This window comes from Nicotiana tomentosiformis, chromosome 2, assembly GCF_000390325.3.
Source record: "Nicotiana tomentosiformis chromosome 2, ASM39032v3, whole genome shotgun sequence".
Classification (NCBI taxonomy): Eukaryota; Viridiplantae; Streptophyta; class Magnoliopsida; order Solanales; family Solanaceae; genus Nicotiana; species Nicotiana tomentosiformis.
In genome coordinates, this window is record NC_090813.1 from 126,413,837 (window position 1) to 126,484,132 (window position 70,296).

Here is a 70,296-nt window from a genome sequence, read left to right on the forward strand (position 1 = left end):
AAGAATGATTGCTAGAGTTCGAAAATTTATAGTTCAAAACTCGGGGAATTGTTCCGGTAATTGAAATATGCAATGAAACTCCCGGAAAAATTCATGGATTTTAAGATTTTATTACTTTAAACTTCAAGAACTTTTCCTGAATTTTAGCGCATTGTCTTTGCTTAAGGGGTTTAGTATTTCCATTTTCCAAGAGCCATATTTCTGTCGTTGGTGCTTAATATAGCCATTGCTTTTTGAAAAAATTGTGTATTCTTTGTGCGTATTTGTTTAGTTTGATATATGGTGATTCAAATAGTTTTCAATAAGTATACGATAAGAAATGTAACTCACAGGTAACAAGGATTCCTTTTGTTTACCCTTTAAATGAGTAACAATTAAATTTATATGCGGTTAAAGGATACGTGATTTAATTTAATACGAATGAACTATGAACAACAGATAATTGAATTAAAGAGAATCACAGCGATCAAACCAAGTGTTATGGATCAATGAGTTCAGCCTTGCTTTGGACGTCTGGAATTTGGTTCCGATTTGGTCCTCGGAACGAGCTCGGTTATAACTTAATAAACAAACAGCTGAAGAATATTTGAACAATAGCTAAAGGATAAAAATTAATTTTATTACTTTGATATGCGTGCCAATAGTGGTTCTAAAATGAAATGGTTCTCCTTTTTATATAGTATGGGAGTTTCAACCCTAGTACAAGTCTAAATAAGGAAACAAATCTTCTCCCTACAGTAAACGTTGATATGCAGTTGACGCCGGGCGAAATTTGCGTCATAATATTCGGTTGAGGGCGGATATTACGGCTCCCCACTTATCGTGTCTAACCGTATTTTTCCCTAGCCTCGGCCTTTACTCTACTCAAACCCGATGCTTGGCTGTATCCGGTATCGGGTGCGCCATTTGTCCTATCCGGGATCTGAGGTGTGGATGCCCTCGGCATTAGTCGAGGTTATATTGGGGCGTAGTGTCCTCTCGTTTCTTTACCAGAAAATCAGGGGTAACCTTTATCCCCGATTTTACCCGCACACACATAGTCCCCTCACTTCTCGGAGAGCAAATTTATAGAAATGACAAAAAGTGATTAATTAATCCCGATTTTTTCCTCCGTACGCTACAATCGGGTCGACGAGTTAGTGAAACATCCCATCAGTCGTATCGTTCTGACTTTGGACACGTGTCAGTCGTCGGTTGACCGTCCTCGAATGCGAAACGTCACGCATTAATTATCTCTCTCCTATAAAAGCTTATGTTCCCTTTTTCACTTTTTTACTTTTCAACTTCAAACCTTCTTAAGTTACCCAAACATTTTACTTGTTCATAATTCCTTCAAATCTTCATACATTATTCTTCACGTTTTCATTTCTTCACCTCCAATCTTCAAATCTTCATATTTCGTCTTTGAATCTTCAAGTTTGACCTTCAAATCTTCATACTTATCTTCAAACCTTTATATCCGCCTTCAAACCTTCATATTCATCTTCAAACTTTCATATCTGCCTTCACACCTTCATATTCCCAGATATCGATAGCGAAAGTCTCGAAATTCGTGCCTCAGAATACCGCCTCTTCAACGAGCACCCCAACCGCTGACCTCGAAGCGACCTTACCGGAAGCGGCCCTGGAACCTCCCCTTAAAGACTTTATTCCCGGAGGTTGCTCCATAGACAACGATTTTAAGGTCGAGAAAGCCTCCAAACAAGGGGATCGTGACGAGGAGGTGTGAAGCTATATCTGCTCTATCACCGAAGACACGCTCCCGACGATCCAGGATGATTACAAGTGAGAATGCAAGGAAATAGTCATCCTCGGTCCCGATGAGGACATACAACTCACATAGAGGGGTATTTAAGCGTTTATTCGTACCTCTTCACGCTTGGCCCGGTGGACTCGGTGGTCCTCAACTTTTGCAGAAGGTACGAGGTCTACCTCGGGCAGATCCATCCATCTTTTTAGAGGATCGTGATTCTCCTCTGTCGGTTAGTTAATAATACGGAGGAGCCCTGGTTAATCAAGCTTACCCAACGAGCAAAGAAAGTTCCAATCTCGAGCATCAATGAAGATAGGGACCGAGGCTGGCAGGGGAGATTCGCTCGGCTAAAGATCGAGGATCTCATTCCCTTCGATTTCATGTCGTTCCCCGAGAAGTGGAACTCAAAATGTAAGTTAATCTCTTCTTAAGTAGTTAAAATACTTCTTTGGTTTTATTCTCCTTTCTCATCGCCCAATTTTTCCGTTGTGCATCGATCGCCGGAGTCTCCAATGCAGTCCCCTATTTCAATGAGAGGGTCGAGGGGATCTGCAAACAATTAACGTACTCCGAGCGCGAGTGGCACAAACTCTCAAAAGGCAAGTGGAAGGTCAATTCCCATAGTGAGTGTCCTTCTTCTATCGATTGAATTTACTTTTTTATTCTACTATCATTTTGACTAAGTCCCTTTCTTCCTTCCACAGGGTTTCCCAAGACCACCGAGCTTCGGGTAGTGGACGAGGACGAGGCTCCATCCTCATCTGCAAAACCCTCCGCTTCGGGACAGCTTGTCGCTAAGGCTGCTGTGAAGAAGGAGGAGAAAAAGAGAAGAAATAGGGGTCTTCTGGTTCTCCGGATGCGGACGCCGAGGCCAGGAAAAAGAGGGTTACGGTCAGGGTCCGAAAGAGCAACAAAAAGAGTACTCGGGCCAGGGTACCATACCCTGATTCCTTTTACCAGCTCAGGGACTACCCTGAAGATGACAACATGGACTTTGTTGCCCATGAGCCTGGCATTGCTGTAGAAGAGTGGGCGGTACCGAAGGGAAGCAATCGTAAGGCCAAACCCTCTTCAGCTCGAGAGCCCGAGGGAAAGCCCGTGGCTACAGCCTCTCGAGAAGCTACTCCGGCTCTGAGAGAAGCCGCCGATGTTATTGGAATTCTAGAGTTACCATCTTACACAGAGTCTCTATTTGACGAGGCTCAGGCCGTTAAAGAAAAGCCGACCGAGACACCATGGGCCACAGATGAGGCCATCAACATGTTCTTTGAAGGCATGGACATTGTTGCACTAGAAGACTACTCCGGGTTTGGCCACCTGGAGATCTCGAAAAAGGGCATGTTGCCGGACTCAGGTGGGCCGAGCTCGAGACTAAAGCTAGTGAAGCAGTTCCCTGCCTCGAGCTTGGATCCCAACCATAAGATAACGGTCATGTTTATGATCCTGGCAGATACCGGGGTGTTGTTCGGGTCGGTTGGCGTAGCCAGCTACCTTCGTTGCTTGGTGATCGAAGAGGACCAAGCAAAGATGAACGAAGTGGATGCACCGAGCCTTTTCAACGAGGCACAACAGGCGCTGAACATGGTATGTTTTCCTTTCCTTATATCTCTTAAAGGGTTTATTTTGCCTTAACATATTTTAATAATTTCATCACTTTTGTTTCTCAGGCCTCGGTGCTTCATAATGAGAGCTTCCGTCGGTCTCGGATAGAGGTGGGTCATCTTGAGTTCGAGCTCAAGGAGCAATTCCGACAGAAGGACATATACAAAGCTCTTAGTGATCAAAGAGAAAAGGCCCTTAAGGACCTCCCCATCCTCCAAGCTGAGCTGGAAAATGCTCAAAAGGAAGTCTCGTTGGTGAAATGGGAGCATACCATTTTGTTCGAAAAGGTAAGGGTGTTTGAGATTAATAACGAGAGGCTAAGTGCAACTGCTGGTGCCACAACCTCACAGGTCCAAGAGAAGATAGACATAATCGACCAGCTCAGGGCCGAAATGAACGAGGTCAAAGCCTCGGTCAAGGTGTTGAGGTGCAAGATGGATCTCCTGGCCTCAAAAACAGATGCCACCAAAGAGGATTAGGAATCAACCAAGGACCAGCTCCGGATAATGAAGGATAAAGCTGACAAATGGTCTCGATTGAATGATGAGCTCCGAGAATAACTGGACTCGACCGTTACAAAATGGGATGCCCTTGACCAGGAATATACTGCAATGAAGTCCAAGTTGGAGGCGGCATCGAACGAGTCCTCTGTGGTTTAGGATATGCTGCCCAATATAAGAATGATATGGAGGTGGCTGAGGCTCATATAATAACAAAGGTCGAGTACATAAAGTGGCTATCCCAAAGGGAGACTCTCGAGGAGATTCATGCCCGGGGGTTCGATCTAGCGGCTGAGATCGAAGAGGCAAAGAGGCTTGAGGCCGAGGCCAAATTGAGATAGGAGACTGAGGGTTTGTACATCGAGTCGAGCTCCGGCGAATACTAGGCGGGAAATGCCTTTCTATTTTTTGCTTTCCTTTGTATATTTTTTCTTTATTTTGGGGCCGCTTCACAGTGCCTCTGTAAATATTTTTTGGCACATATATAAAAATTCTCACTTCGACAAAATATTGTGTCCTTTACTTTTCAGTATTCGCTTTATGTTCGAGATTTGTAACTTGTGTTTCAGCCTTTAAATATACCATCCATGCCTTAGCATAGAATTTGACATAACTTAGACTGTTCATTCCCCCAAAGCTCGGATGAGGCCTGGGTTAAGTAACAACTCTAAGTTGATTTAACTTTGGAGGATTAGATAAAAATAAAATCTTTATTAAAATAATTAAATATTTCAACCGGACACGATTATTCTTTGCCAAAGGTGGCTCTTTCTATGGCCGAGTCTGAAGTATCTTTCATAGATTAAAGAAAACGTGTAAGGACCTAACTTTTTGTGTACGGTCTCAGACGTATCTGAGGCGTTTAAGTCCGCCGTAGCCTTTCATATTTGGGACCTGCCTAGTAGGCTCGGTAGCCCGAATTGTCCGATCTTATTATCGGGTAGTAGTCCTCGGTTCGGGGAGGCGCGTAGGCTTAAGGGTTTTGAACCCAACATTCACTTTAAGTAACTTAACGATAATATCGTTGGTGCAAATGTGAACTGATGAAGCATAGAAGGCGAACTTTTATTACTTTGAATGTAGAGTACATAACCAAAGGTACAAAAAGTTTCCTGCCATGGCGAGAATGAGCTACACGGGCACGATTCGTTTGATTGTTTAACCCTTACAATTAATTCTAATATTTAAGCCTTGGCTTTCAATATCAAATAAAAAAATACCTTCTACATTCCCGAACTCATGATCTTGATTTAGGACGTGATGGCCCTCTAGTAGTTGAGACTGAACTTATGAGGGCTCGAATACTATTGGTCCAATATGGATGATTTGTAGTTCCGGCCTCAGGATGATATTCAAAGCTAGGGTAGCACATTTTACTATTGCCTCGTTAAAAACCTTGCCATAAAACCCACTTTGTGAAAAAATTGGTTCGAGGGAAAAAGAGTGGAATGCGTGCTTTTAGACCTAATCCTCAGATTTGACCTTGACTAAATACCTGCACGGGTTAGTTCAGAGCGTAATAAACTACAAAGTAAATTGTGTTCGTACCTTAGAAGTAGTACCGCTTTAAGTGTGCCACATTCTAGTTGTTGGGTAGTTGTACACCGTTCCCTGACTCGAGCTTATACGAGCCTTTTACGGTCATACCGATGACTCTGTATGGTCCTTCCCAGAACATGCCTAGTTTCCCGTCGTTTGGGTTCTTGGTATGTAGTGTTAATTTCCTTAATACCAAGTTCTCGGCCTGGAAGTGTCAAAGTTTTGCCCTTGGGTTGTAGTATCTCCCCATTCGTTGATTTGGGTCGCTAACCGGACTAGGACAGCTTCTCGTATTTCATCCGATAATCTAAGCTCATGGCCATGGCCTCGTCATTTGACGTCTCTGTAGTGTATTGGAACCTTAGGCTCACTTCTCTTACTTCTAACGTAATCAGAGCTTCCATGCCGTAAACTAAAGAAAACGGTTTTGTACCGACGCTTGACTTTGAAGTCGTTTGGTATGCCCACAAGATCTCGAGCAAAATTTCTTTCCGCTTTCATTTCAATTCGGCCAATCTCTTCTTAGGTCTTGGAGTATAGTTTTGTTTGTTGATTCCTCTTGACCGTTCCCATTAGGGTGGTAGAGTGTCGACAAGATTGTTTTGATCTTGTGGTCTTTAAGAAATTTACTAAGCTTGCCACAGATGAACTGCCTCCCGTTGTCGCAAGTGATATCGGTTGTTATCCTGAATCGGCATATTATATGATCCCAAATGAAGTCAATGACCTCTTTTTTCCGAACCTTTTCAAACGCATGTGCTTCGACCCACTTGGAGAAATAATCGGTCATGAGTAATATGTATTAGATTTTGCCGGGTGTCCATGGCAAGGGACTGGCAATGTTTATCCCCCACTTCATAAACGACTAGGGGGAGAGGACTGGGTGAAGCATTTCCCTCGGTTGGTAAATCATCAAGGCGTGCCTCTAGCATTCGTTACACTTTTGAACGAAGTTATTCGCATCTTTTTCCATCTCGTTCCAATAATAATCGGCTCTAATTATTTTCCGAACGAAGGACTCCGCTCTCGAATGGTTTCCACAAGTACCCTCATGTACTTCCCTTATAACGTAGTCAGTCTCCCCGGGACCCAAACACCTTTCTAGCAGTTCGGAAAATGATCTTCGGTACAATTTTCCACGACTAAGCCAAACTTGGCAGCCTTAGTACGTAGGGCCCTCAATTCTTTAGGATCCGACAACAATTTTCCTTTCTAAAGGTAGTTTATGTATTTGTTTCTCCAGTCCCAAGTCAAGCTTGTTGAGTTCACCTCGGCATGAACTTCCTCTATCACTGAGTTTATCAATAGCACTACTACTCCGGAGTTGAATTCGTCGGAGTCTACTGACGACCCTAGATTAGCCAATGCATCAGCCTCGTTATTTTGATCACGAGATACATGCTGTAGAGTTCATTCCTTGAATTGGTGTAAGGTCACTTGTAACTTATCCAAGTATCATCGCATTTTATCCTCTTTAACTTCAAATGTCCCGTTGACTTGGTTAACGACAAGGATGGAGTCACACTTGGCTTTGATCACCTCAGCCCCGAGGCTCTTAGCAAGTTCTAGACCTGCAGCCATAGCCTCATATTCGGTTTCGTTGTTAGTCATTTTCACAGTTCTAATATACTGCATATTACTTTACCCGTAGGTGGTTTTAATACAATTCCCAACACGGAACCTTTCGCGTTGGAAGCACTATCCGTTAATAAGGTCCAAACCCCTTAGCTAGTCCCTGAGGCGAACAATAATTCTTTCTCAACTTCGAGGATTAAGGCCGGCATAAAGTCGGCCACAAAGTATGCCAAAATCTTAGATTTTATAGTAGTTCGGGGTTTGTACTTGATATCGTACCTACTAATCTCTACGGCCCATTTGGCCAGCCAGCCCGAGAGCTCGGGTTTATGCATAACAATCCTTAGCGGGTACGAGGTCACAACACATATGGGGTGACATTGAAAGTACAATTTTAATTTCTTAGATATGCTCAATAAGGCGAGTGCTAACTTTTCTAAATGTGGATACCTTTTTTCTGCATCGCCTAGGGTTCTACTAACATAATAAATAGAAAACAGTGTACCTTTTTCTTCCCGAACTAGGGCACCACTTACCGCTAACTCGGAAACTGCCAAGTAGAGGTATAATTGCTTGTTCGCTTTCAGAGTGTGCAACAAAGGAGGGCTCAATATGTATTGTTTGAGATCTTCTAAAGCCTACTGGCATTTCGGGGTCCAAAATAAGTTGTTCTTCTTCTTTAGTAATGAGAAGAATTGGTGGCTTTTGCCGGATGACCTCAAAGTAAACCGGCTCAATGCGGCTATCCGCCCGATCAATCTTTGTACTGCCTTGACGTTTTCAACTATGGTAATATCTTATATGGCTTTTATCTTGTCCAGGTTGAACTCTATTCCTCGGTTAGATACCATGAAATATAGGAACTTGCCCAAGCCGACCACAAATAAAAACTTCTCCGGATTCAGATTCATGTTGTATTTCTCAGTATGTCGAAGGTTTCCTACAAATGCTTCAAATGATCCTCTACTCGCAGGGACTTAACTAACATATCGTCAATGTAAACCTTAATTGATTTTCCTATTTTTTCTTCAAGCATCCGGTTAACTAGGCGTTGATATATGGCACTGGTATTTTTTATCCCAAATGGTATTACGTTGTAACAGTAGGTACCGAATTTAGTTATAAAAGAAGTCTTTTCTTGGTCGCCCGGGTCCATCTGAATTTAGTTGTACCTAGAATAGGCGTCGAGAAAATTTAGTATCTCTTGCCCAACCATCGCATCGATCATTTGGTCAATGTTAGGCAAAAGAAATGAATCTTTTAGACATGCCTTATTTAAGTCCTTATAATCTACATACATTCTAAGTTTGTTTTCTTTTTAGGCACGACCACTATGTTAGCTAGCCAATCAGGGTATTTATCTTCCCGAATGGAACGTATTTTCAGAAGTTTAGACACCTCATTTTTGATGAATATGTGTTTGATCTCAGACTACGGCCTCCTTTTCTGTTTGATCGGGTGGAATTTTGGATCCAAGCTCAGTTTGTGAGTTGTCACCTCTAGTGGAATCCCTGTCATATCTAAGTGGGACCAAGCAAAACAATCGGCATTAGCTTTAAGGAAATCAATAAGTTTTTTTTGAGCTCGGGAGTTAACCCCGTGCCCAGGTATACCTTTCTATCCAGTAGGTGCTCGATCAATATGGCTTGCTCCAATTCCTCGATCGTTGATTTGGTGGCGTCGGTATCATCAGGAGCTACAAAGGACCTCATGACACCGTAATCATCTTCCTCGCTTGGTGCGTGCTCCTCCTATTTCTCCGGCACGGTCAGGGTCGAAACCCCTGATTGCTATTTGGTTTCTTTCTCTTTGACCAATCCCCTACTTTTTGATGTCATGACCCGGGCACCAAGGTCACTTCCTTGACGGCGAACATCTCCTTTGCGACAGGTTGTTCCTCGTAGACTGTTTTGATTCTTCCCGGAATGGGAAACTTCAATGCCTGATGTAGGGTCTAAGGCACCGCTCTCATATTGTGGACCCATGGCCTCCCGAACAAGGCGTTGTTTACTGGTAGGGTTATTTCACCCTTCGTCGTCTCGCATGCCATGTTGAACCCGTTTAATACAAGTACTACCTGTACAATTTGGTCCAATAATCCCAATTGCTCTACGACCCTCCATCGGATGATATTGGCCAAGCTACCTGGATCAATTAACACAAGTTTAACTCGATATTTATTGATAAGTACAGATATTACCTGTGCATCGTTGTGAGGCTGGATGATGCCTTCGGCATCCTCATCGCTGAACGAGATAGACCCCTCTGGGACGTAATCCCTGGTGCATTTTTCTCTCGTGATAGAAACTTTGGTGTATTTTATAATTGGTCCTTGTGGGACATCCACTTCCCCGATGATCATGTTGATCACGTGCTGAGGCTCTTCTTGTTTAATTTTTTTATTGGCGTCCCTATTTTAGAAATGATTTTTGGTCCGCTTACTTAGGAATTCCTGAAGATGCATGTTGTTGAATAGTTGAGCCACTTCCTCCCTTAGTTGTCGATAATCTTCGGTCATGTGACCGTGAATACCATGGTACTTACACACCAAGATGTGATCCTTTTTTGCGGGATCAGACTGAAGTGGCCTAGGATATTTGGTACCTTTGATGCGACCAATGGCTGACACTATACTCACAACATCCACTTTGAAATCGTACTTCAATAGTCTCAGTGCTTCCCTACCCCCTAGTGATCTGTCAAAACCACTCTTACTCATCAGACCCCCGGTTGCTTGGTCCTTGATCACTTCTTCTGTCATTCCTGGTTGGGTGGCGACCGGATTCGTTTCCCCTTCTGTTCGAGCTGTATGGTTGATACCGATCTCGGATCCTGGTCCATAATCCTTTTAGATCAGTCGTTCGCTCTGTTGGTGTAAACAGAAACCGAGGGGGCCCCCAGATGATCGTCCTCGACTGTGATCTTCAGTTGATACCTGTGATGAACATCGGCCCAAGTAACCGCCGGGTACTCCACCAAGTTTTGCTTCAATTGTAGAGAAGCAATGGAACTTCGGGGGTTGATCCCTTAAGTGAACGCCTGAACGGCCTAATCATGATCGACCGTGGGCAGGTCCATTCATTCCATCTAGAACCTTGACATGAAATCTCTAAGCATCTCGTTGTCTCTCTGCTAGACTTTGAAAAGGTCTGATTTCCTCGTCTCGACCCTTATGGCGCCAGCATGGGCCTTGACGAAAGTATCTGCAAGCATAGCAAATTAATCAATCGAAACCCGTTTCAGTGTCCTTCTGGTAGAAGTTGTGAATTACCCTTCTAAACTTCCATGTTTTAGTAGCTGAGAAGTACTTGTCAAGAAACTTTTTAGTCATGTCTTCCCATGTCCTGATCGACCCTATCGGCAAGCTAGGAAGCTAGCTTCGTGTCATCCTTCAGTGGTAAGGAGAATGCCCTTAGATAGACTGCATCTTTTGATACTCCATTCTACTAGAAGGTATTCACAATTTCCTCAAAGTCCATCAAGTGAGTGCTAGGATCTTCATTCACCTTCCCTCTAAAGATACAGTTGTTTTGGATGGTTTGAAGCAAGACTTGCTTCAACTCAAAGTTGTTTGCTGCTATGGGTGGAGGTCTGACACTTGACAGTCCATGATTGTAGATTGGTCTAGCATAATCACCTAATGACCTCCCAGGCCTGGGTGCTACATTCTCGAACTGGTCTTCAACCAAGGGTCGGTTTAGATTGAATCTTCGACTCCCGCCATCTTCGATAGTCTCCATAGTAGCTATAAGGGTTGCCTCAGTTGCTATCCGTGCTGCTTCTTGTTGTGCTGCCTCTCTTGCAACTAAGTCTACTCCATCAATCTCTTTGTTTGCCATGTTATCTTGAGTCGAAGTATGACCCAAGAATTTTTTTGTTAATTGTCTTTCTTTTCTTAGTTGTCAGATGTGTTTCTCCAACTCTGGTTTGTAGGGTATCATTTCCTTTGAAGAAGATTGAGTCATACACTAGAGAAGTTAAACATGTACCCTGCACATAAGTGAGAAAATGTGAATACAATAAAGTAAAATTGGTTCCTGAATTAGTACTAAAAACTATTTTAAACACTATTGATTGCCAATCCCTGGCAACGACGCCAAAATTTGACGAGCGCAAAACACAACACAAAATTATTGCTCGCTAGTCAAAGATAGTATAGTTTAATTATCGTCTCCACATGCATTAGATTTAAATAATGTTCGAATAATCTTCAGTTAATTACTATCCAGGAAAATTAAAACTTGATTTAATGATTATCAACTACGATTAACTATTAAAAATTAAGCAATTAAAAATTGATCTTCAAAGACAACAGATGAGCAACTAAGAGATATCAATGAGAGAAATAAAGGTAATTGACTAGACAACTGCAAGATAATTGACTCGAGATCCAATTCTTGAGTTAGTTTACTCTATAATACTATTGATTCCTATGAATTCAACAGATAATCAGATTACTCATGAAGTTAATGTTCCTCTTCCGATTTAACGTTAAATTCAGTAATTAATCAAAGTGAAGCACGGTAAACAATTGCAACAAATAAAATGATGGTTATGATCTAAAAGGTAACTTATCACGAATATTTCCCTATTTTCTAGTTTGATTAATAATTCAAGAGGATCTTTCGATTACCTATTTGAATCACGAGTTTAGACTAGAACTTAAGATGTAAAGAAATTCAATATCAAGCTCCTCTTTCAATTAAGTAAAATAGAAATAACTTCACAATACGAATTAAAATTCTATCAATTAATTCCAACAATTATCAAGAATCAAATCCCTAATCAAGTTATCAAACATCGTATTTGTCAACACCCTAATGGAAATTAGTCCATAGCAATGGAAAAAGTCATCTCAATAAGGTTTTAAAACATAAAAAATATCAATATTGACGATTCGATACAAACTCCCATATTGCACCGATTGTTGGATGAAATCTTGATGTATTATTGTGTCTTATTGCCTTAGTTGTTTCTCCAATTTTTTCGTAGGTCAAAAGTCCCTTCAAAAATGTATTTTTGGTGTATTTATACCGTGTAGAAGTGAGTTAGGACAAAACTACCCTTTCCAAGCTGAAACAGGAAAAACTCTAAGACTTTTGCACATACGCATCGCGCCTAGCGTCGTGTCCTGCGCCGCGTGTGTGGGGATTTTTAGAGAGCATGCAAAATGCATGTAAGACCCATTTTACATTGTCGCGCCGTGCCTCGTGACGCGACTGTGTATTTTTCTCAGAGTGAATTGTTTCGTCCACTTTTTGACATCCAGACTTGGTCATCGAACCCCCAACGCGATCCCGTTTTAATTCCTTGGCTTTTACTGAGACATCAAAGCTCCAAATTGTTTGATTTAGCTCCAATTCATCTTTTTAACTCGTAATCAATTCCTACAATGCATGAAACACGTAATAAGTATGAATTACCATCATTTAAGCTCAAACATACGTAAAATACACTAATTTGAGTGTAAACTACGACTAAAACATGGGTTTCTAGCCTACCAGCAACACCTCACACTTAAACCATTGCTCGTCCTAGAACAATCAAACTACACTTCATATAGGGACTATCTTTTCATCAAACAACTTTCCTAACATATTATACCAAGAATGTTTAAAGCATACTAAGCACCATATCATTATATCCTAGCCTCAAAACTCGACTCAAAAGCACCGCGTATTTTTTTCACAACCTTCTCACTTACTCTAACACAAAGGTCAAAGCCATTACCTTTCCTTCGCAAGTCATGTGCCTTCACACTAAAAATAAAGAGTAGTTCCACACACAATAAAATTCAAGAACAGATAGGAACTGAAGATATACAGAATTCACTCACTCTCATAATCAAAATTCATGTGCCACATAAGACGTACCATCGGCTTACCCGTAGTGTAATACTCTACTTATTGAGCTCATTAAGTCAAAGATCAAGTAAGACTTTAATTTAGTTATAATGTAGGCTGCGGGACGGGTATGATAAAATTTAGATAATAGTGGCTACACCTCCCTGAGCACGTTAATACATACAATTTCACCAATTCAAACCCCACACTTATGTTGAACCGAACCCGACCTTCACATCCTATTAGCACCAAGCTTTCAATTTCTTTAAGCACAAATAAATCAAGATTTACCACTAGCAAGGAATAATTTTCTTTATAACATATACAACATCAAAACAATTTCTTCCTTTTTTTTCTAAGTTTTGAAGTTCTTTTCTCTTGTTTTTTTTTCAATTCCCTACAAATGGCTCTCATATTTTTTTTAAATAGTGCACCTTTATCCTTTTTTATAATTTCATTCAAAAACTGAACCATACATCCACTTAGCTTTTAACAAGCTCGTAAATATTTTAAGTAATCATTAGATGTAAAAGATTCAAAAAAATGGGCAATTCACAAACGGGTCAGGCTTGTAGTGTGGTTGCCAAAGAAAATAGGATTACAGGCTCAAATAGGATAACTAGGATACATAATAACTAGGTGGGACACAAACATATAATTAGCTCAACAAAGAAATGCTTATATAACTTCCTAAACTATACAAGACTGCTATTTCGCTTTGCAAACACACGAGGTAAGTTCTAGACATCAGCTTACATGCACAGAATATCAACACAAACCTCACTCATACTAGCACATAACTTACTTAGGATCGGATCTATCCCGACTCTCTAGTTAAAGCAGTTAAGCAAAGTCACAATCAAACAATTTAAGGTACTTATCCATGAGTCCAAAACTAAGACTAGGTGTCACAACTAAGGCACTTACCACTCTCAACTCTCAAGGCATATGTAGTCAAGGAAAATTGCTTCAAATTAGCGCTATGATTCAAGATTCTATATTCTTAAAAAAAACTAACTACACCCAGTTCAAGTAAAACTCTTGAAAAAGAACCGCGGCACAAAGAAAACCAAGGGAGAATTATTACACTACCAAGGAAAGTAAAATAAAATTAAAAAAAAATAAAAGACATATTTTTGGATTTTTAAATTTTTGATTTTTTGTATTTTTCTCGTTCAACTTCAAATCCCTCAATAAGCCAGTCGACGAAATCCATCGTCGGGAAGACTCGAAACTAAATAATTATGATTACTAACTATTACAGGTCGATAGAATTTAGAGTTTTAGTTATAGACCATATTGTCTAAGAAAGGAAGAAACAAATCAAACAAAGCTAATTGGCAAATAGAAACACAAATACAAATACAAGCAACTAGGAGCACCCCTCCCCACACTTATGAAATTGCATTGTCCCCAATGCAAAACAGTAAAACAAGAGTGAAAAGGTGACACCCTGAGGCCCTTGGCCTAATTCTCATTAACACCCTCGAAGGTGCACATGTACTCCTCATCATCGGAGGGAACAAAGTTCACGTCCTTATCCGGTGGCATTTGTTCTCCCTCTGCCAAGCCCAACCACTATTGAGTGACCGCGGATAAGGGGTGGTCCTTCTGCAGCTCTACTAAGTCAGTCTCCCCCGAGCAGCGCGAAAGCACATATCAACAAATAGCAGCTATAGTGTCTCCTCGACACGAAGCAATCTCTGATCCACATAAACAACAACAACAAGGGGGTCTATCATAATTGTTAAATCAAAAGCCCGAATAGAATGCGGCACCTGAATCGTCCGATCATAATGATATTACTCCTCCACATGGTGCATCCGCAGAAGCTGAGTGATCATGCTTGGATAATAAAGGTGGCAGGCCCCAAATGGTTGTACTCGAGACATATGCTCAAGCATAATCTTGCCAAGATCGAACTTTATCCGGGTCAAGATAGCATAAATGAGACACACCTTCATCCTTGAGACATCAGTGTTGCTCTGGGTAGGCATAATCTTTGTGTTACTCAACCGGAGAAGAACCCTGGCGGGGCACTGGAAATTGCTCTTCTTCATGTCTTTGTGCTACTCATTAGTGTCCCACATCCATGTGGCAAGAGAATCAGCGCCACACAGCTGGCGCTTAGTATCAGGATAGAGGGGGCCGATGCAGTAACCTCTGGAACAATTTATGAGAGTGCTCCGCGAATCCCATAATCTGATTTATCACCTGTGAGGAAAAGGGGATCATTTTGTCGCTCACCTGCACCTCATACACCATATCCAAACTGGCCTCAGGCTGCCAGTTGGCATAGAACTCCTTTACCAAGTTAACGTTCATCAACTCATCGGGACAAAATAAACTATCAAAACCCAGGTATCTGATGTTGTTATATATCCTGGAGTACTTCCTGGCTAGCTTGCCGTCATTTATACCAACTTTTGGGTCAGGGCTCACCGCAGGAACAAAGGTCATGTACCAATTTCTAGCATGAGCTGGCACAGCTCGAATGCCATACTTGCAGCCCGGGATCACATCCGCATCTGGATCAATGCGCTCTATTTTCTTCTCCACAGGAGCAGGGGGTGGTGCCTGCCTACCTCCTCTACGACTGCTAGAAGCAACCCCAGAAAAACCAGTATTAGCACGTTTGTTGGGTTGGCGAGACATTGCACCTGCACAAGACGAACAACCTTAGCCACAATATATAGAATAACAAGCAAGTCAAATGGGGAGCCACCCCACACTTATGTCATAGGCATGTTCACAAGTACAATGTAAATCGGAGACTCAAACTACCCCATTGAAAGCACGTCACAAGTAATCAATAACCCGCCCAACCACCAACATAACATTACAATAACATAACCATGAACTACACTAATGTAAAATGCAAAATCAAGAAGCTACACTAGTAACTAAGAAAAGAAAAATAAGACGTTATACTAATTTCCTACTAACAAAATTAAGAAGTTACAATACAACACTACACAAGTACTTAGCATGAATTGGACATCCCAATTATTAACTAGCAACACATTAGCATGGGGTGGTCAATCGATTAGCACTCGGGGCTAACACGTTAAAGCTTCACACATAAGAACATGACCTCCCAACCCACACTTATCGTCTAACATCTAGTTCATTACTAAGTCACAAGAACTTCACAATTGGAGTCATAGGGGCATTTTTTCAAACATGTAATAAGCACTAGTGTCAATACATTATTTTTAACTCAACGTGGTCAAGAACCACCACACAAATACACCAATCAACCACCCAACAACAACCAAAGTATCACCACATTGTAACAATAGCACAAAGTGCTCTAATATTCACACAACATTCATAAAATTTCGGCCATATAGGCACCCCCACCAAAATTCATCACAAAATAACTCCAATGCCACCAAGACATACAAAAAATCCTCCACAATTATAAGAACAATGAAAACCTCACAAGTTTAAGCACAATTTTCGGCCAAAATATGAATATTAACAAAAAATTAAAAAATTACCTAGGGTTAGAGATATTAACTAAACTACCTACAATTAATACTAATAAGAGAAGAGATGAGAAAAGAGAACTTACCTTGAATGAGTAATGAAGACGGGTGGAAGCTGAAAGGATGGAGGATTCAAGGAAGAATGAGGGATTTGGAGTGAGAGAGAGAATAGTTAGAGATTAGTTAAAGTGAAAGAATGGGGAAAAGAGGGGAAGGAGTCGGGTGTTAGAGTAAACTGGGCGTCCATTTTTTTTTTCCAGTTTTTTTAATTTTTTTTTAAATTGTGGCCGAAAACGTTTGCACTACCGCGTTGAAGGGTGTGACGCCCCACCTGGCGCGGTAGTGGGCTTTCTCAGAGAGCATTATTTTGTCAGACCTGGGATTATGCTTAGCGTGCCGTGCCAAGCGGCGTTCCTTATGGCGTGCTAGTGTGTATTTCTCAGAGTTACGCCATATTTTGCCTTTTAGCCCATAACTCTCTTATGTACTTATTTTGTGTCCAATTCATGCTTATACCTGTCCAAACAATCATCAAAACACCTAAACACTAATAATCCTAATTTACAGTTATCAAAACTATTCTATAAAAGCAAGAAAAAGGGTTAGAAGTAGTTCTTAGTTATAGTCGTCAGCTTGACTCCATTACTTTTTTTAGGCTTATTTGATCATGATGCTAGAGAATTTCTTGTCAGATCCTCCAACAAGGTACGGTTTCAACTTGTGCCCATTCACCTTAAAGCTTTCATTCCCTTCCTCATCCTGTATTTCAATGGCGCCATACAGTGAGACATGTTTTACCACATACGAACCTGTCCATCTTGACTTGAATTTTCCAGGGAACGGCCTAAGTCTACTATTGTATAGCAGAACTTTGTCCCTGATAAGTAGGGATTTTAACCTATTCTCTCTTTTACTCGTGTTTTAGGCCAAAAATGCTTAAAGGTATTCTCAAAAACTAATGAAATATGCTTGCTTGCAGGAATTGTTCAAAATGAGCCAAAGGAATCAAAATCAACTCACAAAGGAGTCAAAAGTTGAACAAAAACCAAGGCTGGGCAAAGAGGTCTGAAGCGCGGCAGTCGCGAAAGCTATGACGCGGCCGCGATCAAAATGATGCGGTCCGCAAGAGGGAAATTCAGAGAGTGTGATTTTGGACTAAGTGATGAGCGCGGACCACACCAGAAATATGCGGCCGCGAAAGTCCCTGCGCGGCCGAGATTGAAGTTACGCGGACCGCGATTACTAAGATTCAAAGAGTTGACAACTTGAACAAAAGATAGAAGTGCGGACCACACCAGAATTGTGTGGCCGCGATCGAAATTATGCGGTCCGCAAGATGAAGAATCAGAGAGTTAATTTCAAAGAACGCGGACCGCATCACTTTTATGCGGTCGCATAATCTGGAGTGCGGCCGTTCTTAGAATTATGCGGTCCGCGAAAGTTTAGCTCAACCCATATCCAAATTGAGAAGAACGTGGACTGCATCAGAATTATGCGGCCGCGAAAGCAAGAGTGCGGCCACACTTAGAATTACGCGGCCCACAACCTCCGCAGGGGCATTTTTGTCAGATATTTTTAGCTTAGTATAAATAGAACTTTTTGTCATTTTTAGGGTATGTCAGGTTATGTTATGTTTTGTATAAGCACCTGTGACGACTGGTTTTACTGTTTTTGGAAATCTTTGTACTAGATTCACTTCTTAACATTAGATTTTTATTCTATAAATTAAGCTAGCGTTTGGCCATAGATTCCCAAATTTATTCTGAAATATCTGATTTGGGTGAAGTTTGGTTTGAAGATGAAAATGTGTTTGGACATCTATTTTGGGTGAAGTTTGGTTTGAAAAAATATGAAACATGACTTATACCCACAAGTTCTAGAAACTATCATAAATATCCAACAGTACCATTATCAATAACATTCATTATATTATCGCAAACCATAGTCCTGAACATAAATAAATTTGATACAAAATTATCATTTTTATAATAAACTACATGATACACTATCAGATGACCGAGAAGACGAAGCAACATCATTACAAAATAATAAATGGTGGGCTCTTTTATAAAATACAAAAGTTCGGGGGAATGTTTAAAAAATATAATAGTGATATTTTGGCCCAAAGCCAGCTATTGAGCTGGTTTTGGGATTTGGCCAAAATGTAGGCAAAATCTATGGCCAAACATGTCTTTGCCAAATAAAATCCAAATTTATTTTGGCAAACTCTATGGCCAAACGGGTCCTAATATTATGGATTTTATCTTCATTTCATCTTTAATTTCTGTTATTTCCATGAGTAACTAAACCCATAGCTAGGGTTGTGGCCCAACTCTAGTGTGGGTATTTAATGGGTATTTGATTTCAGGGCTTGAATGTGAATGGGTTAGTGATATTTAGCCTAGTTCTTGCTAGAACTCGAGAATTAATGGTTACAAATATTGATTCATACTTTATGACTTAGTCTCTACTTGAGAAAGAGGGACTAAGTCTAGGAAACCTAGGCTAATAAGGAATTGGGGTGAACTCAAGGAATTGATAGCCCCAATTAAAGGGTTAAACCTAGAGATAGTAATACCCAACTTGATCTAATATCACTTGATTTGCATGAATACACATTTATACTTGAGAAAGCCAAATTGGGCAAAATCACTCAAACTACCAAGAGGTATAAAATGAGTACCTGAGTGTGATAGCTATATTACAATCCCAACTAATCAAGCTTTCCCTAGATTTTGCTACCCGTTAGATATCCACCTAGGTAGAAGTCACTACCCTAGTCTCTTTAAACATTTGAAAAACAACAACAAAAATATTGTCCTTAGTTTCAATTATTGCAATCTTTAGAGTAAAGTTAGAAATAGAAACACCAATCAAGTTTGTGGAAGTGCAATTAAAGCCAGAACTTGCAATTAACTTAGATATACACCTAATCTCATATTCTAACTCCCTGTGGATTCGATCCCGACCTTTGTTGGGTTTATTATTGCATCGACTGCCTTGCTACTCAATTGTGGTGTAGGTTTGGCATAGATTAGTCCCCTTCATGAAACTCCTTTGGCTTAATCAGACATCATGCCACCTCTTTGTCTTTTTCTTAAAAATTCGCGCATTTTCATACGCGTCAAGTCTAAACTCTTCTAGTTCGTTCATCTGCGCCAACCTGTGTTCACCTGCAAGACTAAGATCAAGATTAAGCATCTTAATTTCCCAATAAGCTTTATGTTCTATCTCAACAGGTTGATGACACGATTTTCCATACACTAATTTAAACGATGAGGACCCTATGATTGTTTTGAATGCAGTTTTGTACGCCCATAGAGCTTCATCCAACTTTATAGACCAATCCTTATGAGAAGCACTAATTGTCTTTTCAGGAATTTTCGTAAGCTCACGGTTAGCCACTTCAACTTTCCACTAGTTTGGGCATGGTACGAGGTTCCTATTTTGTGTGTGACCACATACTTGGAAAGTAGAGCAACAAACTGCTTGTTCACAATGTGTGACCCATTGTCACTGATAATCACTCGAGGTGTCCAAAGCGGGTAAAGATGTTCTTCCGTAAGAACTCACACACCACTCGAGCATCATTGGTCCTAGTAGGGATTGCTTCAACTAATTTAGAGACGTAGTCAACGACTACTAGGATATACTCATAAGAATGCGACGATGAGAACGGGCCTATGAAGTCAATGCCCCAAACGTCAAAAATTTCACATACCAAAATGGAGTTGAGAGGCATCTCATCCCTCTTGATAATGTTACCTGCCCTTTGGCACTTGTCACATGCAACTACATATGCCCGTGCATCTTTATACAAAGTAGGCCAATAGAAACTGGCTTCCACCTTTGCTGCAATGTGATTTCCAGCATAGTGTCCTCCAGCTGCTCCATCATGGCAATGAGACAGAATGCTTACCATCTCTCCTTCAGGAACACACCTTTGAATCACACCATCTGCACACAGTTTAAACAAGAAAGGGTCATTCCAAAAATAACTTTTTGCCTCACCTTGAAGCTTCCTTATATGATCACTAGAGAGGTCACATGGCAACCATCCACTAGCCAAAAAGTTGTCTATATCAGCATACCAAGGCGGTCTTTTCGGAGACCACAACAATAGAGAAAATTTGCTCATCGGTGAACTCTTCCCTTATTTCAATTGTCTCAATTGGAGGTCTCTCAAGTCGAGATATATGATTTGCGACTTGATTTTTTGTGCCCTTCCTATCTTTGATCTCCAATTCAAACTCATGGAGCAATAGCACCCATCGCATCAGACGCGGCTTGGACTTCTTCTTACTCAACAAGTATTTCAAGGCTGAGTGATCAGTGTGCACAATCACTTTACTCCCCACCAGATATGATCTACACTTGTCAAAAACAAAGACCACAATAAAGAACTCCTTCTCATTAGTGGCATAGTTGACCTGAGCATCATTCAATATCCTGCTTGCATAGTAGATGGGGCTAAACATCTTATCTTTTCTTTGCTCCAGAACTGCCCCCACAGCTACATCACTAACATCACACACTATTTCAAATAGATGGCTCAAATCAGGATTCACCATAATAGGAGTACTCACAAGATTTTCCTTTATCAATTCGAATGCTCTTAAGCACTCCACAATAAAAACAAACTTGACATCCTTCGCTAGCACTGCAGTCAACGGCTTGGTAATGCTGGAAAGGTTTTTAATGAATCTTCTATAGAACCCAGAATGTCCCATGAAACTCCTTATGCTCTTTACAGAATTCGGTAGAGGGAGCCTAGCAATTACATCAACCTTGGCTCTATCAATCTTAATGCCATGTGCAGTCACTTTATGCCCATAACAATTCCTTCTTTCACCATAAAATGGCACTTCTCCCAGTTAAGAACCAGGTGACTGGCTTCGCAACGTTCAAGCACAAGCTCCAAAGTTTTCAAGCAATCATCAAAGTCATCACCAAAGAGGGTAAAATCACCTATTAATACCTCTAGACACTTCCCGTTGAGATCGGAGAAAATAGACATCATGCACCTCTGAAAAATAGCTGGTGCATTACACAACCCAAATTGCATCCTCCTGTAAGCAAAAATACCTGACGGGCAAGTGAATGTAGTCCTATCAACATCTTCTGGGGCAATGGGTATCTGATTGTAGCCTGGGTACCCATCCAAGAAACTGTAATATCCATGTCCAGCCACTTTCTCGAGCATTTGATCAATTAAGGGAAGTAGGAAGCGATCTTTCCTTGTTGCATCATTCAGCCTTTTATAATCAATGCACATTCTCCACTCAGTGCTTGTTCCTGTTAGGATCAATTCGTTATCTTCATTCTTCACCACTGTCATGCCCCCCTTCTTGGGTATAACTTGCACTGGACTAATCCACTGGCTATCACATATGGGGAAAATCACTCCCGCATCTAACAATTTAATGATCTCCTTGTGCACTACCTCCTCTAGATTTTTGTTCAACTTGTGTTGGGGCTACACCACTGGCTTGTTATTTTCTTCTAGCAGAATTTTGTGCATGCAAATGGCTGGACTAATTCCTTGAATATCAGCTATACTCCAGCCAATGCCCTTTTGTACTTTTTCAGCAGCTCCACCAGCTTTTGCTCTTGTGTACATGTCAAGTAAGCAGAAATAATCACAGGAAAATTATTAGTTTCAAGAAAAGCATATTAAAAGTGAGTAGGGAGGACTATCAATTCCACACTAGGCTTAGAAGCCTCCTATTTTAGTTCCTCCTCATCAACCAATTGATCCTCAATTTCAAGAGCTTCATCCTTTTTCTTTATTTCAGGATCTTCATCATCCACTGTGCTAGACTGAGTAATACACCTCTCTAGAGTATCCCCAACAAGATTTTCAAGCTTATATTTTTCAACCAATTCCCCAACAATATCTAGTTTGAAGCACGAGTAGGCAGACGCCTCATCATTGGGGTATTTCATCATTCTTTCCATCTGAAATACTACTTTCTCATTTCCCACCCTGAGCATAAGCTGCCCCTCATAGATATCAAGGATTGCTCTGCTTGTACATAAAAATGGCCTTCCTAGAATTAGAGGTACCTCCTTGTTCACCTCCATGTCGACCAAAATAAAGTCCACGGGGAACACAAACTTGTCCACCCATTCTAGAATATCCTCAATAATTCCTTCAAGCAGGATGGTGGTCTAGTCAGCCAGTTGTAGGGACACTGGTATTGGTTTGATCACTCCAAGCTCACCTTTAAGTTTTCTGAACACAGACAAAGGCATTAGATTTATAGACACACCAGAATCATAGATGGCCTTGTCGAATTTCTCATTCCCCAACGAGCATGGTATGGTGAAGCTTCTTGGGTCCTCACACTTTTGGGGAATTTTATTTTGCAATATGGCATTGTAGTGGACATTCAACATAGACACTGTTATCTCATTTAATTTCTTCTTGCTAGATAGGATTTCCTTCAAGAACGCTGGCATCTGAATGAGTACCTCTGTGAAAGAAATATTCACATAAAGTTGTTTGAGCATCTCCAAGAACCGCCCAAAATAATTATCAAGTCTTTCCCGCTTCATCTTTTGAGGGAATAATAGAGCTGGCATGTGTCTACTTTCTTCAATCTCCTCTTGTACCCCACTACTCTGGCCATTCTGCATTTTACACTTTTTCGCTTCCAATGTCTCAGTCTGCTTGTTCACCACCTCAGGTCTAGCTTTCATAACCGGGTCAACCACTATTTTGCCACTTCTTAGAAATACAACTTTGATTGTTTCCTTTGGGTTCTTTTCAGTGTTAGATAGTAGAGTCTGAGGAGCCATGTCAGATAACAGATTTGCAATCTATCCCATTTGTCTTTTTTTCTAGATGGTTATGACCTGCGTCTCAAATTTTTCATCTATTTTGTTTATGAATGCCTTCATGAGATCTTCCATACTAGAATGATTTAACTGTTGTGGCTGGTACTGCTGCCTAGGCTGGTTCTGAAAACTTGGTGGTCTTTGACCCTGGGGTCTATGATTATTTTGCTGCCATGAGTTCAAACTCCCACTAGGTGAACTCCATGAAAAACCTGGATGTCTTTGTCCCAAAATATTATAATTGTTCCTACCTTGATAGTTTCCTCTATTAAAGTTCCCTACCGCATTTACTTCCTCAGCTGAAGCTTGACACTCATGTGTAGGGTGTCCTATTCCACAAAAGTCACATGCTGCTTGTGGTTCACTCAGTATCTTGGCCAATGTCAACTTTCTTATCTCTTTTGCCATGATATCTAGCTGGGCTTGCACTGATGTGTTAGAGTCCACCTGGTGAACCCCAACAGATTTTCTCCTATCATTATCCTCAGCAGGCCACTAGTTAGCGTCCTTAGACAATTCATCAAGAATTAAGACCACCTACTCCGGAATTTTCTTCATTAATGAGCCTCAACATGCGGTACTCAGAGTTCGTCGTGAGGAGGGTGTTAGTCCATCCCATAAATCTTGAAAATGCATCCACAATTCAATTCTATTATGTTGACACCTTCTCATTATCTCCTTAAATCATTCCCAATCGAAAATCGTTTCAGTGTCCCTCTGGTAGAAGTTGTGAATTTCCCTTCTAAACTTCCCTATTTTTGCAGCTGAGACATACTTGTCAAGAAACTTTTTAGTTATGTCTTCCCATGTCCTGATCGACCTGATCGGTAAGCTACGAAGCCAGTGGTTCGCGTCATCCTTCCGTGAAAAGGGGAATGCGTTACTTCCTCAGCTGAAGCTTGACACTCATGTGTAGGGTGTCCTATTCCACAAAAGTCATATGCTGCTTGTGGTTCACTCCGTATCTTGGCCAATATCAACTTTCTTATCTCTTTGGCCATGTTATCTACCTGGGCTTGCACTGATGTGTTAGAGTCCACCCGGTGAACCCCAATAGATTTTCTCCTGTCATTACCCTCAGCAGGCCACTAGTTAGCGTCCTTAGACAATTCATCAAGAATTAGGATGACCTCCTCCAGAATTTTCTTCATTAATGGACCACCACATGCGGTACACAGAGTTCGTAGTGAAGAGGGTGTCAGTCCATCCCAGAAGTCCTGAAAATGCATCCATAATTCAATTCCATTATGTTGACACCTTCTCATTATCTCCTTGAATCATTCCCAAGCTTCAAAAATCGCTTCAGTGTCCCTCTGGTAGAAGTTGTGAATTTCCCTTCTAAACTTCCTTATTTTTGCAGCTGAGACGTACTTGTCAAGAAACTTTTTAGTTATGTCTTCCCATGTCCTGATCGACCTGATATGATAAGCTACGAAGCCAGTGCTTCACGTCATCCTTCCGTGAAAAGGGGAATGCGTTTACTTCCTCAGCTGAAGCTTGACACTTATGTGTAGGGTGTCCCATTTCACAAAAGTCACATGCTGCTTGTGGTTCACTCAGTATCTTGGACAATGTCAGCTTTCTTATCTCTTTGGCCATGGTATCTAGATGGGCTTGCACTGATGTGTTAGAGTCTACCTGGTGAACCCCAACAGATTTTCTCCTATCATTACCCTCATCAGGCCACTAGTTAGCGTCCTTAGACAATTCATCAAGAATTAAGACGACCTCCTCCGGAATTTTCTTCATTAATGGACCTCCACATGCGGTACTCAAAGTTCGTCGTGAGGAGGGTGTCAGTCCATCCCAGAAGTCCTGAAAATGCATCCACAATTCAATTCCATTATGTTGACACCTTCTTATAATCTCCTTGAATCATTCCCAAGCTTTAAAAATCATTTCAGTATCCCTCTAGTAGAAGTTGTGAATTTTCCTTATAAACTTCCCTGTTTTTGCAGCTGAGACGTACTTGTCAAGAAACGTTTTAGTTATATCTTCCCATGTGCTGATAGACCCGATCGGTAAGCTACGAAGCCATTGCTTCGCGTCATGCTTCCGTGAAAATGGGAATTCCCTTAGATAGACTGCATCTTTTGATACTCCATTATACTGGAAGGTGTTCATAATTTCCTCAAAGTCCATTAAGTAAGTGTTAGGATCTTCTTTCACCTTCCCTCTGAAGATACACTTTTTTGGATGGTTTGAATCAAGCCTTTCTTCAACTCAAATCTGTTTGCTGCTATGGGTGGAGGCCTAACACTTGACAATCCTTGATTGTAGCCTGGTCAAGCATAATCCCCTAATGACCTCCCAGCCCTAGGTGTTGCATTCTCGAACTGGTCTTCAACCAAGAGTCAGTTTAGATTGAATCTTTGACCCCCACCATCTTGGATAGTCCCCTCAGTAGCTCTAAGGGTTGCCCCAGCTGCTATCCGTGCCGCTTCTTGTTGTGCTGCCTCTCTTATAGCTAAGTCTACTCCATCAATCTCTTTGTTTGCCATGTTATCTCGAGTCGAAGTATGACCCAAGAAATTTTTTGTTAATTCTCTTTCTTTCGTCAGTTGTCGCATGTGTTTCTCCAACTTTGATTTGTAGGGTATCACTGCCTTTGAAGAAGATCGAGTCATACATCAGAGAAGTTAAACCTTTACTCTGCACACAAGTGAGAAAACGTGAATATAATAAAGCAAAATTGGTTCCTGAATTAGTACTAAAAGCTATTTTAAACACTATTAATTGCTAATCCCCAGCAACGGTGCCAAAATTTGACGAGCGCAAAATACAACACAAAATTATTGCTCGCTAGTCAAAGATAGTTTAATTTAAATCGTCTCCATAGGGCTTGGATTTAAACAGTATTCGAATAATCTTCTGTTAATTACTATCCAGGAAAATTAACACTTGATTTAATAATTTTCAACTATGATTAACTACTAAACATTAAGCAATTAACAATTGATCACCAAAGATAGCAAATGAGCAACAAAGAGATATCAATGAGAGAAATAAAGGTATTTGACTAGACATGTGCAAGATAATTGACTCAAGATTCAATTCTTGAGTTAGTTCACTCTATAATACTGTTGATTCTCACAAATTTAATAGATAATCAGATTACTCTTGAAGTTAATATTCCTCTTCTGATTAAATGTTAAATTCAGCAATTAATCCAATTGAATCACGGTAACTAATTGAAATGAATAAAATGATGGTTATGATTTAAAGGGTAACTTCTCACGAATATTTTTCTATTTTTTATTTTGATTAATAATTCAAGAAGCTCTTTCGATTACCTATTTGAATCACGAGTTTAGACTAGAGCATAAGATGTAAAGAAATTCAATATTTATAACGACCCGACAGGTCTTTTGAGTATTAGCAGTCCGTTCATTGGCTGAAGGTCTCAAGCTGCTCCATATTATATGTTATGACGTGCGCGCGTAGTCGAGTTCGGACTTCGAATTATTCGGGATTGATGTGGAAGAAGGATTCGTGTTTTAGAAGCTTAAGCGGCAAGAGTTGACTGAAATTTGACTTTTATGTAGACGACTCCGGAATAAAATTTTTATTGTTCCAATAGTTTTGTATGGTGATTTTGTACTTAGGCGTGCGTCCGTATTTGGATTTGGAGACCTGTAGGGTAATTTGAAGCATTTCGGCAAAAATTAGAAAGTTGAAGTTTTTGGAAGTTAAGAGGGGTGACCGAGAATTAACCTTGGTGATATTGGGGTCAAATTTGTATTCCGAGAATTGGATTAGCTCTGTTATGTCATTTGGGACTTGCATGCAAAATTTGACATTATTCCGGGTTGATTTGGTGTGTTTCGGCACGAGTTTTGGGAGTTAGAAGACTTCAAAATTTATGAGTTCGATTCGTGGTGCGATTCATAATTTCGGCATTGTTTGATGTGATTCGAGGCCTCGAGTAGGTCCACATTGTATTTTGAAACTTTTTGGTATGCTTGGATGGAGTCTCGGAGCCCTCGGGTGTGTTTCGGACGAGTTTTGGATGATTTCCATGCTTGTGATCAGGTCTTGTTCTGGTGCTTCGCACTTGTGACGTTTTGGAGCCCAGGTGTGGCTCCGCTTCTATGTGAGCATGGTCACTTCTGCGATCATTGTGGCCTGAGGGGAACTCGCTTTTGCGGAGTTTGGGAACGCAAGTGCGATGGCCGCTTTTGCGGCCTAGAGATCGCAAATGCGAAGATCTCCGCATCTGCGACTTTTTTTGCGCTTTTGCGGAGTCGCAGGTGCGGCCACTGGGCTTGCCAGTTGAGTTCGCAGATGCAGACCTTTTCTCGCAAATGCGAGGCCGCAGATGCAACATTCATGTTCGTAACTGCGAAAAGCCTGGGCAGAATCCCATTTATGTCGAGGGTTTGATATTTTTAACATATTTTTAGTTCTACACCTCAGTTTTGGGAGATTTTTCGTGGGTTTTTCAAGGTACTCATTGGGGTATCTTGAATTGAAATTATTCGTGGATTTGTCATGCTATCCTTTCCTAATTGCTAATCCTTAATTGAAATTATTATTATCTCTTCTGTAGTTGTCTACCCTTAATTGAGGTTATGATTATCTTTTTCGTTGCTTATCCTTAATTGAATTTGTTGCATCTCATCGTAATTGCTCAACCCTAAATGAAGTTTAGTTATCCTTTATCATAGTTGCCCCATCCTTATTTAGAATAATTTGTCACATATTATTTATCCCTTGTTGAGCCATTCTTATTGAGGCTAGTATTCCCTATTATGTTTATTCTTTGTGAGCTCGTTCTACCGCTTCTTTGTGAGCCAAAGCCCTTTAGTTGATTTACTTGTCGTATTCTCGTGCTATTGTTGTTGTTGTTGTTGTTGTTGTACTCAGTTTGTTGAGTCGAGGGCTATGTGCGGTTGTGGTACTAACATTGTTTAGATGAAATATTGTGGAATATGGGCACATGTTGTGAAAGTCATTCTATTGTGATGTTGTGCTTTTGGCACGTGATATTGTTGGGAGGTTTTGTTCGGGTATTTGCACAAGATTTCTGTCGTCTTATTGTTACTATTGATATGCACATGCGGCATGACAATATGGGCTATATATGTGAGTTTGAGCATGTGGCGAGACAAGGTGGGAATATTATTATGCGCGTGCGGCGAGACAAGGCGGACATTTACTTTATTATTGCGCATGTGGCGAGACAAGTTTGGCTATGTCATAGATTGATTTATGATGACTTGTGATGGCCTGGGGGCATTGTTGTTGTCCATATTTGTGTAGTGGCGTGCCTAACCTATGTGAGTTTTACTTGGTGCAAATTCTGGGGATCGTCCCTTATGTGCCGTTCAATTTTTTCTCTACTCTTATTCGTTGGCCCGAACTGTGATAGAACACTTGCACAAGCATACACATACTTTATCACCCTATCGGTTTAAGAAGATTAACACTGAAGCTACCGATCATTTGTACATACTCCGTCTACTTGTTTTATATGTGAGATTTATTCAATTGGCACGTGAGTCGTCCATGCAGTTATCAGTTGTAATGAGGGCACAAGATGCCAAGTGATTAGGGTTCATGAATTGGGACACGTGAATTGTGTGAGTTTTGAGGTTAGGTACCTCGTGGAGATTATTGAATAAACCTGGTGTGAAAGCGGTTATTATTATCAAGTTGCTACTTGTCTTTCCTTTGTTTGTTTTTCACCGGATTTAAACTGTACCCAGCTTACTCTAATGTGTTATTACTTGTGGTGTCCTGCTGCAAATTGTTGCTTCCATTTCCTATTGCAAGCACCGTATTATTGTTGTCATTATGCGTAGTTCTGAAGATATATCATACTCTGTTAGTCCTATACCTATACTTGTTCAGGTTATCTAGTCCAGCAGGTGTCTTAACTGTCCCTCGTCACTACTCCACTGAGGTTAGTCTTGATACTTACTGGGTACCGTTGTGGTGTACTCATACTACACGTTTGCATATTTTTGTGCAGACCCAGGTAATTCGAAGTCAGTCGATCTATAGCTAGATGCACGGATCTTCCCGTGGAGACTCAAGTAAACCTGTTGTTGCATTCACAGGTCTCGGAGTCACCTTCTGTATTGTACTTTCACTGTTTTATCTTTATTTCGAAATAGTTATTTTTGGTAGTAAATTCAGTAGAGCTTATGACTTGTACTACCGATTTTGGGGATTGAAAGTTGTGTAATAAGGTTATATTTCATAATTATTAGTTGTTGGTCACATTCTTCCATTAATTCAGTAAGTGTTAGGCTTACCTAGTCTTAAAGATTAGGTTCCGTCACGACATCCTACGGAGGAAATTTGGGTCGTGACAATATCAAGCTCGTCTTTCGATTAAGCAAAATAGAAATAACTTCACAATACGAATTAAACTCCATCAATTAATTCCAATAATTATCAAGAATCGAATCCCTAATCAAGTTATCAAACACTGTATATGTCAACATTCTAATGAAAATTACTCCATAGCAATGAAAAAAGTCATCTCAATAAGGTTTAAAAACATAAAAAATATCAATGCTAATGATTCGATACAAACTCCCGTATTGCACCGATTGTTGGTTGAAATCTTGATGAATTCTTGTGTCTTCTTGCCTTAGTTGCTTCTCCAATCTTTCGTAGGTCAAAAGTCCCTCAAAAACATGTTTTTGGTGTATGTATACCATGTAGAAGTGGGTTCGGACAAAACTACCATTTCTAAGCCGAAACAGGAAAAACTCTAAGACCTCTGCACAGGCGTGCCGCGCCGAGCACTGTGCCCTGCACAACGTATGTAGGAATTTTTAAAGAGCATGCAAAACTTCTGTCAGACCCATTTTACACTGCCGTGCCGTGCCTCACGACGCCCCATGCAGTGCGGCTGTGTATTTTTCTCAAAGTGAATCGTTTCGTCCATATTTTGACATCTAGACTTGATCCTCGATCCCCAAACATGATCCCAGTTTAATTCCTTGGGCTTTTACTCAAACTTCAAAGCTCCAAATTATTTGATTTAGCTCCAATTCATCTTCTTAACTCGGAATCAACTCCTGCAAGGCATAAAATATGTAATAAGTATAATTCACCATCATTTAAGCTCAAACACACGTAAAATGAACTAGTTAGAGTGTAAACTATGACTAAAATACGGGTTTCTAGCCTACCACAACAAGTTATGGTACCATATCATCGGTTATTTGGACAAGGTTTCCCCTAATTTCTTCAATAACACTAATTCAATCTCGTCATCTTCTAGGTCGTTGCCTTTGATTGCGCACGTATATGAGGTTACATGCTCGTTTGGATATATGGTCTCGTTATATTTGGGAATGTCGGGCATTCAGAATCTCTTCGGGATTGGCTTCAGTGCTGCACTTGGGGGAAAAGTCTTCTGAATGAATTTTTTGGAATCCGGTCATTTCAATATTAGAGGTGCTCCTGGGATCTGATCGACCCTCGAATTATAAGTTTTCACCTTCTTGTCATTTGCCTCTATATTTTTCTCACCAGACTCCACCCGCTTTGTTAGTGCTTCGAGCATTTTCATCACCTTGGAAGTTTCCCCGGGCTCGAATTTATTCGGTTCTACGAAAATCTATGAATCTCTTCGAGCATTTTCTCTAACCCGCCCGGGCTCGATCTTGTTCTGGGCATGACTTTGGGCCGCAACTGTGCTATTGCCGCTTGATGAGCTTGTAACATTTCGAAAATCAATTGTAAGCTAACTTCATAACCTTTCCCTTCAGGCGCTTCTCGAGCCGATGGCCGGGTACCCCGCGGATGCTATTTTCGGGATTAGTTGGCAGATTGATATTGATGGCAACTTGTGAGTTAGCGTCGACCAGGTCAACGATGGGGACACCATTAGGATTAACAAGGGGTATGTCATTACTTGGTACCACGTTATTGTTTGCATCGTGGTGGCCTGACTCAGTGTCAACGTTCAAGTGGACAAACTGAGAATTTGACATTTCTAGGTTAACCAGAAATCAAACTTCAAAGAGTAAGTGTAAAATAGGGTGTGTTATGGAGATTCGTATCAAATCACCACTATTATCCTTAGCCCACAGTGGGCGCCAAACCATTTACCCTTAAAATGAGTAATAATTAAATTTATGCGCGATTAAAGGATATGTGATTTAATTTGACACGAATAAACTTTGAACAGTAGATAATTCAATTAAAGAGAATCAGAGCGATAAAACCAAGTGTAATGGATCAACGAGTTCAGCCTTGCTTTGGACGTCTGGAATTTGGTTCTGATTTAGCCCTCGAAACGAGCTCATTAATAACTTAATAAACAAACAACCGAAGAACACTTTGAACAATATCTAAACGACAAAAATTAACTTTATTATTTTGATATGCGTGCCAATAAAGATTATAAAATAAAAAGGGTTTTCCGGAGTTTCAACCCTAGTACAAGTCTAAATAAGGTAATCAAATCTTCCCCCTCTAGTAAACGTTGATATGCAGTTGACGTCAGACGAAATTTGTGTCGTAACATCCGGTTGAGGGCGGATATTACGGCTTCCCGCTTATCGTGTCTAACCGTCTTTTTCCCTAGTCTCGACCCTTTACGCTCCTCAGACCCGATGCTCGGCCGTGTCCGGTACCGGATGCTCCATTTGTCCTATGCGGGCTCTTAGGTGTGGATGCCCTCGGCATTAATAGAGGTCATATCGGGCCGTATTGTCCTCTCATTTCTTTGCTGGAAAATCGAGGGTAGCTTTTATCCACGATTTTACCCGCACAAACCTATGCTAAATATTGATGAAGAGAGAAAAAAAGGAATAGAATGTGAATATGATTCCCCAACAATTTTGACAGCAACGAAGGGTGTTTTACAATAGAAAAGAAAACACAGACAGCGGCGAAGTGGAATTGAGTTGCGATTACTTTTTAGATTTTGTTTTGAAAATTGGTTCAAACTCCAATATAATAGGCAGTAGAGTTTTACCTTTAAAAGTTACGAACTTCAGTATACTGTGTTGCGTTTACATATATATGGAAATTTCAAACTCGAGGAATAAATCTTGAAATTTAAATTTATAAATGTCCAAAGTCCACTTGTCGTTTCGGGAGTTTTTCGTGTTTTAGCAGGGGTATTTTATCCAAGTGTTTTTCCGTGTCAAAAGATTGGCTAACTGATAAAAGTTTTTAAATATTGACTAAACTTTAATAACATGTGGTTAAAAGTAGCTATTTCTCAATTTCTTCGGCTTATGCGTACTTATGGAATGGAGACAGGTATATCTTTGATCCTACGAACATATCATAACCAGCATATGTACTTGGGACTAGAATCGATTGGGCTACTAGATTTAAAAAAAAAAAAGATTCATAACTCAAAATTTTCAAATCAACTTATGGAATTCTTAACAAGTATAATTAAACACCTCTCATCATATTTGATAATTCCTTAAATCAACGTGGTTTTAAATAAATTGGAGAAGGGTCAAAAATACCTCTGAACTATTGAAAAAGGTTTTAAAATACCCTTCATCTGCCTATTGGGCTAAAAATACCCCTCCATCCACCTTTTTGGTTCACTTATGCCCTTGACCGTTAGGTCAATGCTGAATTTAAAAAATAATTATTTAAATTCCACGTGACAACTTCTTATTGGTGAAAATTAAAACATCTGACCTATTAGAAAGACTCACCCATATCTACCCATTTTTCGGACTAACCTGCCCCAAACACTAACCTGACCCGAATAAAAAGTTCGAATAAAAAAAGACACCACACTTCCATCTAACCCGTGGATTTACATGTGTTCATTTTCTTGATTAATCTCATAGCATTATCATCGAATAAAGGGTTCATAAATAAATTAAATAAACAAGAAAAGCCTAACATGAATGAGCAAATGATTTTCTTGACAATAACGTGGGACGGAAAACTAGAGGTAGTCCAATGGTTTGTGATATCTTCCAAACAATCACTTTGAAATCTTTCCGTTTTGTGAAAATGATTAAATTAAACTCATCTTGAATATAATGCAATTTGTGTGTGTCATGTAAATTGAACTGGATGCCATAATAAGAAAAAGAAAATCACGTACTAACTTTGGTCTATATGTTCGCTGCAACTTCCATGGAGCTTTTGTTCCATGAAGTTTGATAGAAGTGGGCATTTTTTTTTAGTTGAACTTTTTGTTCGGGTCGGGTTAGTGTTTGAAGCGGTTTAGTACGAAAAACTGGTAGATATGGGTGGGCCTTTCTAATGGGTTAGATGTTTTAATTTTGGCCAATAAGAAGTTGCCACGTGAAATTTAAATAATACGTAGTAATTATTTTTAATTCAGCATTGACCTAACGGTCAAAGGGCATAAGTAAACCAAAAAGATATTTAAAAACCTTTTCCAATAGTTTAGGGGCATTTTTAACCCTTTTCGGTTAAATAAATGAACATGATTCCATCGTGCTTTTCATCGAAGACAGGTTCGACATTTAAATCGATCAACACTGAGCTAAAACAAAAAAATGTTGCTTCACTGAATCTCTTGTTAAAAAAAGAAAGAATTGCTTCCATATTTTATATAGTAAGATAAAACCAACTCCACCACCTAACACAAATGAGATCCTAATATGCTCCAAGTCTCTAATGTGGTCAAAAGTTCGTCACCTCCGGGAAAGAGGTCACCAACTCGGAAGCCAAAACTAAGAGGTGAGTAATTACGTACTTTTGGAAGAACTTTAAATTAATAGCTCAGTTGGTTAGCTATCAAACTTTTTACTTTGTTAATAAGGGTGAAAGTTAGATTAACCATCTTGTAATCCCATCCTCATTTCCCTTCAACAAGAAAGGAATTGCGTACTTCCTAAAACGAACAAAAGAATCAGACAAGTTGTAGGCATGTAAATTTTATTAAAATTAAATTTATTAAATAATTTGGACTATATTTTAAATTCAAGATATATAAGTTTAAATAAATATTATGGGCTAATATAATTGAATTAATTATATAAGTAAATACATATGGGTTAATAAATAAGTCTTAATCAATTGGGCTAGCCCATTTAATTGGGCTAAAGTGATGAGCCCACTTCATTAAGCCCAAGATGTCATCTTCCTAGAGGTCCAAGTTTGGTGCCACGTGTCAAATGACGTGGCGCGCCAAGTCAAACGGAAGAGCCAATAGGATCATGCCATGTGTCAAAATGACAAGGCATGTCAAGTCACATTAGAAAGCCAATGAAACCGTGCCACATGTGCAAGTGATATGTTTTGGCCAATCAAATGCGGCCATGTCACACTTCAATTTGATTGGTCGAAAAGAGTTTGTTCTTATCATAACTCTTCCCTCCCACAACTATAAATAGGGGTCTTCATAACCCAGAAAAGACACCAGAAGTTATAACAAGAAAAAAGAGGGAGCTCGTGGATCAAACATTGCGGATTTCTCTAAAAGCTACAAGCATTCAAGTGTTCTAAGGATTAAAAGATCAAGACGAAGATTCAAGAATAAGTTGCAAGCCCTTGGATTAAAAATACGTCAAGATCAAGATCAAGCTTCAAGCACTTGGATTAAAATAAAATAAAATTCAAGATTAAGCTCGGATGCTCTTTTATTTACTATTGAAAAGAAGAATCAGAGGATTCATAGATATTGTAATACTCAATTATTTGAAATAAAATACTACGATTGTTACGATATTTTCGGTCTTGATTTTATTTTCTCAACGTAATTTATTGTCTACAAATTCTGGCACGCCCAGTGGGACAATCTCTACCTCTCATCTCAACTTCTCAATCACCAAAGTTCAAGAACATTGAAATGGCTTCAAAGAAAATCAACTCCAGTTCAACTTCCACCAAGGCTGCTAATTTCAGGTTCTATGCTGATGTGGAAAGCATCCTCGATGTTACTTTTGGAAGCTTTGGACCAGTTACGAGGAGCAAATCAAGCTCGTTAGGACAACAAACACCCCAAGTGCTGTCCGCATTAACCCCTGTTTTTGGATCTTCATTCTCAGAAGGAGCAAGATCTTTCACAAACGCACCCGAAGGAGGAAGCGATGTTGCTGAAAAGATCAAGAAACCTCTTTCTCTGTTTGACCTCTCCGGATCCAAGCACTCTGTTGTGAAGGAAGATGATGATGCTTCAAGTGATGGATCCTCCCCACTTACACCACATAGTGTGATCCAATCAAGGATCAATCTGTGTGAAAATCCATGCTACTTTCCATCGTCCATGACAATAATGCAAGTCATGGTGACAAACACTTCATCTGTGGAGGAGCAGTTGGCAAACTTGACGGAAGCAATCGCTGGCTTGACCAAGTGCATGCAAAATCAAGATGCTAGAATCGACAAGCTAACAGATAGGGTGAGAATCTTGATGGAAGAAGAATTCACACATGCACCTGGCAAGCTTCCAGAAGTTCAGAGATTGATTCTCCTCCGATACGAGTAGCATCCGCTAAGGCTATCCCTGTCTCATCTGAAGGGATGATTCCCATCGATCAACTGAAGGAGTTTATTGAAGGAACTATTAAGAATAAATATGAAGTTACTGCCAAGTCCTCCCTTATATACGCAAAGCTGTACACTGCAAGGATCGATATGTTGAAGATGCCTGCTGGCTATCAACCTCCAAAGTTTCAACAGTTTGATGGTAAAGGCAATCCAAAGCAACATGTGGCGCACTTCGTTGAGACATGCAACAATGCTGGGACTTATGGAGATTACCTCGTCAAGCAATTTGTCCGCTCATTAAAAGAAAATACTTTTTGATTGGTACACGGACCTCGAGGCTAGATCTATTGATAGCTGGGATCAACTAGAGCAAGAATTCCTCAATCGCTTTTATAGCATGAGACGTACTGTGAGTATGATATAACTTACAAATACTTGTCAACGAAAGGGTGAACCAATTATCGACTTTATCAATCATTGGAGGAATGCAAGCCTCAACTACAAAGACAGGCTTAGTGAAGCTTCGGGCATAGAGATGTGCATCCAAGGCATACATTGGGGATTGCGCTACATATTGCAAGGTATCAAGCCTAGCACATTTGAAGAACTTGCAACTCGTGCCCATGACATGGAATTGAGCATGGCCTACGCTGGAAACGAAAGCCTGCCTATCTATGAGCCCCGTAAAGGGAACGACAAGCAAGAAGTTAGGAAATGGAGAAAGTTTGTACCCAAGCCTGAAAGCAAAGAAGCTATGAATGTCAACACATCACCTGTAAAGTTCAAGACGAAGGTGAGTAAGAAGTAGAGTATGAAATCCACTTCTTTTCAAGATAATCTAAATGGAAAGTTGACTCTAAAAGAAATGCAAGAGAAAGAGTACCCATTTCTGGATTCTGATGTGCCAGCTATATTTGAAAAACTTCTCGAGTTATATCTCATTGAGCTTCCAGAGATGAAGCGACCAAATGAAGCTGGGAAAATAAATGACCCAAACTACTGCAAATACCATCGACTTGTGAGCCACCCTCTGGAGAAGTGCTTTGTCTTCAAGGACAAAGTTATGGACATGGCTCGCAAAAAGAAGATCGTGCTTGAAGATGAGAAAGCAAGTGTAAACCAAGTCTCTATCACCTTTATCTCATTCAGTCTGGATGAATTATATGATTTTAAAGAAAGTAAAGATAAAGAATTACTAGAGAACGACAAAGCTGAAGTCAAACAACTTGATGATGATGATGATGAAGGTTGGGCGTTGGTGACTTGTCATAGGCACCACAGAAGGAGCCCACAAAAAGAATCAGTAGAACAACCAACAAGGAAAACGATGGTAAAAAGACCAAGGAGATGGAATCTCCAAACTAACATGCTAAAGGAGTTAACTCTTCCGGTAAAACGAATTGAGGCAATAAAGTTGTCCTCAAAGCCACTTGCAGGGTTTGTATCCCAAAATCGTTTGCAGACTGTGGCACTCCCTACAAAGCGAACAGATTAAGGTTTTGGTCCTAATGCTTATAGGCTATTTGCAAAAGCTGGATACAATCCCAATGAGCCGTCAAAGTTAGGGAAGCTCCCATAAGAAGATGCGACGAGGCAACCACGTGAAGGTTTGGGATACAAGCAACCGTCACCGGTGCGCATCTCCATAAGAAGGGCGAGCAACAATTATATCACCGTAGAAGATGAATCTGCCGCTTCTAACAGGCCTTCTGTCTTTGATCGACTTGGAAAATCAACTATGAGAACTTCCGTATTTGAGAGATTGGGTCCATTAAAGAAGGGGGATACGTTCCAGAGAAATTATCGAAATACAAAAACACCCGCTTCGCCCAAAATTCAGAAGATCTTTAAAGATTTCCAAAGTTTGGTTCCTTCTATAATGAAGCGACAAATAAAAGTCATGGTTTCGGGTGATGAGGTACTGAAGGTGAATCCATACATTGTGGTCTACACTAAAGAACGTAATGAAGACGAAAAAAGTGTGGGTTCTTCGTATCATGTTACTGCATAAGGCGAGCATGGTGTTTTATCTCTAATGGAGGATGATGAGAAATTGGACGATGTTTCACCATGTTATCACATATCCTTTAACGATGGGGACCCTCAAGAAGATGAAGATGCGAAAGATTCTCCCCCGAAACTTGAAGAAGGGGTGAAGGCAACGATTGATGCCTTAAAAGAAGTTAACCTGGGCACTGATGAAGAACCAAGACCCACCTACCTAAGTGCTTTACTAGAATTTGATGAAGAAAGCAGTTATATTGAGTTACTCAAGGAGTTTAGGGATGTCTTTGCTTGGAGTTACAAAGAAATACCTCGCTTGGACCCTAAAGTAGCAATCCATCACCTTGCGGTCAATAATGGCGCTCGTCCTATTAAGCAAGCTCAAAGGCGCTTTAGGCCGGACTTGGTTCCCCTGATTGAAATCGAAGTTAACAAACTCATTGAAGCTGGATTTATTCGGGAAGTTAAATACCCAACGTGGGTTTCAAGTATTGTCCCTGTAAGAGCTGATGATCGATGCTACTACTGGGTACGAGGCAATGTCGTTTATGGATGGTTCGTGAGGCTATAACCAAATTTGCATGGTACCAAAAGATAAAGATCTTACTACATTTCGCACCCCAAGAGTATTTATTGCTACGGGGTAATGCCTTTTGGTTTGAAGAACGCTGGTGCTACTTATCAACAATGTTGAATGCTATGTGGACGACTTGGTGGTAAAATCAAGAAAGAAGGGCGAACACCTAAAAGACTTGAGAATGGTGTTTGAGTTGCTCCGGAGGTACCAACTTAGGATGAATCCATTGAAATGCGCCTTTGGAGTTACTTCGGGAAAGTTCCTTGGTTTTATTGTCCGACATCGAGGGATTGAAATAGATCAAGCCAAAGTAGATGCAATCTTGAAAATGCCTGAGCCTCGGGATATTCACGAATTAAAAAGTCTGCAAGGAAAGTTAGCATACCTTAGGAGATTCATCTCAAACCTAGCTGGGAGGTCCCAACCATTCAGTCGCCTTATGAAGAAATGTTTCCCTTTCAAATGGGACCAAGCGTGTAGCAATGCCTTTAAGAGCATTAAATCCTACTTGATGAAGCCTCCGGTTTTAGCAGCCCCTATACTTGGAAAGTCGCTTTATACTATATATTTCAGCACAAGAAAGGTCTGTTGGAGCATTGTTGGCCCAAGAAAATAGTGAGGGGAAAGAAAACTCTCTTTACTACTTTAGCAGGATGATGACACCAAACGAGCTGAATTATTCGCCGATTGAAAAGTTTTGTTTGGCGTTAGTCTTCTCAATTCAAAAATTAAAGCACTACTTTCAAACTCATGTTGTTCGTCTTATTTCTAAAGCAAATTCCATCAAGTTCGTAATGTCAAAACCTGTTCTTAGTGATCGACTAGCGAGATGGTATCTCCAATTTCAACAATTCGAGATTTTGTACATCCCTCAAAAGGCTGTAAAAGGACAAGCATTGGCAGACTTCTTGGCAGATCACCCTATACCCGATGATTGGGAGCTAACTGACGAACTACCTGATGAGGACGTAATAGTCATTAAAGTTCAACCTCCATGGAAGATGTACTTTGATGGTGCTGCACATCGTGGAGGAGCTGGTGCTGGTGTAGTATTTGTCACTTCTCAAGGTGAAGTTCTGCTTTACTCTTTTACGTTGACGCAACTCTGCTCTAACAACGTTGCTGAGTATCAAACACTAATACTTGGGCTTGAAATGGCTGTTGAAATGAAGCAGTTGCAATTGCAAGTCTTTGGTGATTCTCAGTTAGTGATCAACCAGCTTTTACGTAGTTACGAGGTCAAGAAACCTGAACTACGCCCATATCATGATTATGCTAAAACATTAATGGGATGGGTCGGTGACGTGACTATTCAACATGTGCCAAGGAAAGAAAATAAGAAGGCTGCTGCTTTAGCTGCCCTAGCTTCATCGTTAACCCTGCCTGATCAAGCGCAAGTTACTGTCTGCCAAAAAATGGGTAGTACCGCCGCCAAATGAGGTTGAAGGTGAAGGAAATAAACTCAAGCATCTTGTCGCTGTTTCTGAAGCTGAGAAAGAAGAATGGCGACAACCCATTATCGACTACTTATGCTATAGGATACTTCCAGAAAATCCGAGGAGAAGGAATGAAATCCGTCGTCGTGTACCTCACTTCCTTTACTACAAAGATACTCTATACAGAAGGTCATTTGAGGGAGTACTCTTGCGATGCTTAGGGGAAGAAGAAGTACTCCAAGCTTTGCAAGAGGCACATTCTGGGGTATGTGGGTCACACCAGTCTGGACCAAAGCTCCACTTCCATATAAAAAGGATGGGATATTATTGGCCAACGATGGTAAAAGATTGCTTGGACTACGCTCGAAGATGCAAGGCTTGTCAATTCCATGCGAATTTTATTTATCAACCTCCTGAAATGTTGCACCCAACTGTGGCATCCTGGCCGTTTGACGCTTGGGGATTGGATGTTGTTGGACCACTGCCAAAGTCCTCTGGTGGGTATCTATACATCTTGGCTACAACTGACTACTTCTCAAAATGGGTTGAAGTTGTGGCTCCTAAGGAAGTAAAGAAGGAAAACGTTGCAAGTTTCATCCGAGTAAACATAATATATCGCTTTGGCATTCCTCGTTACATAATAACGGATAATGGCAAGCCATTTGACAATAGATTGATGAACAAGATTTGTGATCTCTTTGGCTTCAAGCAACGTAACTCCTCTATGTACAATGATGCCGCCAATGGTCTAGCTGAGGCATTCAACAAGACTCTATGCAACTTATTAAAAAAAGTTGTCTCCAAATCCAAACGAGATTGGCATGACTGTATGGAAGAAGCTCTGTGGGCATATAGGACAACTCACCGCATGCTAACACAAATGACCCCTTATGCACTCATTTATGGAGTCGAAGCCGTCTTACCACTCGAGCGTCAAATACCTTCATTACGATTAAAAATCCAAGAAGGGATCACTGATGAAGAAAATGCTCAACTTCGATTAGCAGAGTTGGAGGCTCTTGATGAGAAGAGGTTGGAAGATCAACAAAGTCTTGAATGTTATCAAGCTCGATTGTCTCGTGCCTTCAATAAAAGAGTTCGCTCGAGATCCTTTCAAGTAGGAGATCAAGTCCTTACCATACGAAGACCCATAATTACTTCCCATAAACTTGTAGGGAAGTTCACTTCAAAATGGGATGGGCCATATGTCGTACAAGAAGCTTACTCAAGTGGGGCTTACAAGCTAGTTGATGCAGATGGCATGAGAATCGGCCCTATCAATGCAAGTTTTTGAAGAAGTATTATCCTTGAAGTTGCAACGCTCCTTAATGCATGAGCCTAAATAGCATGTTCCTACACTCCTGACCTGCATGAGTCTAAACTGTGTACGGCCCACCAAAAAAAAAAAAAAAGAGTCCGCTAGATTGAAAACCTCAAAAGAGGTGGCCTAGGCAAAAGTTAGGACATATATAAAAAAATAAAATGAGTCCGCTAGGTTGAAAACCTCGAAAGAGGCGACCTAGGCAAAAGTTAGGACATAAAAAAAAATAAAAAAAAATCACCCATTCTGAACTACGGTATGACTTGATCCTCTTCACCGAGGTACGTAGGCAGCTTAGAGTTTCATTCTGAGTTCAATTGCATGAGTTCAAAAGATACATAGTGCCCCAATCTTTGTTCGAATGAAGTACGATAGAATGTAATCCATTCAATCAGCACTTGATAATCGAGCTGAGATACTATTCTTCTATTAAACTTTGGATCCCATTTGATTTAAAGGGGGCAAGCCTCTAGGGTAAATTTGTGTCTTCAATGAAATAATTATAGTCTTTTAGGAGGCTACAAAGTATTTGCATTGAAGTCTGGAATTCACTATGTCTTCATGTTCATATGACCTTCAAGTTTGTTGGTCTTCATATCCGCTCTCTGTCCTAAAAAAAAAGAGAAGAGAAGAGAGGCATCAAAAGGGAACACAAGTATAAGAAGGAAGGTTACTTGGCATACCATTTCAAATTCAATAAGACTTGAACCCATGATATTTGGTGAGAATGGAGATCTTCAATTTCAATTGATAGCAAGAAAAACGTCTTATGATTCTGAGGCTTCCATACCAAAATATAAAAGTTTTGGCAAAGTCGCGCCAATTTAGAACTGTCGGAAATCAAACGGTTCGTGATTTCAACGTTCCTACATCAAGATAAAAGAGTTTTGCTGAAGTCGCGCAAGTTTGAAATCGTCAGTGTGTCAAAATTTTACGTTGACTTCGAAATATTATCTGAAACTATCCTTAATGTATTAAATCCTACATTTTGGACATGTTTTAGATTTTGAACTCTAGTTTCCAAGAAATTAAACGGTTCGTAATTTTGACATTTCTACACCAAGATACGAATATTTTGATGAGACTGCGCAAATCTAAAATTGTCAGCATGGTGCAATATAAAGTTGGTTTTAAAATGTAGTCCGGGACAATTTTGAAGGTGCTTTTTTAAAAGTTTTTCGTTGCGAACTTTTAAAGGTGTTCGTCTCGAACTTTTAAAGGCATTCAAATTTTTAAGGTTTTTGTTGCGAACTTTTAAAGGTATCCGTCTCGAACTTTTAAAGGAATTTGATATTTTTAAGATTTTCGTTCCGAACTTTTAAAAGACATATGTTTCGAACTTTTAAAGATGCTTGTGAAAAACTTTTAAAGGTCTTCACCGCGAACTTTTAAAGATCTTCACTGTGAACTTTTAAAGATCTTGACCACGAGTTTTTAAGGTTCTTTGTGCGAACTTTTATGGGTCTTCCCCACTAACTTTTAAAGGTCTTCATCGCATGCTTTTAAAGATTTTCATCGCGAAATTTTAAAGGTCTTCATTACGAACTTTTAAAGGTCTTTACTGTGAACTTTTAGAGATCTTGACCACGAGCGTTTAAGGATCTTTACGCGAACTTTTAAGAGTCTTCTCCACGAACTTTTAAAGGTCTTCATCGCGTGCTTTTAAAGGTCTTCACCGCGAACTTTTAAAGATCTTCACTGTGAACTTTTAAAGATCTTGACCACGAGCTTTTAAGGTTCTTTGTGCGAACTTTTATGGGTCTTCCCCACTAACTTTTAAAGGTCTTCATCGCATGCTTTTAAAGGTCTTCACCGCGAAATTTTAAAGGTCTTCATCACGAACTTTTGAAGGTCTTCACCGTGAACTTTTAGAGATCTTGACCACGAGTTTTTAAGGATCTTTAGGTGAACTTTTATGGGTCTTCGCTACAAATTTTAAAGGTTTTCATCGCGAACTTTTATGGGTTTCCGCCGCAAATTTTAAGGGTTTTCATCGTGAACTTTTAAAGATTTTCGTCTCGAACTTATGAAGGACTTCATAGTTTTACGAATTTACTTCTAAAGAAAAAAAGAGAGACAATTGAGTAAAACAAAAAAGAAAGCACAAGAAAAGAAGAAAAAATTATCTTCGCGTCAATGCCTCCGGTCATCAAAGAAATGAACTCAAGAGCAGCGTCAAGATGCCGAAAGCTAATTGATGCTCAAAATACATGAGAATGTGGCTATTTATAAAATTCTCAAGTGGCTTTGTCGACGTGGGAACTACTACAATTCGTATTCGAAACGAATTCCGACTCGTTAAAAAGCCAATTCGAAACGGACTCGTTAAAAAGCCAATTCGAAACAGATTTGGACTCCTTATCCAATTAGTGCGATGTGGGATTTTATCATTCACATATTGATGCTTAAGAAACACAGGATCCGAGTGTATAATAACAAGAGGAAAGAATTTTTGGATCCCTCTACATGTCATTTTACTAGTGGAACATGTCTTAGGAAAAGGGGGACAAAATGTAATGATTATACAATCGGCAAGGGGCCAAATATATCCCTCTATTTTCGAAAATGATCTAAGAATATCCCTCGTTATACTATTGGGTTATATATACCCCTGCAGTCATACTTTGGGTTCAAATATACCCCTCATTTAAACGTCATGTTGGTCAATTTTAAATATCTCCTAATTAATTAAAAAGACCCATTACCCATACCCGAAAAATAAATTTATTTTGTAAAAATTGGAAAAAACTAAATAATTTTTTACTAAAAACAGAAAAAAACGAAAATATCTTTTTTTCCAGTTTTTACAAAAATAACTGCTTTAAAAAACTGAAAAGTATTTTCTAAAACAATATTTTTGTAAGAATTGAAAAAAAGAAGAAGCTGAAAATCAATTTTCTAAAGCAATATTTTTTTGTAAAAACTGGAAAAAATGAATTTATTTTTTTACTAAAAACTGAAAAAAAATGAAAATATTTTTTTTTTTCAGTTTTTACAAAAAAGCTGCTTTAAAAAGAGCTGAAAAATATTTTCTAAAATAATATTTTTGTACAAACTGGAAAAAATATTTTCGTTTTTTTCAGTTTTTTGTAAAACAAATTATTTTTTTCCAGTTTTTATAAATAAATAAAAATCGGGTATGGGTAATGGGTCTTTTTAATTAATTAGGAGATATTTAGAATTGACCAACAGGGCGATGACACGTGTCCCTCCGTTTAAATTAGGGGTATATTTGAACCCAAAGTATGACTGCCGGGGTATAGATAACCCAATAGTATAACGAAGGGTATTCTTAGACCATTTTCGAAAGTAGACGGGTATATTTGGCCCTTTGCCGTTATGCAATTGACCAAACATTTGAAATTAATGTTGAAGACATTATGCTACTTGGAAAAGGATTTAAATGTAAATAAACTAACTTTGGCATTAATAAACAAAGGAGTCATTTGGCTAAAGGTTAGTTTATTTAGTGACTTTTAATCCGATCATTTGGAGGAAGCATGCAGTTTCGTAAGATCCGTACTTCAAGTCTAGCCTCGTGTAAATATCCCGACAAGTTTCGAAGTAGGGGCATTTGTAGGCATGTAAATTTTATTAGAACTAAATTTGTTAAATAATTTGGACGATATTTTAAATTCAAGATATATTAGTCCAAATAAATATTATGGGCTAATATAATTGAATTAATTATATTAGTCCAACATATATGGGTTAATAAATAAGTCTTAATCCATTGGGCTTACCCATTTAATTGGGCTAAAGTGATAAGTCCACTTCATTAAGACCAAGATGTCATCTTCCTAGAGGCCCAAGTTTGGTGGCACGTGTCAAATGACGTGGCGCGCCAAGTCAAACGGAAGAGCCAATAGGATCATGCCACGTGTCAAAATGACAAGGCATGTCAAGTCACATTAGAAGGCCAATGAAACCGCGCCACGTGTGCAAGTGACATGTTTTGGCAAATCAAATGCGGCCATGTCACACTTCAATTTGATTGGTCAGAAAGAATTCGATCTTATCATAACTCTTCCCTCCCACAACTATAAATAGGGGTCTTCATAACCCAGAAAAGACACCAGAAGTTATAACAAGAAGCAAGAGGGAGCTCGTGGATCAAACGCTGCGGATTTCTCTAAAAGCTACAAGCATTCAAGTGTTCTAAGGATTAAAAGATCAAGACGAAGATTCAAGAACAAGCTGCAAGCCCTTGGATTAAAAATACGTTAAGATCAAGGTCAAGCTTCAAGTACTTGGATTAAAATAAAATAAAATTCAAGATTAAGCTCGGAGACTCTTTTTTACTATTGAAAAGAAGAATCAGAGGATTCATAGAGATTGTAACATTTAATTATTTGAAATAAAATACTACGATTGTTGCGATATTTTCCGTCTTAATTTTATTTTCTCGACGTAATTTATTGTCTACACAAGTATTTGGGGAGACTAAATCCAAAGTGATAAGATACGATTATCCTTGGTTCAGAATTTAGATAATAAATAGATGATATGAAACTTTCAACTTTCAAAGGTTTAAAGATTGCAAAACCCCATCATGATGATAAAGGACTGAGGTTGAGTCAATTAATGAACTGCAAAAATTAAATATCACAAGATTTTATCTTTTTGAGAATCGTAGAAACTTCAGTGACAAATCTCATCGATCAGCTTCTAGCTAGTGAAAGGGAATACAAGAGTGTTATATGTACTTTGCACAATCTTATATATGAACATCAAAATTTTAGGTCAATTTTATCGAGTTGACAAATGACAAAAATTATCCATGAGATTATATGTAAAATACATTGGACTTTGGTTAAAGTGTGAGTATTTGCATGTACGTCTAGACCCAACGTAATTAAGTTGCATCAAGCTAGCCACGTCGAGCAAATAATCATAGCATAATCATAAAGCTCATATTGAACTTTAACTCAACGTTGAAATAGGATCGTTTGTAAGACGAGTTTAGATAATCATGTTTTAACTATGTTAATTTTTGGATCTTGTTCAATGCTTCTCAATCTATTTCTTTTAACCATGTTTTTACGACCAAGTGGAACGTATACTAATACCACGAGGTATAATATAATATACACTAACTTCTTATTCAAGCATAATGACTTACCTTTCTCAAGCTAGTCAACTAAACTAATTTAACGATGTTTTTTTATTTGCCTCTTAATATTGTTAAATGATAACATCTGATTGTAACAACGTTTAAAGTATGTATGTCATTTTAACACTATATATGTTTAATATATTAATTTCTTTATTCTGTTTCATTTTGGATTCGGGGTAGGTCAAGGTTATTGAAGCATGTTATTATTAAGGCACAGGCAAGTTTCTTCATCTTTTATTCTGGTTCTAAAGTCCTACTTTAATCATTTTAGCAAAACTAGTGTACTTACCGCTTCGCGCGGTCTTAAAAATATAATTAAATATTAATATTATAATTTATATAAAGAAAATCAATATTTATTAATATCAAACATCTTTTCATGATTTTACTGTGATTCTTTTAACTCTTTATATAAAATTCTATGACAAAAAGAATATGTGCAAAAATATTTCAGGTTAAATACTTACATTGGCTGGACTTTTATTTTGTTGGGGGTTAGATTATTCACCTCTAAATCATCTCCCCCATTTTCTCTTCCTCTATGTATAATAAAAACTTAAAAAGAAAAACTCACTTTAATATGTGAACATGAATAAATCAAAATAGAAAATAAAAGGATAATAGAAAGGGGAACATCTAGTGATTTGAAAATTTAGAGGATGTAAACCAATGATGTTATTCGCTTTCCCTTCTTCATTTGACATCTCTTTTTTTTTCCTTCTCTTTCTTTCCTTATTTTTTTTTCTTTCTTCATTTCTCTTTTCTTTTTCTTCTGCAAAATGGTGCTCCTCTTCTCTTTCATGGTACAGTTTCGTTTTTCCTTTTCAGTTTCTTCTTCACTTTCCTTTCATCAGATTTCATCTGATCAACCAGACACATAATTCTTCTCCTTATTTTCTGTAAAATCCCACAAATCATTTTCTTTTCTCTTGTTAGCTATTCTTACCATTTTTAAATGTCCACCACCCTTAATTATTATTTTTTCCTTTTCTGTTACTTCTTATCCATTTTTCCTCCCATGATTCCATTTAATTAATTAACCAGACAAAACTTTTATTTCTCCTCCTAACTTTTTGTAAAATTTCTAAAATTATTTTCTCTTTCTTGTTAACTCTTCCTAGGGGTTCCATGGGGCACGTGAACCCATGCTCCCCGTCCTAAATCATGTATAGTAATGTTATATTTTTTAAAAAATATTTAAATATATTTGTGTGCACTCATGCTCGAAGTATTATATGATGTGATGGTTATTGAGTGTACTTTTCTAGGTGAGGTTGTGAGTTCAAATCTTATGTTAATCTTGTTGTTTTTTCTTCTCTTTTTTTCTAAAAGTAAACGCCCATGGAAGATGGGCGTGTCTGGTGTTATTTTTTGGATCCACCTCTTCTTAAATAGTGCACCCATCCTGCCAAAATCCCGTATCCTCCTATGCTCCACTACCTTCTCTATATTGTCAAATACGAGACTGTAGTGCCATAGCACCTCTCTTGAGACCAAGACTCTATATATGAATACATAGAGATACATAGTTTATACAACAAAATATAGCTAACTACTAATTAGTATCATATTTTCAACAAAAGAAAACACTAATCAAACATCTTATATCAAGTTCTTTGGCTGAAAGGATTTGCGAAACATTAAGTTTAAATGGAATAACCCATTTAAGTATATCTGAATTTGAAAAACAAAAGATAAATAACTGATGAAAGATTATAATGTAAAATTACTGGATATCATAGTGCAAAATAATTATTTTTAAATATAAAAAGAATAGCGTTAATCCCTTAGCTTAGTTCAGAATCTACTTTCCAGTCGTTACACCTTCCCCTTCATCATGACTCCCTAGCATTTTAAATTTATGTAGCTTAAATTTGAAAACAGTAAAAAGAAAGGGCAGCAAATAGATAATTAGAAACTAAACATTAAATTAGAGTTCATAGAAAAAGAACATCACATTATACTACTAATTTGTTAAGAGGATATATATCAGAGGCGGGTTTGAAGCATGTGGGTTCGAGATTCTAGTTTGTTTATGTTATTGGGTTCTAAATTAATAATTTATATATCTTAATAAACTTTTTAAGGAAAATATATGGTTTAGATCAAAATTATTGGGTTTAGTCGAATCGCAAATCCTATGCTAGCTCCGCCCGGGATATATGACTGCAGTTGATTCGTTCAAGATTTACGAAACCTAAATCATAGAATATCGCACTTACATGGATATTTTTTTTTTCCGCCACTTACATGTATAATGAACTATTCTTACTTTTCTCATATTCAATCTTAAATAAATGGGGAAAAAATAATGAAATAAAAAAGGAAAAGAAATAAAAAGGAAAATAATGAAACCATATCACGCATGAAGGGGGAAAAGAAATATCCCAACTCTTTTTCTACACTTTCCGTCTTTTTTTCTTTCTTTTTCTCGGAGAATTTACCATCTTTGGTACTTTATCCTCTCCCCTCGAATATGCAACCCTAAATTCCTAAATTTTCTCCTCATGATCAAAGATGAAAAACATTTAGGAAATTAAAGATGCTGATACCAATTCTTCATTTAGGAAATTATAGTATCATCGTTGACATCGAGAGTCTTGACCATGAATTCGGACGTAGAATCTTTAAATCTTTTGAAATACATTTATATATTTGGAAACTACGTAAAGAGTACTATAAGTCACAATAATATAATAAGTAATTTATAATATTTAAAAGGCATATGAGAAAATCATGATCAAAGTAAAACTACTCTCGAAATCCAAATGGTGTCACATCTATAAAATTATAATATAACAAAACGTTTTTAGTTCATTATTCATACAAAGGCAGAAACTATAAACACAGAGCAGCAAGAAGAAAGGCAGCAACAGTGGTACAGAGTCACCATTTTCCTTCTCCACTACAAAAATTTAATTTTGCATGATATTTCTCTCCTTTCCATTACTGAGTAGCTTTGCAGCCAAAGCCTCAACAGGAAGCAGGGTATAATATTGGCTTTTTTCTTCTCCCCTAACAAAGGGTTACTACTGACAGCTCACTACTGTGAAGTGACTGATTTTTCTCAAATATAATGTCAACATCTTCAAGCAGCAAAAACCAAGAAGCATCATAAAATGAAACTTATCATATGCTTATGCTAATCCAATAGAAGAAATAATAACAAAAATGATGGATAGAATATTTATCCACACCAACAAATATGTAAAATTTATCAAGTGAAATATAGCAACTGACAAATTATTCAATTGCCAAAAAAAATATACTTCTCATCAGTGTCTTTAAACATAATATTGACTGCAAAAATTGATCATGCGAGTAAAACTAATACCAATCGAACTAAATAACATATTATAATATTGGCAACCAGAAACTGGTAGAAATAGAAAATGACTATTTTTTTGCCCGCTGAAAGCTAGTCGACTCACATATCTTGAATTCTCAATTCAAAACTGCACTCATGGGAGGGTTAGTAACGACTAATATCCCAGTCTTGTCTCTCTTAAGCATGTTTTTCTATTAGGTCACTATTTAAACATTTTTTTTCCAAATGGCTTTAGAATAAACAACATTCTATGTAACATGGTCATCATGACGAACTAATGTAGAGGCTCAAACTGAGTTTTTTTTGCTCAGCAATACTTGCAACAGGGTTTCTAGTGGACAGGATGACTTTCTGCTTTTTCACCTACACTATATGGTGATCCTACACTGTAACTACTCAAATTTTCTGCCTTTTTTATTTATCAGTTGGTGCATCCTTTTTTACTCTTCTTTCTGTGAAAAATTTAGAACCACTAATGAAAAATATAATATAGTGGAGATCAGTGTTGATAATGAATCATAATGTGATATTGTGCACCTATACTACCATGCCGTATTCCACTTGCAGGCATATCAAATGTAGCATATTTTCGATCCCCTCTTTTAGCTCTGTTTATATTAACTTGCTAAATTTTTTGGAGTAGAACCATTTTCTAAATAATATGTGAAGTGTAAAAGAATGAATTTAAACATGAGAGGCCATAATCATGGTAAGAGAGCTTGTTTCGTTAGTCTGGCCTCCTTAAGATTGCAACGAAGTTACAGTTTTGTAATTTTAAATTGTCATCATTTTTCCAATCCACATTATCAACGATTCAACAACATTAGATGCAAATTTACTTGGTTTTGCATTGAGACAATTCATTTGATGAAAAAGAGTAAATTTATCTTTCTCAATCTATGAAAGGACATAGTCATGGCCATTGAACGATTAAGTCTTTCTGTTTTGCAATGTCTATAATATTTCTTGAAATCTTTTTGCATTTGGTCTCAAACATATATAGACATAACTACTTCATTCTATATCAAAACAGACGAAAATAGAACTCAAATTGTGTTAGCATAAATACTTAAATTTAACATTAGCTCGAAACTTTAAACCCGAGAAGGCTAAGATTTAAGGATGTGCGCAATCTAAGTTAGGAAGTCTTGAAGATAAGTCATAGAAACAAAGGCTATAAGCTACCCAAAATGTATTATAGTAAATTGTAAGCTTGCAAAATAGACTTCTTGAATTACCATTTTCAGTTGATGGATTGAGAAATGTGTTCAGTTGATTCTTGCTGATTGCCATGAGAGTGGTCTCTATGGAGGCTGCGCATACAGAAAAAGATGATTTCTGTTTACCGAATGTTTTTGTGTTAAATGAACAAAACAAAAAAGTGTTAAACGAAACTTCTGATATCTTACAACAAAAAAAATCTAGATGAATTTTGAGAGTTCAGAAACATTTTCTTACATTTTGGCAGCGTAATAGAAAGCACCTGAAAATCCATTATGTCATGATTCATTTAATTTGACCTCAAGGTCTTTGAACTCCTGCAGGACAGTTGTAGCCTTTGAACTAGGATGCATATACAAATTAGCTGTCATTCTTGGGAAATGTAAGCAACCTGAAAGCTCAATCTTTAAACTTAGAAGGTATACAAAGCTGAGATTTTACTCCTGAACCTTACAAAGAAAGCTTGACTTTCTAACAGTGACTTTTCTCCAAACATGTATTCTGTGCCATGTAAAGAAAACATATGTAACATGTATATAATTTAATCATTGCAATGCTGTCTCTCATGTTACATGAAAAAATCACTAAAATAAAATTCACAAAAAAATGGTCAGCTATAAGAGCATGCATGTGCAGACTCAGTGAATCAACCAAGCAATAGGCCAAAAGAAAATGAGGCAAGTCGAAGCTTATTGGAAAGAGTAGTAGAGCTAATGGCCAAGAAATAGAGACATAGGTAACAATAGAGGATGATTGTGCTCGGTCAATTGGTGCTCAGTGCTTATAGGCATCGGTAACTGGAAGCCAATTGAACTGAAAGATCTGATAATGGGAAAGAAAACCAAATCAAATGCAACAAACGGGTAACCTTACTGGAAGAGGAAGAGTAAAAGTAACAGGTAATCAAATGCAACAAACGGGTAACCTTACTGGAAGAGGAAGAGTAAAAGTAACAGGTAATCAAATGCAACAAACGGGTAACCTTATCTTTTCCAATGCCATTGCATCAATATCTTTGTTTGCTTCATAAAGAATATAGAAAAAGAATAATCATGCCAAGAGAGCGATGGTAAAATCCAATGACACTGCTTCAAGAACGGAGCTTAGGCTCCAGTTGAAAGTACCAATCTTACTCAATTAAAATTAGAAACAATTATGTATCTCAAACATGCACCTAGACATCTATATACAAACATGCATCTGTAAATAAGAAACAGTAGTGACATGCATGTACAAAATCCAGCAAGAACCTATGCAAGAGAATCTAGAAAAACTATCAAATATCCACCAAATTCTTATTACCAAGAAACAAAGGCAAAAATCAAAGAAAGAATCGAAAAAAACTTACTATATCAGAAAATACAGTAGACCCACACCTTGTTCCCAAACTAACCAATTGCACAAGTTTTATTCTTTTCAATCGGATGCCCTCTGAGGGGACACAAATTGCACAAGTTTCCATTAACATCTTAAGGAGGGATTTAGGGCTCAAAATAAAGACTGTTGCAATTTCTAAAAATCTTGCAGCAAAAATAAAAAGAGTAAAAATCCTTACCAGAACCCATAGATTCAATGGAGGGCTATATAAAAACAGTAAAACTAAGAAGTGAGTCATGTAAGAAGCAGTGGTGATTAAACAAAGAAAAGAAAGCAGAAAACTCAAACTAATTGAGAAATAGAGAAATTAGCCGAGAAAACTTGGAACCAAATTAAAACATCTCAAAGAGATCAAATTGAAGGATGATGATCAGAATAGTTTCTAGAATGGACTATTGGAGTGTGGCAGTAAAAAAATATAAATTGAAAGTGGAATACACGTGTTTAGAGATGAATAGGATGAAGAAACTCAATCACCAATTTACCCTAAAAAATAAAACTAATTAGATGGTGTAAGTCAAGGATATAATAGACAAACAACCATATACTCATTTAATGAAATGGCCAACTACACGTTACTATTCACATGGAATCTAGTAAAACAACATGTTCGTCCCACCCCAACTCCCATTTCTATATAGTAGTAATATAGATGCTTAAGCCAGTTTCCTTGAAATATACTCCAAGTTACTTAATTTCATCCAATTCTATTAGGAGTGTCAGATGTGCGTGCTGGGCCGGTCAAAATGAGCTGGGTAAATAAATAGGCGGGTCATAAATAACTTGGTCAGAGATGAACTGAATCAAGTTGTGCTAAAATTTAGGTCATAACCTAACCCGTTCAACTCTTATCAAGCTTTAATTGATGTGTGTTATTTTTTTTATGAATTGTTTAATTATCAAATAAGACTTTTTTTTTATTAGGGTCATATATAACATATCAAATAAAAGAAAGTCATATTTAAGATATTTATGCAAAGCTACTTATGGATCAATTTGGACTAAAAATCAGCCCAATTTTAGATGAGTTGAAATTGATTGGATCAAGATGGACTGAGTTCAGCAATTGGGTGGGACAATGACTAGCCCAACTTTGGGCGAGTTGGACAGGTCAAAATGGGTTTGGGCCACCCATACAATTCATATATTCAATATGGAATAAGATTGGATATATTAGAATCGGTATCGGTGCAATAGAGGAATATTCGAAGGGAAATCTTACGGAAATATCCCAAATAAGTTTTAACTTACCAACTTCTAGCAATTAATTTTAGACATACCAAAACTAGCTAAGCACATACAAAAATTGAAAACTCAAATAAATAAGGATTCTTCCTCTCTAATAATCACATACAAAGATTTTCTTCTATATTTTTAAGCATTTTCAGCAACATTAGATGCAAGACGAAAAGAAAATTTCATGGATAGGTAGCAAACAAGTTGATGAATTACAAAAAACAAAAAAAATTATACAAGATAGAAGCGACCTTTTTAATATCAATGTGTATAGTTAAAATCATTGAAAACATAAAGATGAGTCAATATATGAAATTTGAGGAAGATTAGAAGTGATTTGGACTAATTTAGTATCAAAATTCGTAGTTTAAATCGAATTCGAAAAATTCTTCCGCGACACATGTATCTCACACACGGGTATACATGGATAAATATGTGATACATATTTGATATGAATATGATACATATGTTATACACAAATGATACACAATATGATATACAATGTGATACACATATCATCTTTTTCCATGTTCATCTTCTACTTCAAATTTTCGATTCAAACCACCTCAATACTCTACCAAATCAATCCAAAACTGAGATTTAAACTTCATAAGATGTATCCAATCTATTACCATAACACACACTCAAAAGAAAGCAAAAATTGGATTTTGTTTGCTACAAATAGCTAATTGACTAATATTAATAATATTTTATGAATTGACTAATTTTTATACGAATGAACGACATAACTGGTAATTTTCCCATTTTAAGAACCATGTGACTGAGAACTCCTACAACAATAATCATAATTCCTGTTTACCCGAAAAATAAATAAAGTTAAATTTATACGCAGTTCCGAGGATATGTAGTGTAACTTGATACAAAATGCAAGGATAAATAAAATGTAAATGTAGATTGGAGAGAATGCAATTTAGACAAGGTTATCAAGAATAGTGAACCTTAGAATTCGACAAATAGAATTCATCTAAGAAACTGGAAGAGCGATGCTTTACTGTAGAGGAATATAATACTTTTATTACAATGTAAGTCTCAGAAGAACCTGTCTACAGAAATGATAACCAAGCCCTTTTATAGTGGAGGGATTCGGCTCTACGCATAATAAAATAAACATTCAGTGGGAGACCCATGATAAGTCAGTTTTTTCATAATTTCTGCCAAGATTCCCTCTAGTGGGACTGCAACGACTTTTGTCTGCGATCTCAATCTCGCTTAGAATCCTCGATTTTGGTTCGAGCTTGATTTTGGCTCGAACTTGTGATCTTGGTTCGAGTCCGATCCTGGTTTGAGCCCTCGAATTGATCCCAGGCCAGTGTTGGTTGGTCTTTGGATTATCGGCATGATAGGTCTACCCTGCGCCATGGTACGTTTCCTGTTCGAGTTCGATTATGGTATCGATCTCGATACGGACCGGCCTCCCCGGGTTCGAGGTTAGTTCGTCCCCCCTTCGGGATCTTACTTCGATACATCACCCTTCGAACCATATCGGACATGCCAAGGCTGAAATCTATTTTGACAGTATACAGATAGTCCCCTCGTTTTTCAAAAAGAATATGGTGAGAAACGATATGATTTTCAACAGCTCGATCGGATTATATCTTGTCGTTTCCATCGGGTTCGACCATGACGCATCTGGTAGCTGTCCCGTCGGTTTAGTCTTTCAAGGCATTTAATGCATGTCAGGCGGTGGTCGGCCACTGCTGATACTGAACCGCCATCGTTTGAACCTATAAATAACCCTTACTTTTATCTTTTACCATTTTTACATCTTCTATCTTCCAAAATTTCCCAAGTTCTTCTTCGTACTCTCCAACTTACCAGTAAAGCTGTGATTTCTTTCCGAAATAACCCCTCTTTAATTCTACCAAATCTCTCTCACTTTCTTTTATTCCTTACTTTTGAATTCAAAAATGGCAAAAACATCGCAAACCATTCCTCAGAAAGAGAAGGCTTCATCTTCACAGTGTATCGCCGATGAGGCACCGGCAGAACCACGGCCTGAGGAGTGTGTTCCCGGGGTGTGCTTCCTTACTTCAGATTTTAAGGTTGATAAAGGTTCATCGGTCCCTGGCCGGTGTGAGCCGGTATCGAGGTACATGTGTTCTATAACCGAGAAGCACCTCGATCTGTTAAAGAAGGATTGCAATTGGGGTGAAAAAGAAGTAATAATACCTACCCCTGACGAAGATATCGCTTATTACGTGAAAGGGTTTTTGAACGTATATACTTACCCTTTCACTTTGGGTCCCCTCGATTCCGTCATTATTGACTTCTGTCGACAATATCAGGTAACCCTAGGCCAGGTCCATCCTTCTTTGTGACGGATCGTTATCCTGATCCGATATTTTGCGAGCAAAATCAAGAGGATGTCGTTCACCCTCGATCATCTTATCCAGCTGTACCGTCCCCGACTTTTTCGAGGAGGGTTAATAAAACTCCAGCGTCGGGCTACCAAGGCTCTGTTATCAAGTATTGACGAGGACAGGGACCGGGGTTGGATGGACAGGTTCGTTCGAGTAAGCACTTCGTACCTGATCCCAACTGAAAAGATGCCATTTTCCCAAGGAGTGGAATATGAAACGTAAGTGTGATCTTGCTGTAGCTTCTATTTTGTTCTTCCATTTATTCTCTTATCAACACTCCTCCTTTTGTGATGTAGCGGTTCCCTGGATGCCCGGAGCGGTTCTCGATCTCAAGAACTGGGTACGGGCTCTTGTTTCGATCTCCACATACGCCGAGCGCTCATGGTGTGATTTGTCAAAGGGTCGGTGGGAGGCCAAAAATCACGGTAAGCTCATTTCTCAAACTCTGATGATCCGAACGAGGCGTTTCTTAAAATATTTTTTATAAGGTTTTCCATATGCAGGTTTGGGTAAAGATGCGGTCTTGAGGCCTCTGTCCAATAAGGAGCACGTTTCGACCTCTGTCCCAAAGCCGGTGAAGGAAAATAAAAGGAAGAGAGCCTCGGTTCCCGAATATCCAAAACCGAAGAAGAGGATGGCTCGTAAGCCGAACAAGAATGTCATTCCTTTGACCGTGGAATCCGTTTTGCGTCTAAGGGATGAAGATGAAGAAGAAGAACAAGAAGACAATGAGTCCGCGCTGGCGGTCCGAACGAAGAGAGCCACCGATGCCTCATCGCCGGCTGGATCGATGATGCTCTATGAGGCTCCGCATCAAACTGAAGATATACCGAAGAAAGATTCAGGTAGAGTCCCCGAACTATCGGATGTTGAAGACGCCTCTCATCGGAGTCAATCGGCAGGGGTTACCATCGAAGAGCCCCTCGAACCCCTCCAAGCCGAGGGGAACGCTTCAAGTGAGTCATTTGGGGCAACAGCGATCGAGGATTCGCCTACTTTTCTCGTATTTTCCACAAGGGTGATTCAGGAAGCTCAAGCTCTGGGAGCCCTCGATCTAGACAGGCCTCACGATGAAGAAGATCCATTTCGTGACCTGTTTACTGGTATCGAGGACGTTGCCGGTGCCGGTGATGAATCAGATCTTTTTCACGGATTGCGGCAGGCTTTGAATCAGGCGAGTTATTGCTCGGACTTGAAGCTGTAGCCCGTAGGCTTAGTCGAGTGAATGATCCGAACTCTAATCAATGTAGCCCGCAGGCTTAGTGGTCGAGTGAGTGTTCGCTCGAACTCGAAATAAAAAATAGCCCATAGGCTTGGTCGAGTGAATAATTCGAACTCGATGTAATGTAGCCCGTAGGCTTAGTAGTCGAGTGAGTGTTTGCTCGAACTCAAAATAAAAATAGCCCGTAGGCTTGATCGAATGAATGATTCGAACTCGAAGTAATGTAGCCCGTAGGCTTGGTCGAGTGAATGATTCGAACTCGAAGTAATGTAGCCCGTAGGCTTAATGGTCGAGTGAGTGTTTGCTCGAACTCGAAATAAAAATAGGCCGTAGGCTTGGTCGAGTGAATGATTCGAACTCGAAGTAATATAGCCCGTAGGCTTAGTGATCGAGTGAGTGTTTTCTCGAACTCGAAATAAAAATAGCCCGTAGGCTTGATCGAGTGAATGATTCGAACTCGAAGTAATGTAGCCCGTAGGCTTAATGGTCGAGTGAGTGTTTGCTCGAACTCGAAGTAATGTAGCCCGTAGGCTTAATGGTCGAGTGAGTGTTTACTCGAACTCGAAATAAAAATAGCCCGTAGGAAAGGTCGAGTGAATGATTCGAACTCAAAGTAATGTAGCCCGTAGGCTTAATGGTCGAGTGAGTGTTCGCTCGAACTCGAAATAAAAAATAGCCCGCAGGCTTGGTCGAGTGAATGATTCGAACTCGATGTAATGTAGCACATAGGTTTAGTGGTCGAATTGTATCTTAATTCTGATTGCACAAAAAATCTCGAAATAGAGGAATTTTTATTGGATATATAAGATGCCGATAAAAAAAGAGAACTTTCTTCGCACGTTATTACACGTCTGGGTTCGGGCCAATCTATATGAGCATGGTTCGCTTTGACCATTTGGCTCTTTACAGTTTTTCCTATTGGGACCCTGTTGCTGTGAAATAACTTTCTTGCGGGACCTCGGATATTGTCATAAATGCTGCACGACCAATGGTTGCCTCATTAAAAACCTTGCCAAAAAAACCCATTTGGGATAAAACTGGTCTAAGGGAAAAAGAGTGCAACGCGTGCTTTCTAGCGAGAGATCCGTCCCTTGTTCGGACTTCTGCAAGGGTCAGTTTCGAGATATAAACGAATATGTAAAGGTTGTACCTTAACAGTAGTACCATTTTAGATGTGATACATTCCAACTGCTTGATAGCTGTTTGCCGTTTATAACGCCGATCTTGTACGACCCCTTTCTGATGTCCTCGAGTACCTGATATGGTCCTTCCCAATTCGGTCCAAGCTTCCCTTCATTCGGATTTCGGGTATTGATGGTAATTTTTCTCAACACTAAGTCCCCAGGCTTGAAATGGCGGAGCTTGGTTTTTCGATTATAATATCTTTCGATTCGCTATTTTTGGGCGGCCATTCGGACGGGAGCAGCTTCTCGTCTTTCGTCCGATAGTTCGAGGCTTGTATTCATAGCCTCGTTATTTGATTCTTCCATCGCGAATCAAAATCTGGCACTGGGTTCACCAACCTCGACTGGTATCAATGCTTCGTATCCATATACTAAGAAGAACGGGGTCGCCCCCATACCGAATTTTGACGTTGTCCGATATGCCCAAAGGACTTCGGGTAGGATTTCTCTCCATCTCCCTTTAGCGTCGTTCAACCTCTTCTTTAAGTTTTGAATGACAATTTTGTTTGTTGATTCGGCCTGCCCATTTCCTCTGGGGTGGTATGGCGTCGACAATATCCTTCTTATCTTATGGTCTTCGAGGAATCTTGTTACTTTGCCGCCGACGAATTATTTTCTATTGTCACATACTATTTCGGTAGGTATCCTGAACCGGCATATGATATGATCCCAAATAAAGTTTATAACTTCTTTCTCTCTTATTTTCTCGAACGCCTGCGCTTCAACCCATTTAGAAAAATAGTCAGTCATAAACAAAATAAATTTGGCTTTACCTGGGGTCGATGGCAGAGGGCCGGCGATATCCATTCCCCATTTCATGAATGGCCACGGGGATAGGACTGAGTAGAGTTGCTCTCCGGGCTGGTGGATTATCGGTGAGAACCTTTGACATTTGTCACATTTACGAACAAATTCCTTTATATCTTTGCCCATATCGATCCAATAATACCCTGCTCTGATTATTTTTCGGACTAATGTATCGTCTCCAGAGTGATTCCCGCAAGTACCCTCATGCACTTCCCGTAGGACGTAATCGACATCCCCCGGACCCAAGCATACCACCAATGGTCCATCGAACGTTCTTCGGTACAGCGTTCCGTCCGAAGCCAACATGAATCGAGCAGCTTTGGTCCGTAGGGTTCTGGAATCTTTAGGGTCCGATGGGAGTTTTTCGCTTTTCAAGTATTCTATATACTTGTTTCTCCAATCCCAGGTTAAGCTTGTAGAATTTATTTCGACGTGACCTTCTTTGATTACCGATCTCGAAAGTTGAACAACATTCCCCGAGCCCGTATAATCTACCTCAACCGACGACCCCAAATTCGCAAGCGCATCGGCCTCATTATTCTGTTCCCGTGGTACATGCCGTAAAGTCCATTGTTTGAAATGGCGTAAAGTGATAAGCAGTTTATCTAAATACTTTTGCATTCTACCTTCTCGAACTTCAAAGGTTTTTTTTACTTGACTCACCACCAGCAAGGAGTCGCAGTTGGCTTCAATGACTTCTGCTCCCAAGTTTCTAGCTAGCTCGAGACCTGCAATCATGGCTTCATACTCGGCCTCGTTGTTATTCAACCTGACAGTTTTAATAGATTGCCTAATAGTGCTGCCCGTGGGTGGTTTCAAAACTATACCCAGCCCGGACCCTTTTACGTTCGAAGCCCCCTCCATAAAAAGGATCCATACCCCTGATGATGTACCTGATTTCAATAGTTCCTTTTCGACTTCGGGTACGAGGGCTGATGTGAAATCGGCCACGAGGTCTGCTAAAATTTGAGACTTGATGGCCGTGCGGGGTTGATATTCGATATCGTACCCACTGAGTTCGACGACCCATTTGGCCAATCGGCCTGATAACTCGGGTTTGTGCAAAATATTACAAAGCGGGTAAGTGGACAATACACATATGGGATGATATTGAAAGTATGGCTTTAACTTTCTTGAGGCGCTTATCAGTGCAAGCGCCAATTTTTCTAGGAGCGGATATCTAGTTTCCGCCTCTCCTAAGGTTCGACTCGTATAATAAACGGGGAATTACGTACCTTGCTCTTCTCGAACTAGGACACCGCTCACGGCAACTTCCGATACTGCCAAGTACAAACAAAGTTTCTCGTCTATTTTTGGAGTGTGAAGCAGTGGTGCGCTTGATAGATATCGCTTTAGTTCTTCTAATGCTTGTTGGCACTCCGGGGTCCAAGAAAAATTGTTCTTCTTTTTGAGTAGAGAGAAAAATTTATGACTTCGATCAGATGATCTTGAGATGAACCGGCTTAAGGCGGCAATCCGACCCGTTAGCCTTTGTACGGCCTTCACGCTGTCCACAACGACGATGTCTTCGATGGCCTTGATTTTATCGGGGTTAATCTCTATTCCCCGATGTGACACCATGAAGCCGAGGAACTTGCCCGAACCGACACCGAAAGCATATTTCTCGGGGTTGAGCTTTATTTTGTATTTCCTTAAAATCTCGAACGTTTCCTGCAAATGAATTAAATGGTCCTCTGCGCGCAGGGACTTAACTAACATGTCATCAATATAAACTTCCATTGATTTTTTTATTTATTCTTCGAACATTTTATTTACTAGGCGTTGGTAAGTAGCCCCTGCGTTTTTTAGCCCGAAGGGCATCACATTATAACAATACGTTCCATATTTGGTGACAAATGAGGTTTTTTCCTGGTCCTCCGGGTTTATCTGGATTTGATTATACCTGGAATAGGCATCGAGAAAAGTGAGGATCTCGTGGCCGGCCGTGGCATCGATCATGCGATCGATATTGGGCAGTGGAAAGGAATCTTTGGGGCATGCTTTGTTCAAATCCTTATAGTCCACACACATTCTAAGTTTGTCCCCTTTTTTAGGGACTACAACTACGTTGGCTAACCATTCGGGATATTTCACCTCCCGAATGGACCCTACTTTGAGAAGCTTGGTTACCTCGTCCTTTATGAATGCGTGCTTTCTATCGGATTGGGGTCTTCTCTTTTGCTTCACCGGTCTAAACCTGGGGTCCAAACTTAGCTGATACGTCGTTATGTCTAGCGGGATCCCTGTTATATCTAAATGGGACCAGGTAAAATAATCGATGTTATCGATAAGAAATTGAACGAGTTTCTTCCTGAGTTCAGGGCTCAACCCCGTTCCCAAGTATACCTTTCGCTCGGGCCGGTGCTCGACTAATATGACTTGCTCTAGCTCCTCGATCGTCGATTTTGTGGCGTCGGAGTCATCGGGAATCACGAAAGATCGAGGGACCCTTTGATCTCCATCCTTTTCGATTTTTTGGTTGTCTGGCTGGGTTGAAGCCGATGTCTGTGATTGCTATTTGGTATCCCGTTCTCCTTTCGGGCCCGATCCTTTTATCGGCAAAAGTGAGGACACTGGTTTAGGTTCATCGATGGCAAACATTTCTTTCACGGCTGGTTATTCTCCGTACACCGTTTTGACACCTCCCGACGTCAGGAATTTGAGGGCCTGGTGTAGGGTCGAAGGCACAGCTCTCATGTTGTGGATCCATGGCCTTCCGAAAAGGGCGTTATATCTCATATCGCCTTCGATCACGTGAAACTTTATTTCCTGGATGGTTCCGGCCATGTTTATTGGTAGGTCTATCTCACCTTTGGTGGTTTCGCATGCCATATTGAACCCGTTTAGGACCAGAGTTGCGGGTACGATATGATCCTGTAGGCCGAGCTGCTCCACTACCTTCAATCGGATGATGTTGGCCGAGCTACCTGAATCAATTAACACACGCTTAATTTTAGTTTTATTCACGAGTACGGATATTACCAGCGCATCGTTGTGAGGTTAGATGTCCCCCTCTGTATCTTCATCATCAAAGGACAGAGTCCCCATAGGTGCGTAATCTTCAGTCCGAGATCGTTTTTCCCTCACCATCGATGTTTTAGTGCGTTTAAGCATTGGTCCCCGAGGGGTATCGATGCCGCCGATGATCATGTGGATGACGTGCTGCGGTTCTTCTTGCTCGTTTTGCTTGCTGAAATCCCTACTTCTAAAATGGCTCTTTGCCCTATCACTCAGAAACTCCCGAAGGGGCCCTTTGTTAAATAAGCGAGCTATTTCCTCTCTTAGCTGCTTGCAATCTTCCGTTCTGTGGCCATGGGTACCATGATATTCGCACGTTTGATTAGGATTTCTTCGGGCAGGATCGGTCTGCATTGGTCGAGGCCATTTAGTGTCTTTGATGGGTCCGATGGCCGACCCGAGAGCGGATGCACCAACGCTGAAGTTATATTCTGATAATCGAGGTGCTTCTATAGGAGCGGCATATTTATCGAAGCCTCTCTTACTCATAAGTCCCTGAGAATTTTGTCCTCGATCAATCCTTCGATTGTTCCGAATTGCGTTGCGTGCTGAACCGTTGTTCACTCGATCTGTGACGTATTGTCTATATCGGTCTTTGTTCGACCTTTGTTATCTATCGGTCTGCTTTTGATTAATAACTGTCCTGATCTGATGAACGGGTCCGTGCGGGGCTCCCGACTGATCATCCTCGGCCCTAATTTTTGATTGATATCGGTTGTACATATCTGTCCAAGTTACCGCTGGATACTCGATCAAATTTTGTTTCAGCCGATGTGATGCCGTTGAACTTAGCTCGTTCAACCCTTGGGCGAAGGCTTGTACGGCCCAGTCGTCTGCGACCGGGGGTAATTCCATGCGTTCCATTTGAAATTGGGATACGAATTCCCTCAGCATTTCACCCTGCCTTTGCTTTACTTTGAAGAGGTCTGATTTCCTCGTTGCAACCTTTATGGCACCAGCATGTGCCTTTACGAATGAATCTGCATGGCAAAAGAATCGATGAAATTCGGCGATAAATTATGGTACCAGATCATAGCTCCTTTCGAGAGGGTCTCCCCGAACTTTTTCAACAGCACGGATTCGATCTAATCGTCTTCCAAATTGTTGCTTTTTATGGCACATGTGTAAGAGGTGACATGTTCGTTAGGATCGGTCGTACCGTTATACTTGGGAATTTCGGGCATACAGAATTTTTTGGGGATTGGCTTCGGTGCCGCACTCGACGGAAAAGGCTTTTGTGTGAATTTTTTCGAATCAAGCCCCTTTATCATTGGTGGAGCCCCTGGGATTTGGTCGACCCTGGCATTGTACGTTTCCACCCTCTTATTGTTGGCTTCGACTCGTTTTGTGAGTTTCTCGAGCAATTTAGTAATTCCGGGAGTACTCCCTGATTCTTGCTCGTTAGATTTCACTATGGCAGGCTCTGTTCAGGGGGTGACTTCTCGAAGTGGATTAGAGACCGGTCTGCTTTGTGCGCGAGTTTGGCTCTGTAGCTGAGCTATCGCTACTTGTTGGGCTTGTAGCATCTCGAAGATCATACGTAAGCTGGCCCCGATTTCCCCTGGGTTTTGGGTGTCTCGAGCTACGGATCGAGTACCGCCCTAAATGCTTCTTTTCGGTTCGGAACGCTGGTTTGCCTCCAAAGCTATTTGCGAATTGAAATCCAGTGGTATTTCGGCTCTAATTTCGGGTACTTCGATTCGAGCCTCGGGTGCCAAGTTCTTGGTTTCATTTTGAAGGCCGGCTTCGTAATCGATCGGTGAAGCCATTCGATCGGTGGTTATTCGTAGCTGACCCTAAATTCAAGATGTTTTCGAAAATAAGTGCAAAGCACAATGGCGTGTTTTTTCAGATTTGTATCAAATGACCACTGTTATCCTCGGCCCCACGATGGGTGCCAAACTATTTACCCGTAAAATGGATAGAGTTGAATTTATACGCAGTTCCGAGGATATGTGATGTAACTTGATACAAAATGCAAGGATAAATAAAATATAAATGTAGATTGGAGAGAATGCAATCTAGACAAGGTTATCAAGAACAGTGAACCTTAGGATTCTACAAATAGAATTCATTTAAGAAACTGGAAGAGCGATGCTTTACTGTAGAGAAATATACTTTTATTACAATGTAAGTCTCAGAAGAACCTGTCTACAGAAATGATAACCAAGCCCTTTTATAGTGGAGGGATTCAGCTCCAAGCATAATAAAATAAACATTAAGTGGGAGACCCATGATAAGTCAGCTTTTCCATAATTTCTGCCAAGATTCCCTCTAGTGGGACTGCAACGGCTTTTGTCTGCGAGCTCGATCTCGCTTAGAATCCTCGATTTTGGTTCGAGCTTGATTTTGTCTCGAACTTGTGATCTTGGTTCGAGCCCGATCCTGATTTGAGCCATCGAATTGATCCCAGGCCAGTGTTGGTTGGTCTTTGGATTACCGGCACGATAGGTCTACCCTGCGCCATGGTACGTTTCCTGTTCGAGTTCGATTATGGTATCGATCTCGACACGGACTGGCCTCCCCGGGTTTGAGGTTAGTTTGTCCCCCTTCGGGATCTTACTTCGATACATCACCCTTCGAACCTTAGAAGAGGCGGAAACTAGATATCCGCTCCTAGAAAAATTGGTGCTTGCACTGATAAGCGCCTCAAGAAAGTTAAAGCCGTACTTTCAATGTCATTCCATATGTGTATTGTCCACTTACCCGCTTCGTAATATTTTGCACAAACCCGAGTTATCAGGCCGACTGGCCAAATGGGCCGTCGAACTCAGTGGGTACGATATCGAATATCAACCCTGCACGACCATCAAGTCTCAAATTTTAGCAGACTTCGTAGACGATTTCATACCAGCCCTCGTACCCGAAGTCAAAAAGGAACTGTTCAAATCAGGTACATAATCAGGGGTATGGATTCTTTTTACGGACGAGGCTTCGAACGTAAAAGGGTCCGGGATGGGTATAGTTTTGAAACCACCCACGGGCAGCACTATTAGGCAATCTATTAAAACTGTCAGGTTGACTAACAACGAGGCCGAGTATGAAGTCATGATTGCAGGTCTCGAGCTAGCTAGAAACTTAGGAGCAGAAGTCATTGAAGCCAACTGCGACTCTTTGCTGGTGGTGAGTCAAGTAAACAAAACCTTCGAAGTTTAAGAAGGTAGAATGCAAAGGTATTTAGATAAACTGCTTATCACTTTGTGCCATTTCAAACAATGGACTTTACGGCATGTACCACGGGAACAGAATAATGAGGCCGATGCGCTTGCGAATTTGGGGTCGTCGGTCGAGGTAGATGATACGGGCTCGGGGAATGTTGTTCAACTTTCGAGATCGGTAATCGAAGAAGGTCACGCCAAAATAAATTCTACAAGCTTAACCTGGGATTGGAGAAACAAGTATATAGAATACTTGAAAAGCGGAAAACTCCCATCGGACCCTAAAGATTCCAGAACCCTATGGACCAAAGCTGCTCGATTCACGTTGGCTTCGGACGGAACGCTGTACCGAAGAACGTTCGATGGACCATTGGCGGTATGCTTGGGTCTGGGGGATGTCGATTACGTCCTACGGGAAGTGCATCAGGGTACTTGCGGGAATCACTCTGGAGCCGATACATTAGTCCGAAAAATAATCAGAGCAGGGTATTATTGGATCGATATGGGCAAAGATACGAAGGAATTTGTTCGTAAATGTGACAAATGTCAAAGGTTCACACCGATGATCCACCAGCCCAGAGAGCAACTCCACTCAGTCCTATCCCCGTGGCAATTCATGAAATGGGGAATGGATATCGTCGGCCCTCTGCCATCGACCCCAGGTAAAGCCAAATTCATTTTGTTTATGACTGACTATTTTTCTAAATGGGTTGAAGCGTAGGCATTCGAGAAAATAAGAGAGAAAGAAGTTATAAACTTTATTTGGGATCATATCATATGTCGGTTCGGGATACCTGCCAAAATAGTATATGACAATGGAAAACAATTCGTCGGCGGCAAAGTAACAAGATTCCTCGAAGACCATAAGATAAGAAGGATACTGTCGACGCCATACCACCCCAGTGGGAATGGGCAGGCCGAATCAACAAACAAAACTGTCATTCAAAACTTAAAGAAGAGGTTGAACGACGCTAAAGGGAGATGGAGAGAAATCCTGCCCGAAGTCCTTTGGGCATATCGGACAATGTCAAAATCCGGTGCGGGGGCGACCCCGTTCTCCTTAGTATATGGATCCGAAGCACTTATACCAGTCGAGGTTGGTGAACCCAGTGCCAGATTTTGATTCGCGATGGAAGAATCAAATAACGAGGCTATGAATACAAGCCTCGAACTATCGGACGAAAGACGAGAAGCTGCTCTCGTCCGAATGGCCGCCCAAAAACAACGAATCGAAAGATATTATAATCGAAGAACTAAGCTCCGCCATTTCAAGCCTGGGGACTTAGTGTTGAGAAAAATTACCATCAATACCCGAAATTTGAATGAAGGGAAGCTTGGACCGAATTAGGAAGGACCATATCAAGTACTCGAGGACATCGGAAAGGAATCGTACAGGATCGGCGTTATAAACGGCAAACAGCTATCAAGCAGCTGGAATGTATCACATCTAAAACGGTACTAATGTTAAGGTACAACCTTTCCATATTCATTTATATCTCAAAACTGACCCCTGCAGAAGTCCGAACAAGGGACGGATCTCTCGCTAGAAAGCACGCGTTGCACTCTTTTTCCCTTAGACCGTATTTATACCAAATGGATTTTTTCGGCAAGGTTTTTAATGAGGAAACCATTGGTCGTGCAGCATTTATGACAATATCCGAGGTCCTGCAAGAAAGTTATTTCACAGCAACAGGGTCCCAATAGGAAAAACTGTAAAGAGCCAAATGATCGAAGCGAACCATGCTCATATAGATTGGCCCGAACCCAGGCGTGTAATAACGTGCGAAGAAAGTTCTCTTTTTTATCGGCATATTATATATCCAATGAAAATTCCTCTATTTCGAGATTTATTGTGCAATCAGAATTAAGATACAATTTGACCACTAAGCCTACGGGCAACATTACATCGAGTTCGAATCATTCACTCGACCAAGCCTACGGGCTATTTTTTATTTTCGAGTTTGAGCGAATACTCACTCGACCACTAAGCCTACGGGCTACATTACATCGAGTTTGAATCATTCACTCGACCAAGCCTACGGGCTATTTTTTATTTTTGAGTTCGAGCGAACACTCACTCGACCACTAAGCCTACGGGCTACATTACATCGAGTTCGAATCATTCACTCGACCAAGACTACGGGCTATTTTTTATTTTTGAGTTTGAGCGAACACTCACTCGACCACTAAGCCTACGGGCTACATTACTTCAAGTTCGAATCATTCACTCGATCAAGCCTACGGGCTATTTTTATTTCGAGTTCGAGCAAACACTCACTCGACCACTAAGTCCACGTGCTACATTACATCGAGTTCAAATCATTCACTCGACCCAGCCTACGGGCTATTTTTTATTTTCGAGTTCGAGCAAACACTCACTCGACCACTAAGCCTACGGGCTACATTACATCGAGTTCGAATTATTCACTCGACCAAGCCTACGGGCTATTTTTTATTTCGAGTTCGAGCGAACACTCACTCGACCACTAAGCCTGTGGGATACATTGATTCGAGGTCGGATCATTCACTCGACTAAGCCTACGGGCTACAATTTCAAGTCCGAGCAAAAACTCGCTCATTACGCCCACGAGGTATATTTCTTCAAGATCGAATCATTGACAACTAATAAGCCTAAAGGGCTACATTGCCCCAAGTTTGAGTAAACGCTCGCTCGGTTACAGAGGCTATGAGGTCCAAATTTGATTAAGTTGTTTAAAACATTGTGGAAACATTCATAAGGCAAATAAAGTCCTCGCAAGACGGGAAACAAAAACAGAAGCAAATCGGAGAAAGGGGAGATATGTCTATACACAAATTTATCTGCATGGGTGATTACAACGTAAAAACTAAGAACTAAATTTCTCGACTGGGAGCGATCTCTTCTTTGTCAGGTTCCCCCCATTTTCGGATCCGCTCTTGCTCCCATCGTCGTCGTCATCACCGTCAGAAGCCGTGAGCATGAATCTCCTCGAGAGTTTTCCTTCTGGATCGGCACTTAGCAAGTTCGGCGACCCAATGCGCTCGACTATCAGCTGACTCGGCCGCCTCTCTTGCCTGGACTTGGGCAGCTTCAGCATCGTCCTGATAGACGGCCACGAGCGCATCCACGTCGGCCTTTGAGTTTTCAGAATCAGATTCGGCCTTGGCGAGTATAGAGGCCAACCGAGCCTCAAGCTCCTTAATTCTTCTTGCTTGAACCAGGCCTTTTTTCTTCATTTTCTGAAGTTGGGTTTCGGACGACGATAACTGGGCTCGAGCGATCTCTTTTTCTGCAGCAAATCGGTCCATACCTTCTTTCCACCGCAAGGACTCCATCCTTATCATGTCGACCTCCTCACGAAGCTTCCGATCATCTCGATTTTTTGCTGTAGCTGTGAGACCGAAATGTTAGCAGTCATTCCGGTGTCAAGCCCATAGGATTTCAAAAGCATCATTACCTGCTCAGACAATTCATTCTGATCTCGATAAGCCTTGGTCAGCTCAGCCCGGAGGTCTTTTATTTCCTCCTCTCTCTGCCCTAAGGAAAGTCTAAGGGAGTTCCTCTCGTCAGTAGCGCGGTGCAGGTCGGCCGCGTATCGATGCAGCTCATTTTGGGAATGAGAACATTGTTCTCGATGGAAAGTACCGGCAAAATAATTTTAAAGGCTCACCTGATTCAAAGCCTGCTGCAAACCGTGAAAAAGATCTGATTCATCACCGGCAACGTCCTCGATACCAGTAAACAGGTCACAAAACGGATCTTCTTTATCGTGAGGCCTGTCTAGATCGAGGGCTCCCAGAGCTTGAGCTTCCCGAATCACCCCTGCAGAAAATACGGGAAAGGTAGGCGAATCCTCGATCGCTGCTGCCCCAAATGACTAGCTTGGGGCGTTCCCCTAGGCTCGGAGGGGTTCGAGGGGCTCTTTGATGGTAACCCCTGCCGGTTGACTCCGATGAGAGGCGTCTTCAACATCCGATAGTTCGGGGACTCTACCTGAATCTTTTTCCAGTATATCTTCAGTTCGATGCGGAGCCTCATAGAGCATCATCGATCCAGCTGGCGATAATGCATCAGTGGCTCTCTTCATTCAGACCGCCAGTGCGGACTCATTGTCTTCTTCTTCTTCTTCATCTTCATCCCTTAGATGCAAAACGGATTCCACGGTCAAAAGAATGCCATTCTTGTTCGGCTTACGAGCCGTCCTCTTCTTCGGTTTTGGATATTCGGGAACCGAGGCTCTCTTCCTTTTATTTTTCTTCACCGGCTTTGGGACAGAGGTCGAAACGTCCTCCTCATTGGACAGAGGACTCAAGACCGCGTCTTTACCCAAACCTGCATATGGGAAACCTTATAGAAAATAATTTGAGAAACGCCTTGTTCGGATCATCAGAGTTCGAGAAATGAGCTTACCGTGATTTTTGGCCTCCCACCGACCCTTTGACAAATCACGCCATGAGCGCTCGGCGTATGTAAAGGTCGAAACAAGAGCCCGTACCCAGTTCTTGAGATCGGAAACCGCTCCAGGCATCCAGGGAACCGCTACATCACAAAAGGAGGAGTGTCGATAAGAGAATAAATGGAAGAACAAAATAGAAGCTACAGCAAGATCACACTTACATTTCATATTCCACTCCTCGGGAAAGGGCATCTTTTCATTCGGGATCAGGTCCGAAGTCCTTACTCGAACGAACCTGCCCATCCAACCCTGGTCCCTGTCCTCGTCAATACTCAAGAACAGAGCCTTGGTAGCTCGACGCTGAAGTTTTATTAACCCTCCTCAAAAGAGTCGGGGACGGTACAGCTGGATAAGATGATCGAGGGTGAACGACATCCCCTCGATTTTGCTCGTAAAATATCGGATCAGGATAACGATCCGCCACAAAGAAGGATGGACCTGGCCTAGGGTTACCTGATATTGTCAACATAAGTCAATAATGACGGAATCGAGGGGACCCAAAGTGAAATGGTAAGTATATACGTTCAAAAACCCTTTCACGTAATAAGTGATATCTTCGTCAGGGGTAGGTATTATTACTTCTTTTTCACCCCAATTGCAATCCTTCTTTAACAGATCGAGGTTCTTCTCGGTTATCGAACACATGTACCTCGATACCGGCTCATACCAGCCAGGGACCGATGAACCTTTATCAACCTTAAAATCTGAAATAAGGACGCACGCCCCGGGAACACACTCCTCAGGCCGTGGTTCTGCCGGTGCCTCATCGGCGACATACTGTGAAGATGAAGCCTTCTCTTTCTGAGGAATGGTTTGCGATGTTTTTGCCATTTTTGAATTCAAAAGTAAGGAATAAAAGAAAGTGAGAGAGATTTGGTAGAATTAAAGAGGGGTTATTTCGGAAAGAAATCACAGCTTTACTG

The 70,296-nt window shown here is 40.1% G+C and overlaps 1 protein-coding gene and 1 long non-coding RNA gene across 4 annotated transcripts; both read right to left on the reverse strand.

The window, feature by feature from the left end:
- Positions 1–22,027: 22,027 nt before the first annotated feature.
- Positions 22,028–23,104, reverse strand: LOC104112962 (uncharacterized). The gene is made up of 2 exons (XM_009623013.1): positions 22,528–23,104; positions 22,028–22,455 (listed from the first exon to the last, which is right to left on the reverse strand). The coding sequence occupies exons 1-2, from the start codon at positions 23,102–23,104 to the stop codon at positions 22,028–22,030; spliced, it is 1,005 nt and encodes a 334-aa protein (XP_009621308.1).
- Positions 23,105–48,765: 25,661 nt separating this feature from the next.
- LOC104112961 (uncharacterized) lies at positions 48,766–52,538 on the reverse strand. 3 transcript variants are annotated; one of them, XR_690122.4, is made up of 3 exons: positions 50,792–52,447; positions 50,572–50,646; positions 48,766–49,091 (listed from the first exon to the last, which is right to left on the reverse strand). It is a non-coding gene; the product is annotated as an uncharacterized lncRNA (long non-coding RNA). The 3 variants fall into 3 exon arrangements; XR_011414226.1 differs by having other exon boundaries at positions 48,766–50,646; positions 50,792–51,055; positions 51,903–52,440; XR_690121.4 differs by having other exon boundaries at positions 48,766–50,646; positions 50,792–52,538.
- Positions 52,539–70,296: the final 17,758 nt, after the last annotated feature.

Bases quoted from the DNA above. Each gene is read 5' to 3' on its own strand.
- LOC104112962 (XM_009623013.1), bottom strand. From the start codon at position 23,104: ATGGCTCCTCAGACTCTACTATCTAACACTGAAAAGAACCCAAAGGAA. The intron at 22,456-22,527 runs GTGAGCTTGGAG...TCCTGCTTGAAG, and splicing joins TGTGTTCAGAAAACTTAAAG to GAATTATTGAGGATATTCTA.